At 35.6% G+C, this 72,089-nt stretch overlaps 1 protein-coding gene across 1 annotated transcript; it reads left to right on the plus strand.

Moving 5' to 3' along the window:
- Nucleotides 1-33,600: 33,600 nt before the first annotated feature.
- MANEA (mannosidase endo-alpha) lies at nt 33,601-51,407 on the plus strand. Its single transcript, XM_079298790.1, has 5 exons — nt 33,601-33,698; nt 38,689-39,278; nt 42,618-42,727; nt 45,041-45,117; nt 46,402-51,407. Exons 2-5 carry the CDS (start codon nt 38,729-38,731, stop codon nt 47,036-47,038), a joined length of 1,374 nt encoding a protein of 457 aa, XP_079154916.1. The 5' UTR covers nt 33,601-33,698; nt 38,689-38,728; the 3' UTR covers nt 47,039-51,407.
- The last annotated feature ends 20,682 nt before the right edge of the window (nt 51,408-72,089 follow it).

Consider the following 72,089-nt stretch of genomic DNA (forward strand, 5'->3'; position numbering starts at 1 on the left):
CTAGATGTCTCTGTCTGTTTCAAAACTGACCTGTAAGCCTTCAGACTCACTCTAGACAGATGAGAGGGGAAACCCCAAAAAACATCTCCTTTCCTTCAGCCATGCTGAGCTCATTTTGTTACATAACTTCAACGAGCAATATAAATCTCTACTCTCAGCAGAACTTGGACCAATTGACCTTCAGAGTTCCTTTCCAACCTGAATTACTCCATAATACTGTAATAGCTTTCACCCTCCACCCCCTTTTTTTTTTTTTTAATGAAAATAGAAAACTACTCAACTTGCTGATCTTGAGATGAAGTGTGTAAGCATAATCTCTGGTTCCCTGGAAACACTTAAGTTTGAAATCTCTTTAGTGACATTTCCATCTCAACGACAATCAAACTGGGTGGCAAGGGCAGAAAGAGATGTTGCTGAAGTTTGCTTTAAAAATAAACTTCAATTATAGATGAGCTCTTAGTCTGAGGGCATTTAATTTGACAATAAACAAGTAGCAATTTTTTTGACATCTAAATGCCAAGCATCGTATTTCCAGCAGTTTGAAGCACTTACATGCATAGTTTTCATTCCCCTTGCTTCCAGCTGGCAGTCCCATGTGGATTTCTAGTGCAAAATTAACTATGACTAGGCACAAAGCATATTCCTGCAGGCAAGGAGACTGGAAGAGGCATACACATTTTGTCTTGGCTGAAGCTCGTACTAGTTGGTAACTTCATTTACCTTTCAAAATGGTCATTTGCAGAATGTATTGGTTTATGCTGGAAAGCAGACCCTTGAGTTTTAAATAAATCAGTGTGCCATGTTTTAATTATTTTCTTGCCTCTTATGTCTAGCTGCATCAGATTCTGTGTGTTTTCCAGCATTATTCTTTCTAATCAAATTCATAGTTCAGAAAATCACATATATTTTTCAGTAGCTTTTCTTGTTTGTATCATTATAAACTAAATCAACTGCTTCATTTTATATACACAGCAGAAAGTTTATGATTTTATTAAAGCTGCAGCAATAGCCTATTGAATTTATTGTTGAGCGAAACGAAACACATATCCTAAAGAGGGAAATGTTTTATTGTTTGAGGGTTTTTCCCCCCAAATTTCAGTCCATATTCCCCATCATCATGTTTATAATAATTTCAATAATAAAGACTAAATGTCCTGAGGATAAATAACAATTGAATAATCCTTCCATAATCCTTCACTTGTTGAGTTCCCTAGTATTCAAAGATATTACAGTCCCTCTATACAGACACACACATATGGTTTCTCTACTTTATCAGACCTCCTGTAAAATAACCTTCTGATAATTCACTTCATAGCCTATTTTTCCTTAGTTTCTATTTAATTCTTTTTGAAAACCTGTTCTCAGAAAGGCACCTGATCAAAAATATATCTCCCACAATCAGAATTGGCACAGGTCCTTGCTCTGCTCTACACTTGTGGGATAACAAATTTCTGCATCAGAAGAAACAAAACTGAACTAATAACTCTGCATCTCTCTGTTGGCTCTATTTGTCACTGCTTCTGCCCTTCTATCATAACTAGAAAGACACACTGAGCATTGGCACTCCTTATTGCCTGGAACAGTTCGTTGAACAAAAATACACATACACACAGGAATTAGAAACACGCCGGCCTGAAGATGATGGAATCTATCATAGACTTTTTGATATCAGTAAAAATGAAAGGTGCTCCCTCTGCCTGAAAAATGAAGCTTACTGTGGCACTGCAGGACAGATGCTCTCTCTACAGCTGTCCTTTGAAGCAGTGAAGCCCGTGAGCAAGGTCACTAACCTTTGTCACGCTCCCCAGCCAGACTAACTACCCAGGCTTCGACTGTCCACACTGCCACGGAGAGAAAACCACAACTTTCTCCCCTTTGGTGAACCCACTGCAGTCTCAGGCTGACATTTCAACACATAATGCTGAGAACTGCCTAGAAATGTCTCAGCTGACTGATCTGTTGAGGGAAACAATGGCAGATGTAGCCAGTGCAAGGAAATTGTCCCAAACCTGCACATTAACTTTATGTGTATCTTTACGTGTCTCATCATATTGATATCTTGTAACAAATACACAAAAGTTATTGGGTTTTCCATGACATGCATGGGTTTACTACCTCTAAAAATATGAAAAGTTAGTGTGCATGATAGTGTCACATAAACTAAAAGCTAAAAAGGATATAGACAGGTAATTTAAAGTGATAATAGATAGCATGATTGCATATATGAAACACAAGATGTAATTGTTTCTCATTTACTACCAGTAAAACAAGACAAAATGAACACTTAAAATAACATTCCCTCATTTTATTAAACAAAAAGTGCCCTTACAAAAGACATCCTGACAGCTTCAATATTACCAGTATCCTCGTGTCCAGACTATACTTGAAATGGTTTCCTTCAAGTAAGTTGAGAGATTTCTACACTGAAAACAATGATCTGATGAATTATATGTCATCCATATTACTGCCTTTATATACAATCAAAAATTTCCTTTTCTCATATGCTCTACCCATTTTTATGTTGAAAAAACAACAATCACAGCTATTCTTTGTGGTTTTTCGACAGTATTCCCTATGCCAAACTTTTCTGCTATGCTGTAGAGAGTGAGAGCATTTTCTCAAGTCTAAACATTTCAGATGACTCTGCTTGCCTCCACTCAGTTCCAAAACAATGAACCTTTTATTGCAAGACCTGAATCTGACAGACAATCCAAGAAATTACAAGAATTGGTGCATTCACAATAAACAATAAATGCTTCTACACATTTCTGGAAACTTCTCAGGCAAGGGCTCAATATTTCCCAGCATCAAGGACAAAACTACTGGAATCTGTTTGACCCATAAATCCCCCTCAGTACTCCTGCTTATGGTTCCAGCCCAAAGGCATCCAAGGTGCATGAATTGTTTTCACATCTTCTGAACTCCCATCTCTCTATGAGGCTTAGAGTTTCCAAATTGGAAGATCATTCAACATGCACAATTTGTTCCACCCCAACAAAAAATTGACCTTCAGACTAAAACTGATGACAGTCCCTTACCCCCAACATCTGGCATGACTGTGAAGTAACACAGCATAAGAGATTAACGTTTCCAGTTTAGCACTGTTGATGAGTCCATACATTTCTGAATTAAGCCTGAAATTTCTTGGCCTAGATTTTAAATGGAGTTGCCTCTGAATGTGCTCCTTAGAGGAGGAACAGCTAAGCTACACTGGTGCATGCACACAAATTGCTGTGCAAGACAAGCTGTAGTATTAGTGTAAATACATTCTGAGTGCATCAGAGATACCAGGAAAATTGAAGTACCTAAATCAAAGATAGATAAAAAAATATTATCATAAATAATTTTCTTTGTTGTGTAAATCAATTCTCTTTGCTTAAAGCAAGAAATTTTATTTTGGCACAATAGAAGAGACTTTGCAAAAGTAACTGAAGTGATTTCTCGTGGTGGGGTTTTTCACCCTATCAGTCTTGTCCAGGAAAAGACATTGAGTGTCATGAATTCCATCATTCAATCTCCAGTATTATATTTCACTTTTCTTTCTACTGAAGTTCAAAATGAACGTAGGATGTCAGGCACTTAGCACTGCATTGCAAAGCATGAGGTCTTCAGACAGACTATTACAAGTTCTTATCAGCACCACCATATGCTACAAGATAGAATGCACATAAATCTGTCAACACATATAATTCTCATTTTCCGATTTAAGAATACCTTACAGAGAAACTACACATACTCCTTTCCTCCAGCATTATGACCCTGTTTATGGGTATACAAAATGCAATTAATCTGCCAGAGAAAATAACAAACCAATGTATTTGAAACAGGGAGGACTTGAATTGCCCATGAACTATTTAAAAACAATTTTCTGTATGTAATTTCATTGCCAGAAGTGTAAAAATATTTCCATCCAAACATATTAACATTCAGTAAGAGGATATTAAAAAATATCTCATCTCTATTTTTTTTTTTCAAATTTTGATGACTTATTTTAGGTGATTATGGAAGAAAAACATATTTTAGTAAAAAGTATTATTTTAGTAATAATTTTATCATCTGTCTAATGAGGAATATACCAACCAAAAACAAAACCAGAAAAAATTCTGTATACAGTGTGTGACAAAACCCCCTGTATATTTCCCAAATAGCATATAAGTTACTTCTGAAGGGAAAACACAAAACAAAAAAGCAAAAACAAACAAACACCGAAACAAACAAACCAAAAACAAAACAGAATACCAAAAAAACCCTAGTCTGCATTTATAATTTTTAAAAATTTTTTTTTTTTTTTTTTCAACTGGGTAGGCATATAAACTGAGAGTGGTAAACTCGAGTGACATATATTACCAGAACTTTTCACAAGAAATATTTTTTATTGTCATGGTAGCTTGATGGTCTGACAATATCAAGAAAAGGAAATAACTTTTCTCATGTGTAAAATAATGATCTTAAAAACAAGATGAAATAGTAACATTGGATGCCCCAAGACTCTAAGCAGCTCATGGGTTATCAATGAAATGTAAACTTCAGAAGTGCGCAAAAACTGTAATGAGCAAAGCCCCAAATCAAAGAACAAGCATCTCACCTACATAAAACATACTATGCATTGTAAATTAAGACATATCATAGACTTGCAGACCAATGGAAAAAAGCAAGATGTAAATAATTTTAGAAAACATTAAACTACCTCAAGCAGACATTAGAATAACAAGAAAAACATATATATACTCCTACAAAGAGGGGGGAAAAAAATCATCACCAGCTTCAAACTCCTCCCTTTCTTGAATTCTGGATCCTGACAATTCACTGCAACTCCACCCTGATGCATTTAGGATCAGAGATGCAACAAAAGGATGATCAAAAAGCTTAATGTAACCATTTAAAACATATTAGTAACAGCATCTATTTAAGATTAATTTGGACAGTAGCTGTTGGTATAATTTCGACTGCACTAATCATAGTATCTTTGTTTCATCTTAGTAAAATCTGTTAGGATTTTAAGGCAATGAACAATACATTTCCTTATTTTACATTTAACGTGTGCCATCCTTTTTGTCCATAGGAAGATTTTTAGTTTAACAATTATGGCAGGTAGGTTATACAAAGGGATGTAATTTAAAGGCTAAATAATGCTGTAACATGAAACACAATATATAAATGAAAAAATAGAGATGATATAAGTGTCTAGACAGCATGTTGTTTTTCCAGTCATTAATTAGTCCATAGTTATGCAACGACACCCTGAAGAAAAAATTTCTAATTATAGTTAAAGTGACAAGATGATACATCCAAAACAAGTTTATGAATACATATATTTATATTTTCCATACATGTGTGTATTTTGCCTTGGAAAACATTTACACATTCAAGAAGAAACAGCCCTTGACCTCATAGGTACAAATTCTAACAAGCAAAATAATGAACAACATTAATTAGGTGTTAGTGATGCAATTAAAAAGGAAAAAAATGAATATATTAATTGAACAAGATTACATAGATACAACATGACAAAGATTTTTTGAAGTGACAAATTGCCTTTTAAAGGAATACTGTGTTTGAAAAAAAAAAATTATTATGCAAATCATGTTTGCATACATGATGCTTGCCCAAAGTTCATTTAACCTCATTTCCTTTCCTCAGTCCTGGAATAAAAATTAATTACAGCACATAAGGGCAAATTAATATATTTTAACCTTCTGCTACAGCTTTCTTGAATTTCACCTTTTGCACTCCCTGTATGGACATCTTTTTTGCCTTTAATAACTTTAACCTTATGTGATCTTTTAGGACCTGATTTATCTTTTCTAAGCTACTAATAATAAAGATGGGAGTCATAGTGGCTGGTTACAGGGAACAAACCAGCAAGCTCCAGACCAGGATTTACAGAGAGATGCTTGTTGTCCCAGGAATTTAAGAAGTTTAACCTAAAGCTATTTGCACTACAGTCTAGGCTAAAAGAGCAACAAATGATGCCACCTGCAGCATGTTATCACTGCTGTAAGTGGTTTAGTGGCAATGTGCCTGCACATTTCCATACCAGATATAGTACAAAAAGTTACTTTCAAGGTCTTCTTCTCTTAATTGCTCATTGATTACTCACCATTCTTTACAATGAGAACCCCTGAGTTTAATTGGAATCAATGGTGACAAATGGTGTTTGGCCCCAAACCCTTACTACTGACTTAATTGGAGAGATACACACTTCCAGATTTACTTGTAAGTATTAAATGCTACCTCACCTGTTTTCCTATTGTGCTTTACAGCAACACTCAGTCCTTTACCATTTTGTTTGATATTTGGTCTGAACTGCTCTGAACTGCATAATGTCAAAATGTTTTGTTTATTTGGTCTCTAGCACAAAAGTTTTCTTCTCATATCTTTTAAGCACTTATGCACCCTTCTACCTGAGAAGGTTGTTATCCTGTGTTCCACATGCACTTTTCAATCTTTATGTCAAAGCAAAGCAGTGATTATTTCCAGTGTTCAGCAAAAGCAACAGACCTCATCTAAACCAGTGGAAATAGGTTTCCATCATGCATGTCCATATTACCTTCTAGCTTAGGAAAGGTTAATATAAAATGTGCTGTAGTTTAAGCTGCAGGAGATCCAATTATGAGGAAAAAGCAGATTATTAGACTAGGTACATCTCTGTACATCACTAAGGCAAATACATTTTCAGACAGGTGTGCACTGAAGCAATTATATTCTAATTATATACCTGCAACATTTTTATCACACTTAATTTAACACATGACATAACCTATTCCACAGGAATACCATTATAAAATTTTTAGTGCCATGTTACTACTAGGAAATAAGAAGCATTTCTGCAAGGTATCTATACAAGATTTTAGGCTTATTTTACACTCATCTAGGAAAAGTAGAAGATAATTTTTGGAAGGGTCATTGGAGCAAAGCAAAATAATACCAGTTAAAATCAGCAGGTTCTCAAATCACGTCAGAATGTTTAAATCTAACTTTCTAAACTATAAATAAATGATAGATTTATGAGGTTTTTGCTATGTCCGATATCTGATCCTTTGAAAATGATGCCACATGGAATAAACTTCATTAAGACAAAACAGAAAGCTAACATACAGTAGTACTTTAGCTTAATAAACAATGACTTTGAAAGACCCTCTTCAGCTTAATAGTTCACTTATATTGATTACACCAGGATTTTCTCTTAAGCCACTTTAACTCAGATAGTCAATATAAAATTTTGGCTGTTATACTTTATTGCTTTAAATTATTCAGGAAAGGAAGTACAAGGGCAGACAGATAAGGTCTTTCTGTTCTTGCTCTAGGTAACATAGTATATCTGCTCTATTTTCTTTCATCCCCTCCAATTTTCATTTTGATGCTCTTTAATTCATTGTAGTTTGATTTCAATATTTAGTCGTTTTTCCCAAAGTCCTATAAACCAAATAATTAGAAAAAGTCTTCTAGGTAGAAGAGTGACAAAGCAATGCAGAATACATTAAGATATCTTGGAATCTGCAATCTAGTTTTGGTCACCTGCATCAGTCAAAATGAGGTTTGGATCTTTACAACATAGTAAGCACCTCACAGCTAAGAAAGCTGCAGGTATGCAATATTGTTACATGTAGAAAAATATATTTAAAAATACAACAGCTATTTCTAAAATGTTATTATTGTTTTTATAATACCATAAGTTTATCTTGGTAGGAAATTTAGAATACCTGCTTTAGATGCAGTGTAAATGCAGACTCTTTTCTTCTCCAGTGATAAAACTTTCAAATAATTAGTGCATGTGCTTAAGCCCCTGGATTACCCTTTTAGGGTACTTTTTTTGAATGTGTCTGTATTATGGTTCCTACAAGGGACAGGCAGCATGCATCAATACCAGTCAAACAAAAAGGAAAGTCTTGATCACTGCTTTACCTGCTCTGATAATAAAGATCAAAAGTTCTTTACAAACCTCATAACAGAGTTCCCAAGTCAAGCCCAGCTGACCACTAGGCTGAAGAGCTGTGGCAGAAATAAAACTTCTGTGTTTAGACTATCCATTTGACTGAATAAAGCTTATTCTCATTTCATCCTGGGAAAATGTAATCTGGTCCTCAGTGTATCTTCTCCTGGAACATCTGGGATACTTAGAATCTCTAAAATTACAAGAAGTTAGGTAATATAAAGCCAAAGTAAAATGGAGTAAAATGTTCCCTCTGTTTCACTTCATCCACTTAAGAGGAAGAATATGATGTTTCTTACCACATGCCACTTTGATGTGTTCCCAGGTTGTTACCTCTGTTCTATGTTGAGACAAGCTATTCAACTGAGAAATTGTCAGTGATTTATAAACAGGCACATCCCCTGCACAAAGTTTAGAATGCCCAAACTCTTTATGTCATAATGCCCTAACAAAAGCAACTAAAGTATCAGCTTTATAGAGCAGGAACTTAAAATTATCATTTAATATTAGTTAAATAAAACTTCCAATATAATGAAGTAAATTCTTTTTTGGAAGAATTTTTGGACAGATCATTACCTTAATTATTGATGCTATTTCTAATAAGGGAATTCTAGCATTCTGAGAAATTTTAAATTACAAATTACATATAAACATTTAATCTTGCAACTTGGTATTTTGAATTATCTGGCATACATCAAGACATTTAACACAGCTATTTAACTGAACACAGGGCTAAGAGCCTGAAAAACCTAGAAACAAGAATTTGTGGGAGTTTTTAAACTTTTTTTAACCTTATGAAACTCAACAGTACGTATCATTTGCAGTAGTCATTGAAGCTAAGCTCTGTAGGGTGTCTTCACTATCTTGAAAGACACAGAGGTTAAAAACTTCTTGGTTAACAGGAAAAGATGGGGATTGTGATGGACAGTCTTGTAGCAACTTTTTTTGGTTTTTTTTTTTTTTAGTAAGACTGCTGCTGTGGCAGGAACTTATAACACCAAGGCAGATAACTTTGATCAAATTTACATAGCCTAAATTTCACAAGAACACAAAACCCAAAGTATTAGCCTCCAGTTTAGGGGTCTTCATATTTAAACATATCAAATACTTAAGCATTCCCTTCATCCTCCAGGGAAAAAAAGAACATGCATAATAAAAAAACATCCATACTGAATCATACCCTCCTACTGAGACCATGAATGTCTTGCTGTCAGAATCATTAATGGAATTAGAAACAAAGTGTTCATACTTTCTTAAAAAGAATAGACAAATGGTAGCTAAATAGCAGTGACATATAAGAATGTGAAGAATGTATCTTGTAGAAATTTTTCTATGGATTGGGCAAAACATTTACAGTAGTACAAAATTATGATATCCTTGTAGTACTTAGGCAACTCCCTGAAAATGGGCTGATTTTACTCTCTGACAGACTGGGTTTTGGGCAAATCAGACAGGTTTGCTGCCACCTCCACCTCTCCTAAAAAGGAATTGAATCTGTAAAAAACTGCTATATTTTTTCAGCAATGAGGCCACATCTTGAGTGCTGTCTCCAGTTCTGGACTCCTCATGACAAGCAAGACATTGAGGGGCTGCAGATTATCCAGAGAAGGGCAATGGAGCTGGGGAAGTGTTTGGAGCACAGCTTCCATGAGGAGCAGCTGAGGGAGCTGGGGTTGTTCAGAGTAGAAAGAGGAGGCTGAGGGGTGACCTTACTGTTTTCTACCACCACCAGAAAGGAGGTTGCAGCCAGGTGGGAATCGGCCTCTTCTCCCAGGCAACAAGTGGAAATGGCCTCAAGCTTTGCCAGGAGAAGCTCAGGCTGGACATTGGGAAGAATTTCTTCACTGAAGTGGCTGACAGCCATTGGAATGGGCTTCCCAGGGGAGTGGAGGAGTGTTGCCTGGGAGTTCAATAAACAACTGGATGTGGCACTGTGGTTTAGATGACATGGTGGTGTTTGGTTGAAGGCTGGACTTGATCTTGGAGGTCTTTTACAACCTTAATGATTCTATGAGCACTATCACCAATCTTAGGTGTCACAACTAAGGTCAGACAATGCAGAATATTCAGCACCATTGAATGAATACTCATTATTCCCAGAGGAGAAGTTGAGTTTAAACTCAATACATCAATTTGCACAGCACAGAAGGCACACTGTTTATTTCTAAAGTAAAGTAAATGTACGTAATACAGAAGTAACTCATATTTGTGGCAGCTGTCACACATGTACCATAGTTTATAAAGTGTTATTTTTCCCATTTCTAGTCACTAGTCTTCATATATTTGAATTACAAACTCTACACATTTAAACCTGAGACAAAGCTTCTAAGTTAAAATAAAGAACTCGCACTCCATACTCTATGATTTAAACAACAAAGAATAAAACCTGGTTACGAACATGAGAGAATTATGACAAAAACTTCAACCACGTGGTATGCCACATATAATTTTCAAAAGGCAAAATGCAGAGAGAAAAAGTAATATTCAAAGAGATGAGAAAGCATGTAGCAGTAACACTAATTAAAATACATTTAACATGTACAAAAAAAAAATAAAAAAAAAAAAGCTTTTTCAAATCTGGAAGAATAATCTCTTATCTGTCTTCCTTTCATTTCCCAAGACCTTCAGGCAGTTCCAGTGGCAAGAAATGCAGTCCATATGTATGTTCTGTTACCACATTTATAGAATTTCAGGAATAGCAGCTTCAAAGTTATTATATCTCTAAATTACTTTCTGGTAATACAAAATTGAGCAATCATTAAAGGCAATATGATTTTATACATATATAATTAGAAAAAAAAATCAGGTCATGGTCTGAAAGTCTTTATTTTAACATGAAACATAGCCTCAGGATAATGATATTTTCCACCATGAGAAACCAAAAAAGGCAAGTCAGGTTAATTGTTTTAATATGATAAGTTGGCTATTACCCAATAACTTTAGTGATTCTAATGGAATTTGGTTAAAGTCAGAAAACCTGAGGCTGACTAGTCAGGCTTGACTTTCCCTGCTAAAAAGGTTCCTTCATCAATTATAATCAGGAAAAAAATAAGGATCTAAAATACTTTTAATGAAAAAGTTGTTTTGCATCTCTTTAAGACCCTTGATGCTAACTGGATAAACAAGACAGCATAGTGAACTCAAGCTACTTTTGGTGTAATTTGGGACCCAGTCAGGTCTCTGAGGCAAATCACATGCCTGGTTGAGTAATTTCAATGTGCAGTCCTTCAGGAACCATTCTGTCTGAGACTAGATTTGCCTTACCCTATCTGAAAAGTACTTTGCCTCCAAAACATATGGAGATCACAAAGGCTCCCCAATGTTGAAGATATCTCTGAGATATCTTGAGGGACCTGAACGACCTTGCTCCTCCCACAAACCCCCCATGGGTCTCCCTTCTCATGTAGGTCTGAAAATAACAAGAGAAGGTGGTTCCACAGCATAGAAATGCTCAGAGAAAAAATTATTACATCTCAATTATCTTATTTATAAAAATTTATCTTACAGTGAAATGGATAAGACATAAGAAATATGAAACTTCCCAGTCCTGAATTATGCATTGACTTTCACCCTTTGGTGTATGCTGTACCTGTGCCTTTGCAGAATAGTTTGATTATAAACAAACTATATCTTCCTGCAAAGTTCATATTTTTAAAGTGTAAAATGATTGATTATTATGCAGCTACTGTTTTTTGAATTTATTTGAATTAATCATCTTTTTAGATGAAAAAAATTAGAATAATTAGAAAGAAGCTCCTAATTGCAGTGGTTGAAACTTTGGTATATAGAGAATAGTGTTACCATACAACATAATCACAAGCAGTATTTCGTCCATAATTTAATAGTTTTCCTAGTTCAGGAGCTAAAATAAAAAGTATTGAATGGAAACATAATTTCCAGTTTCCCTTTTGGGATCTCTGTGTTCAATTATTGATAATCAAAATAGTGATTAAATCACTTTCAAAACTAATTATTTCTAAATTATCCATTAGGTGTTCCAACTTTTTTAATTAAAGTAAACAGCAAGCAGCTGTTCTTCCACAGTCACTACCTGCTTCTTGTAACTGAAGCTCTTCTATTTTCTATCTTGATGGAAATTAAAATACTCTTTTGCTAATTCTATCCAATTATTTTTACCCTCGAGTATATAGAATTCCATTCAATTTCAAGCATCTTTGAAGGCAAATGACGGTGAACGCAGAATGAGGGTGTGCATATATTTAACAAAAAAAAAATAAAAGTTCATGAAATCTGAAATTATGCTGACAGAATCACAGTACTTATTATGGAGATATAAAATTTAAAATTTAGAATGTCTTCATTAGGTTAAAGCAAAAAAAAGAAGACAGGTCTCTAAAATAAACCACATCTACTTCTCAGCTTTATAAACAAGTTTTCATTTTTATTTCTTTGGAGAATTCACTACGACTACAGAAAGAAGGGAGAGAAAGAAATTTCTTACAACCTTTAGTGGTTTTGAGAAGCTCCCATGGAGAGTTTATTATATTTTTATAAACTTTGTAAATTTTAATGAGAAAATTTAAAGTTTTGAAGCAATATTTCATTGAGATAAAAATAAATTGTGCTAAATTATACCCCTTTGTAAACAGCAGATGAGAATCTTTTTCTTGTCTTGTAATCACCTCTTTTATTTTGAAAGAACAGGCGTGTACTTGTTAAAAACTTTATTTCAGAAATTATTCTTGTTCTTTAAGACTTTCTGGCTCTTTTTTTCCTTATCATTTCAAGCATTGTTTGTTTTCCTTAGCACAGTTCTGTCCAGAGCTTTTTCTGGCTTTTTTTGGGGGGGTACAGAGGGTGAGGGGGAGAAGGGTGGGTTTTTTGTTTGGTCTGGGGTTTTTTCTGAGTGCTAGAAGAGACTGGAGACTGCTAAGGATGGAGATATGGAGACAGGCAGAATAAGCAGAGTGAGCCCAAAACAATTCCACTGAGAATCTGGATGTGTATATTCCTCAGTTCTTAAGAATATATATGCTGTCAGACATTCATGCAGTGTTCACTTAAAATATTGTAGATTTCAACAGTAATAACAACTATTTCTTAAAATTTCAGAGAATGTGGAAAAAACACCCTGTTGCCTAAAAGTAGCATTTTCTGCTGACATTAGAATGAATTTTTATTCATAGAGAATACAGAATTCAAAAATAAAACCTTCACATCGGAAATAACTTCATGAAAAAATTTTATACAGTCATGACATATATAGAACTGAACTACTTCTTCCTCCCTATCCTATCACCAAGGATTTCTCAGTCTAGTTCATCCCCAGGATTCACATTTCTATACTGCAAGCATTGAGTGCTGGGAGAAGCATAAATACTCCACTCTGAATAAGAAATGCATAGTCACTTTATGCATTTAAGGAAATATGAATTATTTTCTCTGCCACCCTCCTGCTCTCCCCACCAAGTTCCAATCACCAGACTTCCCTGTCCTCTCCCTTTTCTGCATGTGTGCTGCCTTGTTGACATTCAATCACATCTAAACAATAAACAAATGGCTAGTATATTAAATCCTCCCTATACCACACATTCAAAGCTGGTTTGACTCAGGGTTTGTACTTGCACAATGTTAGATAGGTCTGAGTACTCTGTGGAATCCTGCATCTCAGGCCACCATGCCTAACTGATATGTGACCTGAATATTTTTTGAGAAGCAAGTTTAGAAAGCTCTTTTGAAGCTGTTATTTGCTGTTTCCTAAAACCAGGAGAACAGAGAATAACTTGTTACCTGGGCTAACAAGTTTTAGTAAGCTAAAACAACAATTTTTACCAGCTGATATTGCTACTCCTGCTGCAGATCTGGCTCTCATTTCTGATTCTCCCAAGAGCAGGCAAGCACAAGATTTTTTTGGGAAATGTGATGCTATTTCTCACCTCTCCAAGGAAATCAAAGCACAGATGCAGTGGCACCTACCACTCACCCCTGCTCCTGAGAGAAAAACCCTTTCCAGGACAATACCTTCAAAAATTCTGAATATACATCAACTCTCAAGTATTTTAGGTACAATTTAAGCACACAACCCATTAATACAAGTGAGGTTTCCTAAATTCTGACTTTGCTGGCAGGTAAAAAAGGTAAAGGGGTTGTGATATTGACAATAACTCCTGTCAGGGCTTCATTAAATTTATATAGCATAGTTCTTTCTCTTTTGCTGGTCAAGAGAAAAAATAAATTAATGTTACTCTGCTTTCACTATAATGACACCAAACAAAATAGATGGAGAGTGGAAAGTGCCATCAAATTCCCCCTGTCACAAAGGCTCAAGGAGTAACATGAAGAGCAAAATACAGGAAACTCCTAATGCACCTAAATATATTCCCATGTGGAAAGAGCAAGGATAAAAGGCTGTGGTCCACTGAACAGGACACTGATCAAGGAATAGAAGACTTTTGATTCCCTTTCTAGCTTCACTGCTAATCCAGTCTGGACCCATATCCATGTGACCCTAATGCCTCATGACTCAGAATTCCCATACGGGCAATAACTGCAAAAGCCTTTTACAGGTAGATTCTGTTGCACCAGATTGAAATCCAAAAATTTTACACCCATTTGTTTAAAGCTAGGTTTTCTTCTAAGATTTCAAGTGAGCAGAATTTAGTAAGAAAGAAACGACTTTCAGCTTTTATTGTCGTTTGCAGGAACAGGTCAGTCTCCACCAAATATTGTGCATCACTCAACCAGCAAAATGCAAAACTATGAGGCAAGGTTTACCTATCCAAACATGAAGATTTCATTTCAGCCCCTATGATCTTAAACAGAAAAACTATAGGATTTTTTCCCCCCTTTTTCTTTAAAATGTTAAATCATAGTATTTCAAATATGGATCTAGTGAAACCAATTAATCCTTTAACTTATATCAATGATGTTCAATAGCACATCATAATCTCTAGAAATTTTTCACTAAACTTAAAATATCTCTCCTAAATTTGCTACAATTTTAGTGAAGTGCCTGTTTTTATATATTTTATATATTATTAAATAAAACGTTTCAGTTTAATGTTTACTGGAACCATGGGTTCAATTAAACACAAAAATCATATAACAGAGTTCAGCTACCCAAATGAAATACTGGATTTTTTTTTTTTCAAATCCCTTGCAGTGTATCTGTGAACACTTCATTGTTCTCATTTGCAATAGTAATATGTATTAAGGCTGCTGTTTTGTCCTCTCTAAACATTTAAATTATAGGAAGTGCATTAGCAAGTGACATAAAGCCCTTTAAAAGCTTTAAGGAATACCATTGCTTTTAACATGTACTCTTCTATATTTGTTAATGAACCATAATTTGAAGTAAGTGCATGATGTCTACTGCAAAGCATGACAGCAATCATTTTCTGAGAATGTGTGTATCACTTAATTTATAGTTTGTTCTAAATCTCATGTGCTGATTTCTAGTGCTGGAAAAACACACACATGGAACACAAAAGACCTGCATTTTGGTACAAAAAGTATAATAAGAGGATTTAGTTCTTCTGATGAGGTCTGTCATCTTGCAGGAACCAATTTCTAAATACTAATCACAACAATAATAAAATATTTTATGCATATACAGAAAAATACTAAGATATCCAAGATGGGGAAGAGGTGGGAAACAAAAATCATGGGTGGTTCTAAATTGATTGCACATAGAGATTTCAAATCAATATTTCCAATAATTTATACTCTTTATAAAATAATGCACAAGCAAGCATATGAAAAAAATGAGTTTGCTGATGCTGATACCTGTGCTGATAATGCAAGTCTAGTCATTAAGTGTTGAAAGAATATAATTTATGTTAAATCTTTAAAAACAGAGTGAAATGTAGAAATAGATTAATGGCCTTGTGTACAAAAGCTTTGACTTAATGGACAAGAAACACAAATATTGATTTTACCGCTTTCTCAACTCAATCTTCTTTCTCAAAGTCTCATTATTTTAACAAATTCATCTGAATGATAAAAGTGCTGATTTTATTCCAGGCTGTTACTTTAGATACTTACCTGCTTAGTGACAGTGTATGGCACCCAAGAACATTACAGCTATCAAGAAACTCCATTACCTGACCCAGGGACAGAAATTATGCTTTACACAGAGAAATGCCCAATGTTTCAGTGCACTCTCACTGCAAGGGAAGATTAATAAACATCATCACACAGAGAAGCTGTAGCTTCCACCCTGAAGGATTTTGTTTTATGTATAGATCAAATGTATAGGCTGAGTTGCCAGCAAGTTCTGAAAGCAAGCATAGCAAAGGCCCTAAGAATCTTTAAAAAAAAAAAAATCTTTAATTATTAGAATACAAAGTAGAGTAAATTATCTTTTAAAGGGACAAAGTTTGACTCTCCTAGTTGAGAGAGGTCAACAAGGGATTTGAAAACAAATTTTTCCAGGCCTGTTTGAAAGTTTAGAGAGTCAGTCCTTATCCTAGGAAATTTCAGTGGCTTTTAATCTTGTATTAAACACTGTCTATCCATTTGCTTTCCACGCCTTCTTCCCTTCCAAGCCTCTGAGACCTGTCTGTGTTCACTTCCTTTCAACAACCCTTCTCTCCAAGATCCCCCCTTCTCTCATTTCTTTTTGGCCAACCTGCCTTTCAGAAGGTTCTTTCAGGTAAGTAGTGAGTAGTGCCATTTGCTCTCATTTCTGTCCATGAACTTGCAGGCAGTCTTTGAGTCAGAGTCACATTAATCTTTTCTGTATCATTCAATTTTGACTTTCATTTTTTTATAATATGCACTACTTTCCTCAGCTGTAGACAGTATGAATTTCTTGGCTTTTCTCAGTTATCAGAAGAATTGTAGTTTTTCATGATAGGATTCTGCACTTACTTAAATACATAGATATATCAACAAATACCACTGGTAACAGAGAGTTCAGTGAGCATTTTAAAATAATTAAAATCTGTTTGACCTGATAAGATGTCCTTTTCTCTTGGATAGATTCAGTAAAACATTTTTTCATTTTTTCAAGCATAATCCTAAATTTTTTGGGAAAGCCTGTTGAATATTTCTTCCTTTTGCTTTTGGAAGGAACCAAAAAATCATTTATTATTCATTTAATATTTGAACTGTTAAACAATATCTGAAACAATCTCCAAGTGCACAAAAAAAAAAAAAATATACAATTTGTGGGTAGTGCTTTGCATTGTCAGAACATCTTCTAATCATGTAATGAAAAACTGTTTAATAATACATGCCTCTACCTCAGATGGACTTATTGAATATTATTAGTATTTCTGTAGTGTTCTGAGGGTGTGAAAGGCTCTGTAAAGGACAACTATTACTGTTATAAATGATAGCTCTAGCACAGGGACTTACAAACCACAGGGGACTAATACTGTCTAAGAGATAATCCTCCAAAGAAATATTTCAAAACAATCATCAGCTTCTATGGTTGCTTGAGGGATTTTCAGGCTGAGGGACTAACTTCAGTGCTATATGACAATACCAGTAGATGTGTTAAATTTAGCCATTTTAACCAGCCACTGAAATTATTTTTGTCTCTCAGTTTTATATAGTCTAAACCATTCCTCAGTTAAAATGTGCAATGAATGAAAAAGTCTAGGCTGCAGTGATCAAATCCAGTTCTCAAACACTTTAGAAGTGAATTTATTTAGATAGAAGCCTACATATGTTATGAATTTATTTTATGACATAGATAATTAAATATATTATATAACAGTATTTTAATTAATATTCATCATGCATCTCAAAGATTTACTGGAAGAAGATAACGAATGGGATGATAGAGCATTTATAGAGAAAAAGAATACAGGTTAAATCAGGAGAGGAAAGGAGCTATACATTAAATCATGTTAAGTGTATATTATCCACATCACCAAGGAACACAGAAATCAAGCATGCTGAAACCCGTGACAACATAGATAAAGGAAAATATTTTGCCTAAACACTCATTATGGTAACAATGAGAACAATTTGCTAGGAAGTCAGAGAAAATATTAACGAAAAATTTGGCTGGCACATATAGACTCCATAACAGTTATATCCATTGGAGGTGACATTTATGTCTCCTATTTATGACTCCTTGAAGTGACTAATGAGGGAACACAGAAGTAGAGTGATTTGTCTTAAGTTTGGCATAAGATTTGGTACAGAATGTGACACTTGAAGATCGCAATATACTCAAATTTCATATCATCTAACAAATTTAAAAGTACAGGAATGCACTATAATAATATTTAAATTTTTGAAGAATAATTACAACAAATTTATTTTTAAAGTATTTTAAACAATTGGTTAAAAAGGAATATGTGATTGGTATAGACTGTTCAAATGCACTCATTTAGAAGCTGGTCATAAAAGAAAATCAAGATATGAACACAGTCTTTAAAGAGTAAGTGGATAGATTATTAAAAGAGGATACGTTATTAAAAGAAAAACCGATGAAAAGAATTGCCTATGATAATAGCTGACTGGGAAATAATGTATCAGACAAAAGTCTATGTCAATACATTCATAACAAAACAAAACAAACTGAAAAAGTAATGGAAAAAAATGCAAAATACAAAAATCTACTAGCTATATATTGTTAAGGAAATGGGCCACAGAGACAGTTTTACAGTCTTACAAAAAAAATCTAACATCATTTAAGAGAGATCAGCAAGTCAAGGAGCATGTTAGAAAGAAATAAAGAACAAAACAGAAAACCAGCATCATGTCATGATGCAAACTCAGAATTAGGACCTATGACAAATACTGTGTGTGATCCTGACCTCCACATCTCAGCAAAGTTATAATAAAAAAATTAAAATAACATAGGTGGCAGGGAGGAACACAGAAACAAATGAGCTTCTTTACAGGAAGAATTAGATTGAAAGCAAGTTTCCTGCTGGAGGAGAGATTCCTGGTGGGAGAAATGATAAATTATTACTAAATCATGAATTGTATAAAACTGAAATACCTACTTTCCGTTTTCTTACAGTGCAAGATCAAAAAAAAAAAAAAAAAATCTGAAAATTATCAAACAGCTAGCTGGAGGTTCTTTAAATAAAAATTAAATAATTTTCATCTAACATATGCAACATGCAGTTTAAATGTAGAACTGCACTAATATACAAACTTGCATAAGTCAATGGTATAAAAGGTAGAAAACAATTCAAAAGTTAAATTGACAAATCCATTGTGAAAAGCTTGTGAAGACAATCTCTAGTACACAGCTGACTATTGGAAGCAAGCTGGATATTCTAGGAAACTCAGGATAAGTTTGATCAATTTGGGTACTTGACAGGTAACTGGAAAAAAGACTATTGATGAAAAAGATTTTTTGTCCATCCTAGTGCCAAAATGAGTGAAGAATATAGAATTATTTCACAGGCCTGATCCTTGAGAAGATTACATCTCCTCAAACTCTTCTGAAGCTCTAGAGAGAAGATGGACATCAACAACTTGCTGCCCCTCCAGATGGATCATATGTGTTGTTTACAAAATTCACAACTCAGATGTGCAAAATACAATTTTCCCCAGCAGTTAAAATAATTGCAAAACTTGGCAGCAATACAAGCATTTTCTTCTGAACTTATTTTCTACTAAATTAGTACAAAACAACATGTGCATTAAACAGTAGCACAGCTGCAGTACTAATAACAGGGCAAAACATGGCATTCAATTTTTCACTGTAACAAAAAAAGGGAATCCAGTAGCATAAATGGTGGCCCCAAGTTAATGAAACACTGGAGGATTGTAGTTTTAGTAATAAACAGCATAGTATCCTATGCAAAACAGGTAGAATCAACTTGTTATGCCATAATCATTGATTCAAAAAGAAAAAAAAAAAACAAGTTATAGAATACCTTATTTGTATCTACTACCTACTTTAATACCTAATTTATATCACAATCCATGTGAGACTAAAGGAAACTGTAAGGTCTTCCTTAAGTCAATGACTTATAAAATCATTATGAACACTACTATTAAATAGATTTTCTGCTGTTGAGTTTTGAAGCTTCTCAGGAGACTATGGCTTTCTTAAATGAAATACTGTATGAAATAACAGTAATTGCAGATTTGGATGATAGTTTTCTTAGCAAACTACAGTTACAATTTCAAAAGAGGTATTCAGATTTGTCTTGCAGAAAATTAGAGACAATGTCATACTGTACTTTCCACCTTTCAAGCTGTCAGAGAAAATACCCTGTTAGAGAAATCTAAATACCACACAGAGAAAACATGCGTATTCCTCGCTTTTCTGATCTATTTATTCCCTTTATTATTATACCACTATAATCATTCCATTAGTCTCATTACTATCCAGTTTTCTGCCATATCATGGGTTTGAATATATTTGGAGAAATTTGTAATGGATTATGTTGCTATTCATCAGAACAGCCTGTTGTAACAAAATCAATGCAAAAAAATTGGAAGACTTAAAACTATTCATTAATTAAAGACGTGTTTCTCTGAAGATAATTAAGAGAGAAAATTTCAGTCCTCATTTTCCTCTTTTCCTGCTATAATACTGTTTTTCTCTTTCTATATTATCTTGCATCAGAAATCCTAACTAATATACTGTCATCCCTGAATACATTGTTAAGTTTCCCATTCATTTTAGTCTTCATTATTTTCTTGCTGCTTCTCAACCACTTGATCTTCCTAAAGTAAATATTTCCATGTTTTGTTTGAAGTTTTTAGCAGGCTGTGTGTGTCACATGCTCTCAAGAAGCTCTTTTGTGTGGTAACATCTAAGCAGTATGATCACACAGCTGCAGTCTTTCCCAGACTTGAAGCACATTTACCCAAAAAACACATCCTTCAGCCCCAGAGCAGCGGTGTCTCAGCTGACAATTCACATAATCCACTTCTTTACCCTCCTCCAAGGTCTCTGCTCTAGTCTAGTCTTGTGTTGAGCCTTTGCAAATTGCCATCCATATCCACCCACTTTTGCAATTGCCCAAGTTTTTCTCTCACCTTTGAGGTTCCAACCTCATCTCCTTTTCTGAAGATTAAAGAAACCTAGGCACAACAAATAGTTTCTGAAATTCTGCCTAGTGCCAATCAAAAAAACAGATGTGACAGCTTCACAAATAATCATGCCTAGTTTATTTATTTATTTGTACCTGTCATTGTACTGTATATATTTTACTTAATTTTAGAAGTTGCTGGTAAACCATAGAGGTTTGTTGTGCTGTGTGTGATTAGGACCCTTTGCGAACACCATCTGGAATTCAATGAAAAGCAGCAGAGATAGCCAAAAGTATTCAAAAATGCATATATTCAAAACGTAAACAATCTGCAACATAAAGAGAAAAAAACATTGTCACTATTAATGCTGGCAGGAAGCTGTCATTGTCAAGTCCCATTAGAATTTATCCAACAGTTTGAAAGTGGACTGTCAAGAGCATGGTGAAACACACAAAACAGATAAAAGCCACTTTACCAGTAGCAACTGAAAGAAAAGTACTTTTCTGTAAAGCAGTACAAGGCATGCAAAGATTTATTTGCAAGCTCCCATTTTAAGTGGAGGTGCAAGGTAGATTTTTTTTTAGATTATCTTTTCCTAGTTTAACAAAACATTATTTATCAATGGAACCCTCCCTCCCTTTTTTATGTAAATAACCTCAGGAAAAATGGGCAGATGCACCTTTTAAAGCTTTAGCTTAAATTACTTTGAGATCTGTATGTCTAAAACATGTTTGTAATTTATAAGAAAAAAATATTTATTGACTATTAGGGATAGGAAGCAAAAAACAAAAGCAATAATAACACATAAAAACACTTCTCTTTCTTAGTTATTTGTGCAAAAGTTTTGTGTATTCTACTGTGCTAAGGATGTTGTGTGAAACTACTCTTAATTCACATAATATTTTTAAAAAAAGAACAGCAAAACATTAATTTATTGTGCATTCATTTATTATCATGACAGAAAAGAGCAACATGATACATCTCCTCTGGTATTTAAAAGTTATATGAAGTAGATTTGCTATACTGTAAAAGTGATTTATTGTCCTGCTGGGTAAAATAAACTGTAATAAACTCATACAAAACACCAGAGGAGTTGAACTTCCCTACTTTGGGAGATGGCATTTCTCAGCATGAAAAAGAGATTACTGGAACAGTCTAATTTCATATACTTTCTCCTAAATTCTTAGTGACTGAAAATTTAATTTATTGCACTTTTCTTACAATTCTTTCTTGGTACTTTTGAATATTGCCCTATGTGGTTGTATGTACCACATACTAGTCCTCCAAGAAAAAGAACAATTTATTTGTGAGACTACTGACTGAATGAAGATTATCCAATTCAGAGCAATAAGTAGAACAGAAAAATACAACCCTGTTCATGACAAATGAGAGAACTATTTCTCTTTCCTTATTAAAGTATGAAATATATTCCTAAGGATCTCATAGCCCTCAGGATTATACAGAGAAATTATATAAAAACCTAGTCCTGATGCAGAACAAGAGTGATACTCATTTTTGCCTTTCACATGGAAGGATGAAAATTGAGTGCTCTATAAACAATATATATTTGAACCTATAGTTTTCACCTTTAAAGTAAACACACAAGGACTCAAAAGAAACTGCCGCTACTATTAGCCTGCAGGAGAACCAAACATTTTCCAGTCTGATCACCATCAAAGTGGCATTAATACAGTTTCATGTCAGATAACAAAAAACAAAAGCAACTTTTACAGTTTGTTAAGGAAGAATGCAAGACTAGACTGGATAGCCACCAATACTGCAGAAAATTAGTATTACACTGGATCGCAGCCTTTGAACAGAAGTTAAAATGCAAGAGTGGTGTATTAAAAACATTCAGAACATGTCTTCTTGTCATGTCAGTACTCTTCAAGCATCTGCTGGCCCTGTTTTTTGGTTGTTTCTTTTTTTTTTTTTGTTTTGTTTTGTTTTGTTTTGCTTTCTTTTGTTTTCATTTAAATTAGAAATCATGAGAATATCTTGAAAAGTGAGGACAGCGCAGTACAAGAACAGGTTGCTTAGGAAGGCTGGGCAACCTGTTACAGGAAATCTTTCACAACTAGCCCTTAAGAGTGACACAATTATAGTATATTCTGTCCTCGTGCAGAAAACGTATCCAAGGACAAGATAACAATTTTTACTGCTATTTATTACTCCAGTGATCAAATGTACCTCTAAATATATCCCAAAAAGATTTATTTTCCCTGAGAAAAAATGCCACTGGAAAAAATTGGTTTTGGTTAACATAATGTATCTAGTTTTTATGGCTAGAGTTCACACTAGACATAAGCAGAGAAGATTTAGGAATGATTCACAAGAATGATCAAAGCTATCTGAGGCATTGATTCTAGAGGTATAAATTAAATTTTACTTATCCAACAAAAGAACAATGAGTGACTTAGTCTCTCTATTACAATAAGAATATAAATTTCAAAAGTATCAGGATTTTCAAAGCAGCAGACTAGGATATAAGGCAGCTAATGAACAGCTAATGAACAAGAGTACAAATTTTTAACAATTAAATATCAAAAGAATTTACCAAGAACTATAACAGGACATATACGTTTATAAAAACAGGTATGAAAATTATGCTTATGTTTACCTATAAATTTAGACTCAGAACAAGAATTTTCTATTGACCTACTGACATATGAACTTTTATTCAATGTCACAGGTGCAACACCAGCAGGCAGGAGCTGAGATGCTGAAGTGTTCTAAGTACCTGGTGAACTGTGAATACAGAAAGAAACGTGACACACTGCACAGTTAACCTTATCCAGAAAGTGTACCTGGATTTCAAGAATGCAGAAGCGTCTACGTCACCCTTGAAAGGGGGGACTGAAGCCCTGCAGTCCATGTAGAAGGTAGAAATCACTAGGGAGGCAATGCAAGTGTAACTCAGCTGTGTAAACATACTCAGCCTCATGATAACTTCTTGTTCAGTATGTTTAATTCTAAGACACGGATGTCGTACCAGAAGGAGACAGTGAGAATCTGTTGTGATGGACCATAATCTTAAAAACATTTCCTTAAGGAAGGATAAAAAAAAAAAAGTAACAAGTAAATGAGTAATTATGGATCCACTGCCCAGTGAGGCCACTGAAGGTTCAAAGTTTGAAATTAGTCATCTCCTGAAGAAGTCTGTAGTTGTGTTGAAACTTCCAGCTCCAAATGTATGGGAGTTTTATGATGATTTAGTGGATCTTAGATGGCACAGTGTGTCTTTGTTTAGGTAACATCACAAGATTGAGTGCTAATAATTAATTTTTAAAATCTTTTTGTGATGTTTTTGTCACAGATGTGGTGGAGGTAAATTAAACTACAGAAAATATCTAAACCACTTTCCAAAAACTGAATGGCTCAGGACTTGAAATAATAAGTTCTGCTTCAGACTAAAAACAGGAGCAATGAAGGAAAATACTGACAGAAAATACATGTTTGTATAACATATTTATTTTAATTTCAGTGGTATGCACAGGCTATAATCATGGATTAAACCTGACTAATTCTACATAGTTTGCAAGTACAGAACATGAAGATCATTCCTGCTCTGTAAAATTCTAATGTTCACAGTCCATCAGGCTTTTCTAATATTTACAATGAATTATAAATAAATAAATAGAAGGGCTTTTTCCTTGTGCTATTTTCAAATACACTATTATGTAACTTAGTTCCCAGCACATTACTAACCACTTATAAGAGAAGATGGTCAGAATGTGTACTTGACCCATGACTCCAATAGGCATACAAAGAATCAATCACTATGTATACAATATAACATGTTTCATATATAATTTTTTTAATGTTTTGCTATTTTCTTTTTTTTCAATATCAACTGGAGACTGGGTCACTTTCAATCCCACTAAAAAAAGCAAATATGGTGAATTAATATTTGCCTTTCTTCTCCTCATCCATTTTTCACAGGAGGCTGAGGAAAAGAGTTGTTTCCAAGCATTTATGCTTTTACTCACAAATTAACACAACAGAATTCTAGAAGGCCATAAAAATCTCAAGGTTAACTTCCGGAAGGCAGCAACTGAAATGCATCAGTGCTAACTTTAAACCATTCCTTTTATCTTCCTCTTTGTGCTGCATTGTTTTTGCTTCACATGATACCATAGGGCAAGATAGGTTATAAATTATTATCTTTGATTCAGTGATTTTTGTGCTAGTTAAATGAGTTAAACCTGCTTTACAGGTGGTTTTGGTTTCTTTTTTTTTTTTTTGAAAGTGTGTACTAAAACATCCCTGAAGCATAAAAGAAAATATCCATATAAATATTATGATGGCCAGTCATGTCCATTAAAAAGCTTTCTACTCCCTAATACACCTTCAAGGTAGTAGAATTAATCACCTGTGCAGATTTCATACTACAAGTTCATGTACAGCAATGTCCTTGAATCAAAAATAGAGGCTGAAATATGCCTACAGCTCAAAACTTATTTGAACACTTTTGCAGCTGTGTTAGCTTTTCATAGCATACCTGACCCTCTGCTGACTCCTGTGGATGAAAAGCCTTTTATAATGGTTTCTAACTTAGCAAAACAGAAAGTGTAATTTCTCATGATCTGCTACTTATTTGTAGGAAAATTGCAAAATTATGAAATGGACTGAATTGTTTTCAATCAAGGGATATATTTATTTCATAAAAAATGCTTGTTTTATCTCCAGTGACTTCCTAGAAGGAATTCAGTCCCACAGCAGAGTTGGCAATCAACATCTATATTGCCTGCAGCATAACACTGTATCATTAAGCAGGGCTAATTATCTTTACAATAGAAAATCAGTAACTACAAAATGACTTTCAATTCATCATCTATGTTGTGAACTGTATTTCAATTAACCTCGTGGCTCACATAAGCTGATTTTAAAGAAGTAGGCAGTAAATGAATCCTACAATAAGTTTTAAAAGTGAACAGTCCACATGCTTCCCTCAAAGAAAGACACTCCACAGAAAAATCAAGAAGTCTGAACATTTCCAAGTGAGCACCAACTGGCATGCCATTTCTTGCTAGTATTGTTTTCTGAGAATAAACCATAAATAGCTATATACCTGGATACTATATTTGTTTTAGTAGAACAACTACAACAAAAAGACAAAATCTGTGCTCCCATTTGGTATTTTGCTACCAGCTTCCACACATCTATGCAATTGTCTGTATTTTCCAGCATCCTACATATATTTTCTTCTGAGCTGACCTGCAGTGCCACTAAGGTCCTAATTCAGACTAACTTATTTTGCAGATCCTACAATAAATTAGACAACTAAAACTGATGTCTTATTCCATTTTTGGAAATATCAATATACAAATGACACATACAGGATAAAGCCATCAATGCCCATAACTACATCTCACTTCTAACAGCACATTAAATCATGCTTGAGAGTCCTCAGGATAGGCAGAATCTCTTTTCACCTATTTTGAGAAGCACTTATATCCAATTAGGTGCTTCAGTAATAAATTCTTATATTTATTATTAAAAAGCATTGTTAATAATCTATTGTCAAAAGTTGTTAGTGTTTGTAATACTGAAAGCTGCAGTGTTTGATAATTTGCCAGCTTTGTCAGGGTTCCTCTTCTCTGTGATAAATCAGATAAGTTTATCTACAGTCTTGAGGAAACTACTAACGAGCTGCATGAAGTTCATCCTCTCTCACCCTAGAAAACATTATGATCTGCAAATTAATCAGATGCCTTCATGATGAAGACAGTTTTAACTGCATAATTATGGAAACTACTGCACTCACTTGGCAACTTTTCAGGCACTAAGGCTTAGTTATACTGTACAAATAGATTTTTTTTTTTGTGAACTGACACACTCTAATAATTTCTGGTCTCCATGATCTTTCTTTGCTACTCCAAATTATATCAATGTTCCAAAACAAGATCCCAAATATAGGAAAACATTTTTGGAAGTAGAATACATCTTCAAGTGCAATAGAAAATGATTGAAAGAACAATACAGATTCTATGCTTTTAATATCCTCTTAATGTTTTATGCATCTCAATTATATCCACACAGACATACAGATGGAAGAAAATGTTGCTTTATAGAACACTGTCATAAAAATGGTAAAACATTTCCCATTCTAGCTTATGAGCTCAAACTAACTGGAATGGAAGACAGAAATACTTTAACACAAATACATCTTTTATTTTCTTTTACTTTATGAGCAAAATCTGTGGTTCATAGTGCTTCCATTACTGGAAGTCCTCATTCCATTGTCTAATTCCACATATTTCCTCCCATTCCTTTGTGATTGCTTCAATGCTAGCATTTTTAACAGTGCAGCCTAATTAGGCAGAATATACACTGTTTTGTAATCTTCTGTCATCGCAGCTGCACTACCATTATCAGCTCAAGCAATACCTTTTGGTCATTCAAGAAACTGCATGCTTTGATTTATTTTAAGCCAATATTTATACTTAATATATGAAAATATTTAAACTTGTTTACTTGGAAATAAGATAAATAAATTTGCTTACTAGCAATCCTTAAATTAAAAAAAAAAAATAAAATTTATGTTTGTTACCATTCACTCACCTATAGATTAATCTTGTACCTAGTGGTCAAAATGAAAATGTACTCACTTTTGTATGATACTACATGTTTCAATGTGAAATGTATTAATGATTCATTTATTCCTAAAATAAATAATAGTAAAAAGTTGGAAGTGCAAGTGTGGTATATTATTTGATGCTCTTACATTTTCATCCTGATGTTCCACCAAACAAAAAAAGTCATACTATTAATGATAGTACTGATTTGAAAAGGCAGTAATTAAGTATGTGGTCCCTTTAAACCTCAGAATTTTGGACAGTGATGGTAGTTATTTTAGCTCTGGAGAGGGTTATGGGTCCCTTACAAGACTAGAAGAACTCTTTTTCACCCTGCAGAGCTATCCTGATGACATTACAGAAACACTAGGCTGCTGTATCGTGAGAAACTTATTAAGTACTCTAAAAAGAGCCTTCTAAAAATTAGAAGAAGAACTGAGAACACACAGGAAGGGAAATCTGTGATTGTGTGCTTGCATTTTACCTGTAAATTGTCTTGCACCTCAAAAAGAAGAGTACTTATTTCTTCTGAAAGTCTATGGGCATTAATGCATGACTAGAGACTGAAATGCTTGAAATGCTTGGTTAGTCTTAGAAGTGGGATGAAATATTATTCCGATAATTTATTACTAATCGAACTAAGGATGACTAAATGTACTTAAACACTATGAATGGAAATGTGTATGTTTACCCACAGGCTATGTGTGTCATATTTTCTTAAGCTTTCCCTTGGTTTAGCCCCTTTTTTTAAAATCAGTATCACCCAACTCTGATATTTTTAAGGCATACATCACCTTCTAATCACAAAATTCCTCTTCTCCCTTGAAGAACTATTTCTTCTTCTATAATTGCTGAAAAAACTTTTAAAAAATGAAAAGGAAAAGGATAAGGAAAAGGAAAAGGAAAAGGAAAAGGAAAAGGAAAAGGAAAAGGAAAAGGAAAAGGAAAAGGAAAAGGAAAAGGAAAAGGAAAAGGAAAAGGAAAAGGAAAAGGAAAAGGAAAACGAAAAGGAAAACAAAAAGGAAAAGGAAAAAGGAAAAAAGAAAAATGAGTGCACAAGACTACCTGAGCTTAATTATGTTTTCTGCAAGAATAAGAAAACATTATTGTCCCATCACAGGTCATTTAACCCGAGAGGAAGCTTCTAATTTCTGAAGGAGATGGGAATCCAAATAAAATACATCTGCAGATAGATATGTGCTTTAGGGGAAATCTTATAAATGACACATAAATTCTTTCTGCACAATTTTCTTTGTGGGCCGAGAGAAAAAATTGTTTTCCCTTACTCTCTAAGATGTTATATAACTTTATTTCTAACAAAAGAGTATTACAAAGAGCTGTTTTATCTGGACATATCATTCCAGAAAAGTTCTTAAAACAGTATGAAATGAAAGAAAACCCACATCCCAACTCATGCTGAAGTAAATGATATGAAATCTATTTTCTGTATTCATTGCCCAATCAATAATCTTCATACAAATCCAACAGATATGACTGCACAGTTCAATAAGCCTGGTAGGCACTCCTGTATTAATATAGTATACAACATTTTGACCTTGTGCAATTAGCTACATTAGATTACTTCTCCCTGTGATATAAGGAAATTTTTACTTGCACACATTACTTTCACATACAAAAGAAAATGGAACTTTCTAACGTGAGTACAGTACATTATCAGTGGCTATAACTACAAGTCTTTTTCCTAGCTTGTCCTGCTGGATTTTTTTTTTTTTTTTTTTTTTACTCTCATAACACATATCTAAAAATATGTAAGTCCTACTGTTTTTGAAGGTGAAACCCTCATTTTCTAAATTTCAAAATTGCAATATACTATGGCATAACTTCTACACATACAGAATAGTTTCCTTTCTGAAAGGCTGGAATAAATCTCTAATACACTATGCTGGTTTGGACAAGGATATAGTTAATTTTCTAATAGCACCTAGTATGGGCTAGGTTATGGATTTGTGCTGGAAACAGTGTTGGTACCAGTGTTTGAGTACTGATGAACAGTGTTTACTGAGTCAAGGCTTTTTCTGCTTTCCTTTCGACTTTTGCCAGTGAGGAGGCTGAAGGTGCACAGGAAATTGGGAGGGGACACAGCTGGGACAGCTGACCCCAACCAACCAAAGGGATATGGGATATGACACACATGGGGTGTCATGGTCAGCATATAAAGCTGGGGAAAGTAGAAGGAAGCAGGGATTTCTGGAATGATGGTGTTTGTGTTCCTAAGTCTATTACGTGTGATGGAGCCCTCTTTTCCTGGCTGAACACCTGCCAGCCAAATGAAAGTGATGAATAAATTCCTTGTTTTACTTCATTTGTGTGCATGGCTTTTGCTTGACTTGTCAAACCATCTTTATCTCAAGCCATGAGTTTTTTCACTTTTGCGCTTTTGATTTTTTCCCCCCTTCCCACTCAGGCTCAGTGGGTGAGTGGCCATGTGGGGTTGAGTTGCTGCCTGGGATCAAACTATGACATATATACCATTCAATATACCATTTAATAAATCCAGACATTAGCTGCATGACAGAAAATGAGTATGAGCTTCAATAAAGCTTGTTTATATTTGGAGTTTGAAGATCTATAGCTGTCCTAAGATGGCAGCCAGGTTATCCATCTATGCATTACTGAAGTCAAATATTCAAAGCTTTCATTGTTCTAAATCGTCTGTGCAGCCAGACTTTACTGTTTCAAAATTATATTTTGACATTTGTAAAGAAGCAGGAGTATAGGTAGCCAAATTGAGCCAGTTATTGCATTTTTCCTGCTACTGAAAACTTCCAGTGAAAAATTGACCATCACTTTACCACTGATTTTTGTAGCATAAAAGACAGGTTGTCTTTAGCTTCTGCTCAGGAAAAATATGGGATGCAACACTAAGAGGCTCTGGGAAGAAAAATTCAAAGAGATGGCTAAATATAAGATGAGGTGGTAGGGATTCACAAAATTTTTAAGGAGGAGCTCTGGCTTAAGAATGACTACAGGAAGGAAAATAGAGATACTCTAGAGATTATTTGGAGACAGATGGGACTATTGAAAATAGAAGGAAAGGCTCCACGTACAGACTATATTCCCTCTTCTGTGTTTGTTCTGAAGCCAGAACAGTGTATCACAGCTATTATATCATAAATACAGTACAAGTGAGAAGACACCAGATATAATGGAGGAGAAAATAATGGAAGCTACAGGAAAGATCAGAATATCAGAAGGCAGTCTAGGGAAAAGTACATCTTGACCTCACACAGGAAAAAAATTGGCAATCGCAAGACCAAAGAGGAAAAATAAATATAATGCAAACATTAAAAAAGAAAGCTAATCAGTAATATTACCACAAGCATACTAACATTACTTGTTCCACCTAAACTTAAACTGAACATAATTACTTCATTTCCTAACTGTTCAAAAATGCTTTGAGGAAGCTATGATATGGCTTTCCTTTTGTTGCTTTCTGAAATCTTAACCAGTAGATTCAGTCTAATCAACAAAAATCCTCTAACATAATCAAACTGCAGCAGCAAATAACTTTTAGGATATTTTTCCTTCTCATTGAATGATTTTTTTTCCTGCTACTTCTCTAACAGAAGCCTAGTAAACACACAATGGAACATCATCAGATGCTTCAGATTTACTTTTTGCATTCTTTAACTTTCAAAGTAACTTATTTTCAATCAAATTTTCTTAGTTTCAGTAGAAATTCTTCCACATGGTAAAGAGAAAGTAAAAATTAAAGCTATGTCCTCCATAAAATAGAAGCAAAGACCACCCCTACAATGTCTTTTATTTTGAAAGAGAGAAGCAAAGAAGGAAAGAAAAAATAGAAGGGAAAAGACAAAAGAAAGAAATGACTGGGAATACTGCGAGGAAATAGAACAAATATCAAGGTTTGATCTCCAGACTATTTATATACCAACTAATCTATTATTGAAGCATGACATTTCTGAATCACTTACAACACACTCTGTTAGTGAAATTATTCAGATACATGGAAGAAATATTAGAAATTAGAATTACTGCAAATTACTGCAAATATTTTCCCCAGTGGATCACTCAGCTGCATAAAGAAAACAACACACCACAATTCCTTCAATTTTCTCAGAACTCAAGGAGAACCATGGGAGCTATTTAATTTACTTGTTTATATCTACAGTATAAGTCTTTCCATTCACATATAAGGTGAAATTCAGTCTCTGCTGAAATCAATGAGACTTTTGCTATTGATTTCAATGAAACCACAATTCTGATCAGTGCTTGTACTCCCTCTCATGGCTTGGAGAGATTCTAAACAAAAAAACAGGCAAACTACACCACAGGAATCCAATTAATAACAGTCATTTTTCATATGGCAGAGGGAAGAAAAGTTTTGATTCAATGGGAAGATGGTGATGTTTACCTAGTTCAACAATTTGCCTTTAGCCAATCTGCAATGCTCATACACAAGTGTTCTCCTATTCACACTTCTGTTGTTACAGTTGACAATGAGAATATATTTATTTTATTGATTTGGTTATTTATTTCATTATGGCAACTATTCAGAGCCCATTTTCACTGCTTAGGAGAAAAGAATAAGGCACACATGAAATGCTGGTGTAGGAAAGATCAGTGAAACTATTTTTACAGCATTGCAACTATATGTAACTACCAAATTACTACGTAACAGGATAATATTTAATATTATTAATAATTTAATATAAATAAATAATAAATTATTAATATTAAATAATTATTTATTGATCTTCTAGCCACATATTTTTTTCCTAATTTATGCCCATATAGCTGACAGGGTATAAGGATTGGCAATTCCCCCAGCATACTGACTGTCTCAATGTATCGATGTACTGAACACCCTATTCTAATGTAAAATTGAAAAATCACTCTTAGGGTGCCATACACAACACGGCACACAGATTCAAGCTCCAGGCTTTATCCAGCCATTACTTGCCCATCTCTGTCTTGAATCCTAAGTGGTAGGTAACAAAAGGTTAACCACAAGTAACTTTTCAACAGATGTGCAAGTAAAGCAAGCAAGGTAGCAAAGCAAGCAAGATAACAAAGCCAGTGAGATAAGCGCCATCAAGTGCAAGATAGTTCTAAAGGAATCTGCAAACTGCAAAATTAGCTAAAAACAAGTTAGACTGACAAATAAGAAGCATCAGGCATGCTCTCAAAACAGAGGTAAAGCACACAAATGTGAGGAAAAGTAGAGAAGCCTTCATCAAAGGACCACCAGAAGACTGATGACCACCACAGAAGGAACTGACACATGCACAGAAGCTAAAATCTGTTATAAAACCATGACACAGCTTTATGCAAATGTGAGTATGCAGATGATATGTTGTAATTGTCACAGTTTGCAGAAGGACTTGCAAAACGTAACTGAAAGCTAAAGAGGATTGATTGAGTTTTTGGCTGAAGGAAGCCCCTCACTCCCAGCACTGAATAAACAAATACCTGCTCTGTAGCCATTTGACTATAGAGCTTTATTTCCTTGCCCAGTTCGGGCATCAGTCCAGAGAAGGGCAGCAGAGCAGGTGAAGGGCTGGAGCACATGTTCCATGAGGAGCGGCTGATGGAGCTGGGACTGTTTAGCCGGGAGAGGGCTCGGGGTGAAGGGAGGGTGCAGCCCCGCGGGCAGGTCAGCTCCTGCTCCAGGGCAGCCAGCGGCAGCGCGAGGTGACAGGAGCGTTAAGCGGCACGAAGGGAGATTCGGGTTGGACATTAGGAGGCATTTCTTCACAAAAAGGGTGACCAGGCATTGCAACGGACTGCCCAGGGAGGTGGTGGAGTCACCGTCCCTGGACGTGTTTATAGACTGGATGTGGCATTCAGTGCCACGGTCTGGCCCGCAGGGAGGTGTTCGGTCACAGCCTGGAGACGATGATCTCATCCTAAACTGATTCTATGACTACCATTTCGCAGCTGAAACCAACAATCCACAATTTTATGACTTTCGATTTTAAAAACACAGAAACCACAACAGCAAACACAATCCGAAAGCGCAGCTGCTGCTCTTCCAGCAGCCGCGCAGGTCGCTGGTTCCCAGCGCAAAAGCCGGGAGCGCCGATCCGCTCCCCACAGCATAGCGGGGCCCGGCCGCCACCGCGCGCCTCGCGCCCCGCGCATGCGCCCCGCCCGGCGCACGCGCCGCCGCCGCCGCCGCCGCCCCGCCCCGGCGCAGCCCGCGCGGCCCCGGCCCGGCGCGCGCGGCTCCGGCAGGGGCGGCCCGCGCGCGCGCCCGGCGGCAGCGGCCCTGCCTCCCGCGGGTGAGTAACGGCGCCGGGCCCGAGCCCGCCGGCCCCGGGCACGGGGAAAGGGCTCTCGGGGCTGGGAGAGGCCGGGAGACCGGGGGACGGCTCCCGCCCCCGCCCGCAGCCGCTGTCAGAGGGGCCGCGGCGGCCCCGGCGCTGCCGTCCCTCCTCCCTCCTGCGGAAGCCTCGCCGCGCCTCCCGCCCGCGGCTGATGCTGCTCTGTGGCGGGGGCTGGCGCCTGGTTCCGCAGAGTGGGAGAGAAGCTCGGAGCTCGGCGGCTTGCTCAGGGGCGGGAGCAGCGCAGCGTTCCGCTGCTGTCATCAGCCTGGCGCTGTCAGCCTGCCCGGGGAGCTCCCTTCGCATGGCTGCGGCCGCCCGAGTGCGGTGTGTGCTCCCACGGCCTTCCGAGGCGCGGCAGGGCTGCCATGTGGAAGGGAAATACTCTAATGCTGGGAGCTCCCTTACCACGTTTACAGCAAAGAACCCAGCATTGTGTTCTGTTACTGCTGCTGTCTTAAATTCAAATCACATTTTCTGTTTTCTGACTGTCAGGTTTCAGACACCTTATTCTAATTGGGTAGACCAAAAAGAAATCTCCCATTATTGGAAGTGTTTAAAAAGATGTCTTTTTGGCATGTAACACAGCATGCCATACCTAATGTCTTCTTACATCTTAAGTGATTTTCAAGCTGTATTTTAAAAGAAGGCTTTAGGAAAAAAACTTTTCATATACAGAAAGTTTTAGAGAAATTCCTTGTTTTTTTCTAATACTAGAAACACTCACGAGATTCCCACACATGTGGTCAGCCTCTGTTGCTTTTTATTCTTTGTGATATCCGGGTCAGAATGTGCTATGTAAATGTGATGCTTTAAACACTCTTACTGGTCCTCGGTTTAGCAAACCTCATCTGGTCAATCACTTGAAAACTGAATAAAGTTTCTGGGTGTGCATCTGCTCTGTAGCTCCAGAATCAGGACTTTAAGGCCTAGGAGCTTAGATAACTTAGCTGAGAAGCTTTGACCCCATCCATGAGCTACCAGCCTCAGTGTCCTCTGGATGAGCTTACACTTGATCAATAAAATCAGATTTTCAGACCTCTCCCCTATATTGCATTACCATTTGCTATGGTTAAGGAACATCAGAGGTATTTGCTGGTTCTTACTAAACTAGATAAATCTGTTTTATCTGAACCTAATTTCTTTGCATGGTATATTTCTCTTTTGGAATTTGTAAAACTAAAAAAAAGCAACCCACTGGGCAGCACACTGACACTTGAGTTGCCTGACCAAAATCATCTTGAGTAATTAAACACCATCACCCCTTTAAACAACTTCTTTTTTTATTGCTTTTTCTTCTCTGACTAAAGAAACATTCTTATTTTGGGAAACATGTCAGGGGAAAAAAAGCTCATCATCTGAACATGTGTATGCTTTTTTCATCATATAGTGGAAAGGACAAGCAGAAGGTTTCTCTGCACAGTAACTTAAGGGTTTAAAAAAAAGTAGTGAAGGAGGGAAAAAAATGGCTGTCAGGTAAGAGTCTGAGACATTCAATTAAATTTGCAGAGCAGTTAGGAAAATACTTCAGATTTTTTCACAGACCCTTTTCTTTCTTCATGGAAAAGTTGTTTTAAGAAGAACAGCTGGAAATTTTACCTACTGTGATGAATTTCATGCTATTTATTACCAAAATACCCAAATTAATTTGGAACAAAGATGATCATAATGGGATAGACTTACATGTATTTTGTGCTTTTAATTCTGTATAGTAGCTTACAAACTAAAAAGTAAAACAGCTGTGTCATATGTTTTGGGTTTTTTTGAGAAGATAACTGCATGTTGAGAAAATGCAGGCTTTAACTGTTCCCAGTAAAGCTTCATATTTTTCTGATGTTATGAAGGAAATTACTATCTGTATTTATTAAAGGAGAAACTCTGACCTGTTACAGATTGGTTTTTTTCTTCTTTTAAAATTTATTCAGTAGGCAAGAGAAAGAGCCCAAACTATTTACATTTTTGTCTGGTACACCTATATGCGTCAGAAAACATGGAGTTTGAATCCAAAAGCTGAATCATGTTAACTGCATGTAAGATCTTAACCTTCAGAAAGCTGAAGTTATTCAGCCTGACTTTTTGCTGCTGAGAAAGTCAACTGCTGTTAGATCCAAGTGCACCCAGAAGTCCAAGGCAAGATACTTCCTAAGTCTGGAGGTGTGACATGTACCACAGCAAATTGCAGTCACACTCTAAAATTTGAATGTCCACGACAAACGCAAAATCATGGTCTAATGACTGTTAAATCAGAAATGTGTTTAATTTTATTCCACTTTAAGGATAGACATAACTTCATGTTGCTGTTTCACAGCTACAGGTATTTCACAGGTATGTTTGTTCAGTCTGTTTCCCCAGTATTGCTGTTCTGCTGTGGCACTAGCACTGATGAAGGTAATTTATTTGTCACTGTCTCTGCAAAGTAGATCTGAACACGATTAAGTGACACATGAAGCACTGCCAACCTGTAGCTCTTCGATGCAGCTTTTACAGTACAGGTGTCTGTGCTAGGTCTAAATTATGTTATCATCGTTGAGACTGATGGCTCCCCAAAACACAAGCCTTTACCATAGATATCACTTACATGTTGTAGAAATTTTGCACTTTGATGTTCAGCCTCTGGATAAGCTTAGCAGAAGTTCATAATATGATATAGTAAACCAAGGTCTGTCTCAGTGCTAGTCAAATGCTAGTAAGCATGCTGCTCCTTTTTTAGTATACTTGTGAATGTTCCATTTGAAAAGTACTTGTTGAAATAATAATGTGGAGCACCAAGATCAATTCCTGAGACTTCAGACAAATGACTTAATGATAGTGAAATCTTGATCTAGACAGTAGGAATTGAGTAGCTGATAGGTCAACCAAGAATAAAAGGAGCAGCTTCTTTGATATGGAGTAGGAAAACCCAAAGGAAAAACCTTGTCAGCATTCCAGTTATAGACATTGCAGTCATGAATTCTTTTTCATAGAAGAGATCAAAAGAGGTAGTTTATCTCTGGCAGTCCTGTATGTTGTTTAATGAAGATCAGTGGCATCTGGGTTAAATTAAATGGTATACATTAATACATTAATCAGATGAAAAGTATTGTTTCCTTAAAAAAAATACCCTTCAGAAAACTTCAGTTTATCTAGTCTGAAAATTGAGGTAAATTACCAGGTAGGGGTAGCATAATATACTAGAAAGAAGACTGAAAAGGTAATGGAAAATAGCGGGAGCAGTTTGAGTGTATTTAAAGTGAATTTCTTATTAAACTAAGATGTTCTGTACTCCAAACATCTCTGACAGAATTCCAAAATCATGGGATGGATTGTTAGCCATAGAAAAAGAACCCTGTAATTTGACATAAAGCCATGTGAAATCCTCTAAGCATGTATGCTGTAAAATCATTTTCCCTGACAATAGCCAAACCTATGGGTTGAGAATCCAGTTGAGCAAAATGAGCAACATCATTTTCATAGTCTTGCCTTGCTCCATCTGTTCTTTGTTGGCTTTAGTGCTGTGGTACTCATTCAACTGAGTCCACTCTCTAACAAAATAAAAGTGCATTGGGATTTTTGTGTTGTTTATTTTTTAAATGTTAACTGGGTTTTGCTTTTAAAGTAAATGCATGACCTTACTGTGAAAACTAAATGAATCCAGAAATAAGAATAGACAGTAGGATGAGCGGATTAATATTGAAAATGGAAGCAGACGTTCCCTTTCTGGCAGTGTAATATTCCTAATCCAATTCAGGCTGTATTGTTAAAAAGCATATTCTAAAATTTCTTATCTAAAATTATCATAGCAGTAGCAAGCAGCATATTGTGACAACTGAGTTCTATGTTAATGCATTATAACATTGTTAGGAAACTAATGTCAAATAATTTACAAGTATTTTGAAATTAGCTGTGTATATCTCAGTAAATTAAAATAAGATTATAAAATTTAGAGGTCAGTGAAAGAAATGCAAATCAAAGCTATGCTATGTCTAATGATCCTTGTATCAGAAATTTATTCTTAGGTTTTCCAGTTTAGTGTTCTCAGTTTTATGCATAATCTTGTTCCACATAGTTCTGTGGTAACCTAAATTTTGTTAATCCTTTTCTCTGGTTCTCTGGTGATAATGTTGTACAGGAATTAAAGTTATAAATAAAGTAATCAGGTCGTCCATTATACTGATTTTTTCCCCTGCTTTCATGGTTCAAATCTTGTTGTATACCATTGGTCTTGTTTTGAATTTAGCCCTGGAACACTATATGAAGTGTCAGGCAGCTGTGACATTGTACTAACTGGCTGCCACCAGCTAACTTGCAGGCTCTCTGCTTGAGGTACATCCTTAATGCTATGCTGTTTTATGCATACATGATTCAGGAAAAAAAAATGAGATCTGTGAAGTTGAAAATGCTGAAAGCATCATGGTTTCAAATTTAATTTGCCAGAGTATTTGTTAATATATTGCTTAACAGAACACAAAGTGGTTGAAGCCAGTAAATAGGTTAGTAAATGAAATCTGTGTTCTCAACAAGGTGTAGTTCTGTCATACCCCATTTTGTTTTTACTCTCGTTCTGCTATGTTATTCTCCTTTCATGGCTTCTGCTTTTTTCTTCTATTTTCTTTATTATTTCTACCTGAATAGCACTCACAAAACAATAGTTCTGCAATAATGTAACCAGAATTTCCATTTCATGGGATTTATCTGGGTTAGGATAAAAATTAAGTTCAAAAGTAAAATACTTTATAAAATATTTGAGTCCTTGGTGGTAGAACCTTAGAATGTGACACATGTTCTCAAAGAAAGCAATGAGGTTTTGTTTGTGTACACAAACAAAAAATTTCTGTTAGTTCTGTGGTCAGTGTATCATCACATTTGTCTCCGTGGTATTTTTATTATGTGGAGATTTTATGAAGCATTTCATACTGCTGAACACTAGGTAATAAGAAATCTGACTTGAAAATATTTGTCTTTTGATCAGTTACAGCCAAAATCCTGTTGGGATTCTGAACTATGACATCATGGCAAGATTTCGCAGAAGAACATGCATCATTTTGTTGCTTTTTATTTTGTTTATTTGCTCCATAATGATGGCTTTGAAGACCCTGAGACCTGATAGAGCTGGCTTTGGGGATCCATTTGGACTTGGTTTGTTGCCAGAGCTTCAACAACGGACTGTGCTCTTAGACAGTAAACAGAATTTGCTAAATAAGGCTCAAGGAGATACTGTAACACATGTCAGTAATTTGCATAGTATGGCTGTCAATACTATGAAAGCATCTATGTCTTCTGTAAAAAAGCTGGAAGAGGAGCTGTCTTCTCCTAATTACAACTTTCACATATTCTACTATATTTGGTATGGGAATCCACAGTTTGATGGTAAATATATTCACTGGAACCATCCGTTGTTGCCACATTGGGATCCCAAAATTGCAAACAATTATCCAAAGGGAAGGCATAATCCTCCTGAGGACATTGGGGCCAACTTTTATCCAGAACTTGGATCTTACAGTTCCAAAGACCCTACTGTCATAGAAGCACACATGAAACAAATGCGTTCAGCTTCAACTGGTAATGAATGTTAGCGTTTCAGCATGTCGTTCATTTATCCAGCCTTACATTTGTGAATGACCACAACTGAGCTATCCTCCTGTTTTTCTGTGTAATTCAGGAAATATCTGAAACTAGTAAATGTCTTTATATCTCTGAGTTTTAACCCCCAATTGAAACCTATATCTTCAAAGCTGTATCTAATGAGTGTAACAGCACAGAAGTATAAGGATGGTATTTTTAATACTGTAGGTACATGTTTTTCATGACTTACTGCTAAACACTGGTAACATAAATGAAAATACAGAAACCTTGACTAGATTATATTTTTGTGTATTTTATTTTTGAAGATGAGTGCTTCAGTTAAAAGAACAGGTTTCAGTTAATCATGCTAACATAGTTAAGGAGCAGTCTGTTCAAGTATGAATGGAGTGTTTTTCTTTGAATGCTGTGTGTGCAATAACAATTAGGTATTAATTCATTAATGTCCAAAAGTAGCTTCTTTCAATAAAAATTTATGTTCCCTTTTTGTAAATAAGATGAACTGTATACATAAGAATATTCAGTATATTTTTTTGTGTCATTCCTAGCTGTTTTCCTTCATGGTCCTTTTTATGTTAATCTTCTATAAAATAAGCATTCATACAGGCTAATATTAAACTGAACAGCTTGTAAATGTAACAGTAAATGTAATTAGAGCAACATGACCAAAGCTCATAGCATTACTGATACTGCTAATCACCTTATATTGAATCTCCTTCATTCACCTAATCATTCAGGTTTAATGTAATTGCTATTTTTTGATTAGTGATGTTTACTTGTGTAGTGTTTACTTCTTGGTTGTTGTGATCGTGTGAGTTTTAACCTAACCTTTATTTTGTACAAGGGTTAATACAAACCTAGGAAATTTCTCCCCCTCTTCAGTAATATAACTCCATCAAGAGGAGTAACAAGACTGTTGCAGAGACATCTCAGATATAAGTTGATATAATAAGATACAATAAGCACTGTTTGAGTCTTATCTAAAACAAATTAATGTATGGTGGTGTGATGAAGGCAAGGAGGGCACTTGTGGCTTTAGAAGAATATGTGATGTTTCTCATCCTCTTAATGCTGGTGGAAAGGGTGCCAATTACTAGGAAAAATGCTTTGCATAATCAAGTTTTTTCGTAACTTCAGTTAATTTTCCATGTAAAACTCAGCAATGTGAATGAGTAGTTCAGGCTTCCTGTGATACTCTTTGTAACATAACTGATATTTATAAAGAGTCACTTATTTCCTGCTGTTATTCTGACTTAAGGATTTAAGTACGATTGAATTTGTTCTCTTCCATCTAGATTTGACTGACATTATTCATCAACTTTTCTTTAAGAATTATACTTTGTTAATTCTTTGTGTACTTTGTGTACTGTGAGGCTGACTGCTTACAGTTTCTTCTTTTTCTCTCTTAGCCATTGTCTCATTGTCTCATCCATTACTCTATTTTACAGCCACATAATCATTTTTTCTAGCCGTTTTTGAGTTTTGTCAAGGATCTTATGAGAAAATAAAAATGTAAGTGGTTCTTTCAGCAAATATTGTCTAATGATTGAAGGCATATAAGCGATTGGGCAACAGGAGTCTCATGCAGTGCTTCCCTGTATTCTTATACTTTACAATTCTTATGAATGAATTTCCTAATATTTTACAGGTGAATATGGTAAATTTTATTCGTGAGATTTTTTGGAGAAATTTATTTTTTTGCACCAGCTGGTTTTCTTTATGATAGTCCACTTCTGTTTTTAGTGACTATTCTGGTTTTAAACATTTATGATGCTGTTTTTAGTGTCAAGTCCATCCATTTTTTCTTGAAGTGGCACATTACTACATGTTTTCTTTCCTGTGGTTAAAAAAAAAAAAGTTGTCTTTCTCAGGAAATGACCAATGCAAATGTGAATTCAGGTTCTTTAATCAACAATTCTGTCTCCTGAACTTTTACGTATTTCCTAAAGGTGTGAAAGAGGATCTTGTCAGATGTATTCAAGATATCCAGATTTTTTTGCTCTTCTGCTTGTCCTTTACACCTTACTCATTTGCATTTAGTCCTTCTGTGTGAAATAAAAGGTAATCTGATAAAATGCAGTAAAATATTGCATTTTGCTTTCGTTGAGCAGACTCACTTGTGACTATCTGTTATTTGTGATTTTCTTTTTGATAAAATGCAGAGAGAGTGTGCCTAAGGGTAGTTGAACTCCCTTCTATGTGTATTGAGCACACATTTCTGGTTTGGATATTTGTGATTATGTATTCACTGTAATACTTGGTTTCTTTTTCCTAATTTTGGAATTTTTGTTGAAAATTGTTAGTCAGAAATGTTATAATGTTAGTAAAGTAGGGGAATTTAGAATATATACTTCCCTAGCTCAGTGAATTTATTCGTTTACTGAAATCATTACCTAATTAAAAAGAACCACGTTGACTTATTTTTCTGTGGGTTCTGAATAGCATTTCTAGAAAAAATATTTCAACATCAATATTTTATGTATTTCTTTCGGACTTAGCTTCTTTTTGATACTGTTTCCATCTAAAAGATCTAATCTGTTTATATGACACCATTTTATTTTAGAAGGAAAGGGCTTAGCCTTTCTGAACCATGTGTTCTTTTGCTTTCTTGGAGAGCATCAGAAAAATTTACAATATGAGGACATGTTATTTGTTGTCTTTTTTCTCCACAGCACTGGTAACATCCTTAAAATTATTGAGAGTTACTCAAGCATTTTTGAAGATGATAAATTTAAAAACTAATTTCACATGCTTGGAAGGGTGGATTGTAACTGTACCAGCAAGAAAGAAGATTGTGCTGTTGAAGTCACTTCTTCTAGTACTAAATGGTTGTTTTGCATTTGAGCCAGAGGTACAATGAAGAAATATGATGGGGAATAAACTTCCCTAAGATAAGAATCTCCTTCAGCAAATGCACAGCTCTCATCTCTTGGGTGTTCTGTAACTTGTGTATCTTGATATTCTCTGCCTGTATCGTGGTGTAGCTATAATGCCTGAGTGAGGAGCAATCTTTTCCTCTTGTACAGCCTGAAGGTTGGAATGCAGTGCTGAAAAGTGGGAGGAAACACCTCCTTAAGTGTTAGGCTTAGGACACTGAGTACAGATTTGTTCCCTTGACAGATAGTCTAACCACTGTTTGTTTTGCAGTCCTACAAAGAGAGGAATTAAAATCCACTGTGAGAATACTGAGAATAAAAAGTAATTTGAGATTCTAATTTTATGTAGATTTCACATCAATAATTGTAACTCATTCCAATGTTACAGTATACCTGTATATGTTAAACAACATGATTTAAAACTCAAGTTTTGTATTTTCAGGTGTAATAGTGCTTTCATGGTACCCACCAGGTATGGCTGATGAAAATGGAGAACCAACTGATGATTTAGTGCCAATTGTTTTGGATCATGCACACAAATATAACCTAAAGGTAAAATATTTCTAGATATATATAATAGGACCAATTAAAAAAGTAGACCTTGCTATTATACTGCACTTCCTTTTGGTCATGGAAATCTTTGAATTGCACTGAACTTTGGTAGGATCTGAGTAATATTCCCTTATAAGCAGAATAAATAATGTAATCTGCTTTAGCTTGCAGAATCTAAGGCATAGTGTTATGGATGTTAATTTTTTAAAATTTCTTTCAGGAAGCAGTTTTTGAGATAAAACATTATGCTATTTTCCAGTGAGTTTTGGGATTGAGGGAAGCATTACATATTCCAAAATACTGTGAAATACAGTGAGCTGTAAGCTAAGGACCTTTGAGAAAAAAGGACTTATCTCCATTTTGTATTATCTCAAAAATTGCTAGCACCTGATCATAGAGGTCAAGAGCGAACATCTATGAGGAATAAAGACTGATTTGGAATATCTAGTTTGAATTAATGCCTTTATTCCAGAAGGTACCAGGAACACTTGCCTTGGACTGTAAGGTCAGAGACATGCTGCTCAGATTTTAGGGCTACTTCCAGGCATGACAAGATAGAAAGGCTAAGTTATCGACTTCTTAAAATAGATGAAATACCAAGTCAGTTAAAGATTGCATGAATTGATCAGTAGAATCTTAAACTGTGCTTTGGTTTTGTTTATTTTTTAGAATAAAACTTGTATTTCCCTTTTGTGATAATGAAAATGTGTACTTCATTTTAATCTCTCCCAAGGAATAGATTCAAGTTTTTAAGTAGCTTCATGTGTTTCATCTCTGGAGTGTACTGTCTGTCCTGTGTACTGAAAACACAGCCTGTTCATCTGCTTGGGTTTTAGTTGGTTATGCAAGTTGCAGATTCTCAGTGACATTTCTTGTCACTGGAGGTAACTGTAGATTCTTTAGCAAGTAGTAGGAAAATAGGATGATTAAATCAGATCCAGAAGTAGTTTTGAAACTCTTAAGAATACTGTGTGATTTGCATTGTATGACATAGTTGCACTCTATCTAATAATTTCATAGAAGACAGAAAAAGATGTTATCCTTTCCCAAAATTTTCAGACTATAGAGTAGAGTTTGCTCTCATCTAGAAAAACTTGTTAACATTCAAGTCTCAAAGGAGTCAAGGCCAAACGAAATAAGCTACTAAGGAAAATAAAATAGAGTGTAATAATATGATAATGATTGCAATATGGATGAAGCTGCTGTTACCACTTGGAAGAATTACTGGAATACAGACAGTATGGATATTACAGGAGATGTTACCTTCAATGTGATGTTTTTAAGCATTCTTGCACAAGTAAGTTATTACAATAAGTGTTAGTAGTCTCAGTAGACCAAAGCCAATATACAAAATACGTTTTGGTTATGTCTGCTAAACAGAAGTCTGGGAGAAGTTATGCCCTTTTGATTTGCCTGGTTTTGATAGTTGGAAATGAAAGATGAAATTACAGTGCTCCTCAGCCTCTACTTGTCAGTCTTAGTGATTTAGTCTAATGCTATTTTTCTATAGTTTCTATTTAATAGATAGAGAGAGATTGGCTCTGCAATGGAAATTTTCTACTGTTGCAGAGTTGTCAAAGACTTTATTAAATACATTCTGCTCTAAAATTGCTTCTGAAAAAGTTGTTGCTTTGATTAATGTAATGTATTCTTCCGTGATTGTCTATTTGAAAACAAATTCATTTTTACGTTGGAGTTCACACATACTGGTTAATCAATTCCATAAGCTCCAAGCTTGACATTCAGAGCAATAGCAGTATATTATATTAGATTTAGTTCCAAGAGCTTGTTGCTGTTCATAAATCTAAAAAATTTTAAATTAAAGTTTTCATTTCCCATATCTCAAAATGTATTTTGACTCTGAAAGCTATTATTGGAACATTATCTTTAGCAAATTTTAATACATTAGTTAGAAATTAAATATTAAAATGTTGCATTAGTTTATCCATTTTTGGATATTCATTACCTATTCAAATAGATAATATTTTATTTTAAGCTTTAGGTTTTGTAGCTTTTTAAGTTTTCTGAAGCATGATTACCACTTGCTGTAGTGTAGGATAAACAAAAGCAGTTTTCTGTTTTATTGTAAAAAACCTAAGTATTTAATTCCAAACTTCCTGGAATCTGAAGCTTTTGATGTCAGTAGTGCAGGAGTTGTTCTAAGGTTGGATTATTTTCAGCAGAGACTGATGAAATATTTGGTCTGTAAAGAATTACACTTTTTGTGACTGGTACTTGCTTCATATAGTACCCAGTGCCCACATATTCAGTAGTGTTTTATGTTTCTGTTGCTCTTATGTTTTCATCTTTCAGGTCACTTTTCATATCGAACCTTACAAAGACAGAGATGATCGCAGCATGTACCACAATGTCAAGTACATCATTGACAAGTGAGTTTTTTCAGAATGGTTTCCTTGGGGTTTCTTACGTGATGGTTTAGAGGACTTCTGTGTATGAACTAAAGCTTATAAAAATATGTAAGAATGCCTGCTGGGACTGAAGAGAACTGAAAGGAACTTTGTTCATATTTCAGTGCTGCAAAACTCAGTCTATTTTTAAAATACTGAAATGTGAATTTTACATAGATTATCAAATTTAAATTGCTTTCTATGTTCTTTAATATCACAAGTCATACTTCAGATACTTCAGATTAGCAACATGATCCATAAATTAAAATAAATAAAATGTACATTTTGATAGTGAAAAACCAGCAGATAGGGCTTTATTGTGCTGACCTCTAATAATTTTAATTGGTTTTGACAAAATCTGTGCAGCTACTGGTTGTTTTGCTTGTCAGTGCTGCTTAGACTGTCTTTAATTCATCCTGAATTAGAGAATTGCCCTTCAGAGGAAACTGATAACTCTGGCGCAGTTTGAGTTTGTCACAGTTTAACCTCAGCCAGCAACTAGGTATCACCAGCTGCCCCTTACTTCCTCTCTCATCCCCCTGCACTCCGGAAGTGAATCACAAGAATAGACGTTGTGGGTTGAGATAAGAGCAATTTAATGATTGAAACAAAATAGTATTCTAGTAAGTACACCAATAGTATTATTAGGAATGTTAATGGAAAGGAAAAGGAGAAAGAGTAACAGAACCCAAGACAAATTGCTCACTACATACAGAGCAATACCCAGCTCAGCCCTGGGCAATGTTGTGTCCCCTTCTAGGTAGCTCCTTCAGTTTATATATGGACATGACATTCTGGGTGTGGCATATCTCTTTGGCCAGCTCAGGTCAACTGTCCTGGCCTTGCTTCCTCCCAATTTTTTGTGCAGCTCCTCACTGGCAGATCAGGAAGCACTGAGAAATCCTTGACTTAGGGTAAGCACTACTTAGCAGCAGACAAAACATGAGTATGTTATCAATTTTATTGTCATGCTAAATAAAAAAAATTAAATTAAAAAAAAAAACACAGCACTGGAGCAGCTACTAAGAACATTAAATCTGTCCCTTCCAAACCCAGGACAATTACTAACTTGTAGTAGTTTAAAGGTTCTTTGAAGACTCATTGTTTGATGCTTCAGCAAAGACTGGACTGAAAGTGGGTATGTGCTGGTTTCAAAGTCCATGTTCTGTTTTTAAATTAATTTTTGGGAAAAGTCTTCAGCTCAGATTGTACAGCAGTATTTTCCAAATAACAAATCTTGTTTTAACAATATTGTTTTCTTTATAGATATGGAAGCCATCCGGCCTTTTACAGGCATAAGACCAGCACAGGGAGACTTCTTCCCATGTTTTATGTTTATGACTCTTATGTAACAATTCCTGAAATATGGGCAAATCTATTAACTGTCTCTGGATCCCAGAGTATTCGAAATACTCCCTATGATGCATTATTCATTGCACTTCTTGTAGAAGAAAGACATAAGCATGACATTCACAGAAGTGGTTTTGATGGAATGTACACGTACTTTGCCACCAATGGCTTCTCCTATGGCTCGTCTCATCATAATTGGGCAGGTTTAAAAGCCTTTTGTGATAGTAACAACTTAATGTTTATTCCAAGTGTGGGGCCAGGTTATATTGACACCAGCATCCGACCGTGGAACAACCACAACACGCGGAACCGTGTCAATGGCAAGTACTATGAGACTGCCTTCAGTGCAGCCCTTCTGGTGCGACCAGAAATTATTTCCATTACATCTTTTAACGAATGGCACGAGGGAACTCAGATTGAAAAAGCTGTCCCTAAACGGACTGGACAGGTGGTTTACCTTGATTATAAACCCCATAAACCAAATGTTTACCTAGAGCTTACTCAGAAGTGGTCTGAGAAGTACAGAAAAGAACAAGAGCAGTGGCTTATGTGAGCTGTCCCAGTTGCAGTTGTTTCCTAATGCATTGACTGTACTGAGCAAGAAATTGAGAGCTGAAGAATCTGTTATTAAATGTCTTTATTGTATCTTTTGAATGTATATGCACTACTACTGAATTTTAATTTTAAAAAGTAAAAAGATTATGAGAATATTGGTAATTCTGTCTTAACTGGATATTTTAGTTCAAAAATATTCAGGGAAAGCTGTTTGTTGTTCAGTTGTTTTGGTTTTTTTTAAACTTTGTAACTTGCATGCTGAATTTTCAGAACATCTGCATGGGATAACGCTACATGACCAAAGTGAACAAAAAACTGGCACAGTTTCTTCCTTCCTTTATTCCTGTAGTTATGTTTCTAATCAAACTGATGCTGTAATCTAAATCCTCATAGTTTCTTGCAGGATGCATGTCTGTAGTGTGTGGAATAATCTACATTTATGCTTTTTGATGCTTTGCATACAGAGTTCTTGACATATGACTAGCTTGTGGTAAAAGCACTGAAGAGTTATGTGTGATACAATACCACTGGGTTTTGTTTTAAAATAGAAAGTATTTGAAAGTAAGTTCCAAAGAACTGCTGGAAGATTTCTAGTTTGCTGAAATTTTTTCTGTTTGCTATGTGGTGTAGACTTTTGCAGATTACTGGATACCAACCAGGAACATTGCTTTCTCTATCTATTACTTTGAATTAAAAAACAAAAAAAAAAAAAAAAGAAAAAAAAGAAAAAGTTTTAATTAGAGTGGGAAATATTTTTGAGGGGGGAAAAAACCCCTAAAGATGCAAAAAGTTTATTAAAATTTCCATTGTTGCTTATTGTCTGCTCATGGACTGCATACGCAGACCTGGTGTGCTTCAGTAAATGTTTAAGGTTTCTAAACCCAGCATCTTACTAGTCCTACAATAGCTTAATTGTAGAAAATACTTTTTTTGTTTCTAACTTAGGAGCAATCTAGTTTGGTAGCAATGAGAGCAACTACCCATTTGTTTAATTTGAAATCTGAGATTTCTCTTTTTCATCTAGTCCATTTAGTTGTTCCAGGATTCAGAATTGTAGATACTAAAACCATGCTGTTACTCAGATAAGCACCTTACCAATGCTACCTGTAATACTATGGTATGGCTGGAAATGACTGTTTTCAGCCCTAAAATCTCACCTGTCAAATGTTGTGATTATTAACTGGCATTTTTTATGAGGTCTGAAAGATTCAATCACACAGACATACCTCTTCAGCATTATATTTTTTGGGGTTTTCATAGAACTTCTTAACAAAGTTGAGAATTTTGGAATAGTAGAAATTGCAGTACTTTGTTTATTTGTTCAATCCTAGCACAAGTGGATTCTTTGTTAGTTGTTTATTTTATTTTTTTAATCTACATATAAGGTTCTGATCCTGTGTTTTAATTCATATGCTCAGACTGTTGTGACCACTAATAGCAGCTACAATTCCATTGAATTCAGCAGAACACATGAAAATTACACTCTTTACTCAGATCTCACTGTAGTCTGTCCATTAAGTGGTAAGGTCAATGTGAGGACTTCTGTTAAAACAGAAACCAAACTAGTATATTTTTTTCCAGAAAACTTTGTCATTCCAAATAAATATAAACCAGTTACCACTATAAATTTCTAGTCTTTCTGGTGTGAAAAAGGTTTGTTTTTTATATCTCTTACTTATTTTCAGTTTAGTTTTTTTGTCATTTCTTTGTGGTGTTCCAAGTGATGAGGTGTTATCCAATGCCCTCAGCTGCTTGAAAAAAATACAGAAATTGGATGGCAGATAGATAACCTGGCATGCTGAATTGTGCCTCTAGAGGTACTGAAATCTTGTTAATCCCTCTTCATATTTTTTGCATTTTCCTATTGCATTTCTGCAAGGTCTGAAATGCCTCTAAAAGACATGTTTACTAATGCTTATTTTGTTTTGCTCTATTCAGGTGGTTAAACTGATATAGACATAGGTATGACCACAGTCAAAAAATAGTGTCTTGAGACACATAAAGCACTTGTTAAACTTTCACCACTTCCAAGTTAACTTCTCCCTTTTTTTAAGGAATCTGATATTACTTACTTTACTATAAATCCTTTAAATAGCTATACATAATTCATTTTTATGATTTGTTGTATATTTATGCTTTTAGGACCAGAGTCCGTATATTTATTTTAAATATGAGGGAGCAATTAAATATTTTGCATATGTTATTAAAAATCTGAAGTCAAACCTTTTGAAAGGACAAGTCTCTGTTTTCCCTTTGCTTAAACTTTTGTCACCCACTGTAGTTTCTCACTGTATTTGTCTGAGCACTTTACTGGTCTTGACTACTTTGCACTGACTTCAGCCCTTACTTTCTCCTAGTGTCGGGTTTTTTTCTCTGTGACTGTGAAAGTCACTCCTTTGTTGCCGTGTGTAGAAACATTTGAAATCTGTTGTATGGTATTGTACAACTGAGGTGATCTGTCTTGTTTAAAATGTAATTTATGGTAACAATGTAATGAATCTTCATTATTCTGAAAGACTTTTGGAATTTAACCCTTGCCATGAAGTGGTTCGGGCCATGGCAGACGGATATCTAATGGGACCTTCAGAAGAATTTACAGAATTTCTCCAGAAAAGAATGAAAATTAAGTGCCTAGAAATTCATCACCCCTGAACACTTAATGTATTTTTGTGTGATTGATCTGTTTTAAAGTATAAATATGCAACCTTACATAGTATTTCAGAGTTGAGAATTTAATTTGATGATCCTAAGGAAAGCTGATGTAATTGCACCTACTAGAACTACCCCACCTGCCTGACCAATACTTTCTCTGTACTTAAAACAAACCAATGTGCTGCTTCTTGTTATAGCAAGTGGAGAGTTTTACTTATGTACTGTTGCTGCAGTCATGATACTTATTTGAAATGTGAGTAAAAATAGGTCTGTGGGAAAGAATTTGTACAAATGCAAAGTAATAAGGTGGTTACAAGGGCACAGTTACTGGGGCAAGGGAAAAGTGGATGTATTTAAGAAGGTGGTTACTCCAGGCTTTGAGATTGCAGTTGGGAAAAAGGGCGACTAGTGTGCACCAAAATTTAGAGGCAGGGAAAAACATTTGTAATGATTTTGAGATATGAAATAGATTTAAGGAACATTCACTTCGGTGTTCCACCAGTTTTACTTCTTGGCCAACTGGAAAAAAAGTTCTGTAATGACTATTTTTTAATATTTTTACCCTGATTAAAAGCATTTGACTCATGTTTCATAGTGCTTAGAGTGATATGGGAAGTTTTAAAAGAGATCATGCCATGTTAGGGCTCTGCAAATACAGAAATACCTGGAGTAGTCAATCACATAAAACTGACTGAGTATCGCCAGGGGGTAAATGGTTTCTAGACAAGTTGCAAGTCCTTGTGGTAAAAAGAGAACATACTTTTAAAAGAAAATCTATAGGTTCATTTCTGCTTCTGTGAGTTATGATCAAGTAAATTGTTTCAGTTCTGTGAGCTGTCTCAGAACTGAAGCTTAGGGCATCAACTCTGAAATAAGAATGTATTAAATCTTGTATAGTAGTGCATGTTTGTCAGATCTATAATCTTGTACTGAATTTTGTGGGCAAACACGTGCTGATGCTGTTACTATTTTAGTGGCAAGCTGTAGATTATAGTGACTATAGTTTCTGCACTGATGTTCATCATATTTTCCTAGTGCATTTCTTTTGAGGTGCCAATGATTTGTCTCTTAAGAGGTTGTTCAAGCAGAAGGTTCTTCAGTGAAAACATTTTTGTTACAAAACTTGATATGTGTATGCTCTGCATAGTTTGAATTAACACATTTCCCACATGGTTCTTAGATTCAATTGGAAACATGTCTCAGGAGTGTTTTCAGTTCTGTGTTGCCAGTGAATGTATTTCTGGGCACATGGATAAGGACTTACTGTGATTTAGGGCATTTTTTTTGCAAATCCCATGAACATAAAAAGAGGAAATAAAGAATTCTTTATATTTAAAGATTTTGCCAGTGAATATAAGATGAAAATTTGTCTCGAAGTCCTATAAGTACTTGTCTTCATCTGTCTACTTTGTCAAGATTGTGTCAATGTTTTGCTTCTTTTTTTCTTTTACTTTTGACCAGCATGTTGAAGGTTCTATAAATTTCTAAAGTGACTGTATTTCTAAGATTTCATAGTTGGAATATTCAGTAAAAGGAATCTCCAAGATCAGTGGAACTGCAGAAAAACCTGATGTGAATTTGATATTGTATAGGTGAATTTGTTGTGAATGGATAGTGTATCTTTGATATGCATTGAACACGAATAAAAAATACCTTTCTTTTAATACCCTACATGGCTGTGACAGAGATGAATTTGCTTACATAAAAATGAAAAATGTGTGTGCATTTAGATATGTACACATACCTGAAGTCATGATTTTTAAAGTAATACATAATTGTAATAAAATTACAAACTGGATTCTACTACTTTTAAGTAAGCAATGGTTTTAAATCCCTGTGATATTTACAGAAGACCTTTTTGTTTATGAATGTTTTCCTGAACAATAAATATATGCCGGAAAATTGTGATTTTTAAAGGAATGCATGATAGTGGGTTCTTTTCATAATATGAGTTTTGAAGGTTAATTTTTATTTTTCTATTACTATGTGTACGTAGAATTTATTAGACTGAAAACAGCAGGCTTATCACAATTTTTTAAAATAGGCAACACTCTTGGAGTTTTTAGGCCTAATTTTATTATATCTTATTAAGCTGCTGAGTTTACTACTGCATGGTGTTGCAAGTGTCTTCTGAGTCCTGATGTACCAGTGTATGTTAACAAAGTAAAATAGGAGGGAATGGGCACACAAATAATTAATCTTGCAGTAGAATGGTTTACAACTGATTGCTACCGAGGGGTGAATGAAGTATTTGTTGCATTCTGACAGAATGTTGTGCTCTTCAGGTATAAAAGGTTTGGAAGGTAAGTGTTGTAAGTGTTGCCATTTTATATTTCATGGCAGGGTGTAATTACCTGGTTGGTCTTTAAAAAATGTATTTTGTCATTCCAATAAACTAACTGCACTGGTATAAGGGAAATTAAAGCTATTCACACACATAGTATTGTGTATTCTGTACATGCAGTTATCATACAGTGTGATGACCTTACGGAGAGATGCAATTTCTATTTTGTATATTCCATTGTTGCTACTATTCAAAGCTTACTTAGTGCATACAAAATGAGGAAGTTTTTAAAAATTAATTTAGATCTTAGAATATGGGCATGTAAATATGTGCACGCACCATATTTTTTTCATGTCTTTGTGAAAAATGCTACTGCCCTTGTATGGATAGAGAAAATCTAGAGCAGTTTTAGTTAGTTCTCAGATCTTGTCATTGTTCATGGAGTGATCCAGAGAGCAGCTCACTTCTTGATCCTAGCAGTTTAGTAGTGTGGATAGTCAGGAATAATCAGAGTATTCAAGTTAATTTCCTGTGGTCTTTTATCTAAAAATATGGGTAAAAATCTACTGAACTTTTCTAAATTAGAGAAGCTTTGAAATGGTTAATTGAAACTGTTTTCAACATAGATTATAATATAGGAAAATTATAACTAGCAAACTAAAGTCCATATTGGAGAAAAGAAATGTTTTATTACATAATCTTGATGCCTGCTGTTGCATTCAGAGCTGATGTGCCACTTACAGAAAATAATTTTGTTTTTAAATTTGATCTCTGCTTAGAATATTTAAGACACTTATTTATTTATTTATTTGTAATAAACAAAAAATTGAAGAGGTGTATTGCTAGCTCTCCTTAGAACCAACACCAAACACGGGTGTTTTATTTTTTATTTTTGAGGGGGATATGTTTGTTTGTTTGTTTGTTTGTTTGTTTGTTTGTTTGTTTTGTTTGTTTTAGTCCATGAAAATGAGCACTATGTATCTGACAGCCGGACCCTGTCTTCAGAGTTGGTTTCATAACTTGAAGTCATTGCTGTGGGAACAGCACGATCTCTCAAGATTAATTTCTCAAACTGCAGTCTGATTCAACAAAGAACCAGAGATAACCTCAGTGGATTTTTAGAATACTAGTGAAAATTAGGATGTTGATTTGTTGTGATTTTAATGGAAGTTTCTTGAAAAAACTCTAATATACTGTGGTAGAAAATACTTTTATCATAGTGCTGAGATTGATAGTTCATTAAGATCAGATAGCCAGTTAAAGTTTGAAAAGTATGATTTTAAATATACTATATGTATTTCAGTAATACAGTATTTCATTATACCATTACCAGTATACAAAATAAGGTAATGACAGTGAATACTTATTTTAAAGGGGAAACTAAAGAAGAAATAAAGAGGGCTTCTAAAGAAGCCATTAACCTCAGGAAACAATGCTAATCAATGAGAAACAATACTAAGATTTTTCAGGGGAGAAAGAAGTAGCCAGCCATTTACTTTGTGAAAAGCTCTGCAGTCCTTATTTTGTCTCATATGATTATTGGTGAGTACTCCAATTTTATTCCAAGTCAGTGAAGAACCTGCTTTCAAAAAATAAAATTCTGAAAACACAAATGGTAAGTTTTATTAGTTATACTTTGACTTCTTGATTACTTACTCACTTGCAAGTTCTTGCATGCATTTGTACTTTTTTTCTTTATTAAAACATTGGAGAAAAATTACAAAGCAGAATTTTAAAACTCCATTGCAGTAACATGACATTGAAAAAGATAAGGTGTATAGAAGGGAGGAAAGTAGTTAAGAGATGTCAAAACTATAAAATGTCTGGAGGCTTTATGCAGGCAGCATAACCATATTGAGATTATTATATCAATCAAAAGATTTTAATGAGGCTTGGAAGAAGTTCATGTAGTTAAAAAACAGAATAAAGAAAAGTAATAGAAATAAAAGATACTTTAAAATGCAGATTCTGTCCAAAGGATCAAACCAGAAAAGCACTAAGTTCTGGCATTCATTCTAAAGCTTAAAAAAAAAACCCAAAACAACAATTCCCTTGCGAGGCTTGAAGGAGCAACTTCTTAGACCTAAAATAAATAAAACAATAATCTCCCATCCATCCCTCAGAAGTAAATACAGCAAACCATGGTAGGCAAGACATAATACAATATTAAGGAAAAAATACCTAAGCAACAATTTTTAAGAACTATATACTAGAGTCTTGTTTAATGCATGTTTCTAAAACATTTCACAAGCAGACAGAAAGCTGGTAGTGTGCTAACAGTGCTGACAGGTAGTAGAGCAGTAAAAGGATCTTTCAAAGCTTTGATAAAACTGTAGTAGAGAAGTTTAAAGTGTTTTGTATCTATGTTTAATACAGAAGAGGTTAGAGATTTTCATGCTGGATGCAGTATCCATTGGTAATTAATCAAGAAATATCCTAAGTTGAATATGAGTGGTCTTGTGAATGAATCAATATAACAAACAGTGATAAATCACCGTGTCACAATAGTACTCAATCAGAGGTTTTCAAGGAACTCAAGTATGAAATTCTTAAAAATGTATATACTTTGTTTTTTAAGTTAACGGTAGGCACATGAAAGAACAAAGACAAATATGGTATCCATTTTCAAAAGACTTCTTGGAGGGATGCTTGGAATGGTAAACAAGTCTGAAATCCATCCTCAATTCAAAAAAATTATAAGAATAGACATTTAAGATAGATGTATTGGGCAATATCAATGTAGTTTTCCAAAGCAAAGTCATGCACCAAAAATCCATTACATTTTTGAAATTGTAATTAGAAATGTGGTCGAGGACAATAAAGCTTCCAGCAAAGTACTTCGCCTTCAAATATACTAAGTTTTTATGTAAGTAGAAGGAAGAATTTTCAATACATTACTTGCCATTAAAAGTTAAGAAACAGATAATAAAAACAGAAAAACAGAAGTAGCATTCCATATCTATTATTATCTGGCTGTCTGATTTATTCAGTTGTCAGAAGTATTTTTCCCAGGCAAAGGCTGTTGCTTACAACAATTTGTGTGCAAAGCACAGAGGCTACCCTATCACTGTCACAGACTTATCTAGATGCTGCTAAAATAAGCTATCTTCAGAAGCTAAAATCTCAGACAGAGCTTTCTTCTGGAGGTGCCTGGTGTTTCTGTTTTCTGCATAGAGCAGTTAAAGCTTAGCTTTAGGTTCAGCTGCACAAGAGTTGGCCTTCTTTTCTGAAAGCAGGAGAAAAAAGATATTATCAGAATAATTTTTATCATCAGATACTATTATGAATTGTACTATCTGGGCTGTTGAGAGGATGACATGTAAATACTTCAGTTCTCTTAGACAAGAAAGAAATGAAGGACTCTGAGGTTCTCGGGGAATGCTGCAAATCTCATGTGCTGATTATGTGAGGAAAAGATTGTCCCAGAATCACTTCCTCTAGAACTGCAGCAACTATTTGAGGTGACTGAAGGCCTTGCCTTTTGCTTACTTTTCTGGTTCATGCCCTTCTCCTATAATTCACAGAATTTATGGCATCTATTCTTCCTGCAATTGGCATTCCTCTCTCATTGCCCTGTGCCAACTCCCATGCTTGCTGCCTCCTGCTTACTTCACAGTTACCCTTCACTTAAGATTTTCTAAGTTTTCTAATAGCTAAGATTGATTCAGTGAGAAGCAAAAGGGAGGGACTGCTGGAGTGAAAGAGATGTTTTTTTAATAAAAGCTCATAATAACAGCTTTCATTTTCTTTGGTGGAAAAGGGGCATTCAGCAGTGTGAACTGAGAGTGGTGTACAGGCATGGAGGGTAACCTCAGCACTGGACTGCAACATGACATCCAGCTGTTTAGCCAAAAAACTAAATCCTGTTGGTCCAATATGTAAAGTAAGAGGTTGTACTTATAAATTTGCGACAAAGCTGGTTTCAAGGGCAAGATGAAAAATGACCCTGAACTGCAAGTATCTTAATACCAAAGTATTGTTTGCTGGTTTTAAATTTCTGAATAAGTGTTTACCTGCCAGTAAGAGAAAAGTTCTGAGCATGAGTCCCTCCAGCATCCTCAGATGGCATTTAATGCATGAGCAGGACTTGCTCACAAGATAGCAAATCAGATAAATATATTATGCACAAGAGATTGCACAGTGAAATGCAGAAAGTCTGTAGTGAGTGTCTAAGGAAGCAGATTAAAAGGACTAGGATAAGGTTGAGACGTGAACTGTCAGAAAAGTGAAAGAACAGCAAACATAGCAAGAAGTACTGCTAGTATCTGTCTAGGTGTTCCCTTCATAAAAATAGCAATGGGCACACACTCAGGAATCCAGAGTTAGCTGGGTTCAGACAAGACTTGTGCCATGGGGAGTAAAGAAAAAGCATGATAAAAACTGGGAAAACCTCCGTAGAAGTTTGCAGTTGACAGACTTTGGAAAGAACATGATTTTCTGTGACTTCCATTTTCTATGCTTTGCTCAAATTGCTAAATGGATGAGTCACTGTGGATTACACAAGAACAATTGCACAAGAATAGGAGCAGTTTGTATGAAATGGGGAGCCCTTCTTGCATTTCCAACTATGTTTCTTCTTTTCTAGCAGAGGTTATGAATGGCTTGGTTGTTGGGCACTTTGTTTTTAGATGCCCTTAGCACATTGCTGCTTTCTTTTCCAAATGGTAAGCAGACATTCATTGGTTTTATGTAGGGTAACCAGAGTGGATTTCCTCATTGAGCTCTTAAATTAATGAGTTTTTAATATGTAACTATAGAGTAGCTTTATGAACACATAGATACTTATTCCCATAGAATTTTTGTGTAGATGTAGAGACACATTTAATTCTTTGCATCCCTTAGAGCCCTTAATTGACCTCCTAATGATAGCCAAGTTCTTCAGTTCTCTTTTGTTTTAAATGTGTTTAAATAATTTCAAAGAGTTTACAATCTCTGTAGGTTTTGTTACTGAGTCCAGATGCAACTTAGTCTGGGGCTTTGGTTCATTTTTTAACCTCCCAGTCTCAGAGAGGAGAGAACTGCATACTGCAGGTTATCTTGTTCCATGTGGTAAGTCCACTGCACCTGTGCAGAGCAGCTGTGGCTTTATAACAATTAATCACGGTGTAAATGGCACTGACGAGGCAATGGACTTTTACACAGGCAATAACTTGGTCACCTGCTGAAAGCATTGGCTAATTGCTGTTCAGCAGAGGAGCAAGGAAACATTTGTGAACCCCAGAAGTACCAAACGCAATGTGTATGTGCAGGGTTGAGCTATTGCATGGGCCCAGGATGAGTGATGTGCAGGGAAACAGCCAGACTTCAGCAGCACCCAGCAACCACACAAATTCAGCAATTCCAGAGCTCCCAGGGCATGCCAGTTCTTTGCTGGTCCAAGGATTCCTGAGAGTGCTCCAAAAAGGCAGCTAGGTGCTCTTATATCCACTTCCAAAACAGTTCCTGCAGGTACCCTCAGGCAAAATGTGGCCAGCACCACCGATGGCTGCATAGCTGGCTCAGGCCAGGAAGGTACAGAACGGGACTAGAAACCAGTGCAAAATGAAAGGCAGCTGTGATCAAGAACAAATGCTCCAGCACCGTTCCTGGGATGACTGCAGTAACGTTTTTGTTTGTTGATTCATTTCTTCTGGTAATCAATTAATGTCTCAAACTATAGTTAGTACAAATCTCAGCAATCTATTTAGAACTTAACATAGATATATTGCATTAAATTGCTCTTGTTTAATGGAATGCCAACAGTATTAATTACAAAATTACGCCATACCTAGAGCATTTTATGTAATGTTTTGCTAATACTCTATTAATTTATATTTTTGCCTCATAATTTAGAACAATTTAACTAAATTGTTTATATTCTCTTTTCCTAATAATTTATATCACAAAAACTTTAAAAGACATAGCTAGTTTATAACTTTTAATTCAAATAAGCAAGGGTGTCCATGATATAAATTTTAGGAGCTGTATAGGAGTTCAGACAACACTTGGACCATTAAAAATATTTGGGCGCCTTAATTAATATAATTTCACAGGCAAAATATACTGATTTTTTTCTAACAAATAAAATGTTTCAAGAGCTCTCTTAATATTTTTCATTTAATAGAATGCAGAGAAGGGAATAAATTTAGTTTAGCAGAACCTCTCAAAATATTATCTGTCATAGCACACGATTAAAAATTGAATATCAGCAAAAAGGCAAATAAAAATTCAAAACACAAATATAACCTATTCCAGAAATAGTTTGTATTTATTTCTGTTTAAGTGCATCATCAGTAATATTTAATTGAATTGTCCAGGACAGTCAAAACAAGAAGGTTGTACAGATACTGTTGCACACTTCTACCATCTTTTCCTGAAGCAATGTTTGGATTGGAGGGAGAGGATTAGAGAAAAAGTGATGTCTCACTGTGTAATGCATGTACTCAGTACAAAGTAGGTTTAGAGAAAGGGTGATGTTTCACTGTAATGCTGCCTTTGTGCAATGCATGTACTCAGTGCTTAGTATCTCATACCTATGAGATACTGAAATTTTTTCTCTTAGCTGTAGCTGTGTTCCCAATGTTAAGGTATTTCCTGATCTTTCATCTCCTTTCATCTAGAATACTCAAAAGTATTTGGGACAAAGAGAAATACATAACAATAAAAATACACAAAACATACCTGTATGTATGTGTGTTTGATGCCACATTCTTCAAATTTTTTACATCCTCTTAAGAGACAAAACTCATCTTGGACTTTATTAAGCCTTTGTACCAAGCAAGTAGCACTTTGAGAGGCTATTTGATAAAGGGACATGAGGAATTAGCCCGATGATTTAGTCAACTACCCTGTTCCTGACCCTGTCATCAGTCTTCAGCATGGCTTTTGAAAAGCCATGTTCACGCTTTGTCCTTCCAGCTTTGGCCTGGTATTTGAGACTAAGAATACTGATTGTTGTTTTTACAGCACTGCGAGCTCTACAGGTGACCAATACTTTGTGCATCCTTTGCTGGCCATATTTTATCTTATTTGGAAATCTTCTAGCCTTTATGTCCCAGCTCAGCTGATAAATGATGAATTTATGAATTCATGTAATTTTCATGTTAAATATGTAAAAATGGTGTTATGAAGAAACTAGAAAACCTTGTTGGCCTGATGCTTTGCATGATTACTGGTGAAAGCAGACAGCTTTAGGAGAAGGTTTAGAACAAAGTACATTCCATGAATAAGTCATTCAAAATATATTGCATTTTCCTGGGCCAGAAAGGGCTTGGCTGATGCTGAGGAGTAGAGAAATGAGAATGGAATAAGGAGAACGAAGGCAAAGGAAAATACAGAACACACAGAAAATGTGAAGATAATCGGACAAGAGCAACAAAAAATAAGGCCAAAATCAGGCTTATATTTTAAGCTAAGTGTTAAGCTTTTTTGTTTCTGATCTAATGGCTCATTTTTGCAAGTCTTTTTAATGTCTTTGATTACTTAATTAAAATTTCATGCTAGTAATAAGTTGAGGGTTGCTTCTTGATTATTTACCAGTACTACTCCTATCCTTCTCTAGTATACTAAGTGGCTTTTGGCCTCAGAAATTAGCCTGAAAATTATTATCTAATGAATGAGAAGCTTCCTCAAGCTATCATTACATTATTTATAAATCTTTAGACTACTAATAACTGTCCTGTTTTACCTTGTGAAGGAAATAAAAACAGAGATATGAGGTCTTGCTATGTAGATCACTCTCTGTCAGTCAAAGGCAGAGAGAAATTCCTGGGAGAATCTTGCAATGCAGCCTTGTGGTACCTAAAGGGATCTTGCAGGTAGCCTGGAGAGGGACCTTTTATAGGTTGGAAAGGGTTTGCTTGCAGTGGTAGGACAAGGGTGAATGGTCCTAGGCTGAAAGGGGGTAGATTTTAATTAGATATTAAGAACATCTGTAATATGAGGGTGGTGTGACACTAGAATAATTTGTCCAAAGAATTTGTGGACTCCTCCTTCCTGGAGTGTTCACAACCAGACAGTGTGGCTCTTAGGAAGGTCATCTCTCTATAATTAACAAAATGCTCATAACTTACTCAATATGAGCTACAGATTTATTCTTCCCATGTGTGGTCTTTCTGACAGAAGTGAATGTCAAGATAAGGTGTCTGATTTTCTCTCATATTTTGTAATGGATTGCATTTGCTCTGTCACACCTTTAGAAGATATGTCTGCAATAGAATTTTCATAATGTCATGGGTCTTGCTTTGTTTGTATTCAATTCACATCCATGATAATCCTTTAGGACATAGGAGTGCAAGGTGCTGAGAAAAACTGGGGAATTACTGAACAATGTCAGTTCTCATAGAAACCAGCGAAGTTAAGGGCAATTTGCTACCCAAGGAGACCTTTAGTACTTCAGAGTTAGTTAATCCATTTGTCTATTAAAATAAAGGATAAGACTGGGGAGGAAAGCATCTTACCTGTGGCTCCCCTGAGGTGTATCTCTGCTGCAGTCACAGGACTGCAGGCTGGCTTCTTTGGCACAAAGCTCTGCATAGGCTGCAAAACCTGTCCTGGAGGGAAAACAGTACCTGCCAGCAGGGTTGATATGTTGGGCATGTGACAGAGTTTCAGAAAACATCTGCCAAATCCAATCACTGATAGAAGGTAGTTTCTGAATCTGACAAAGCACAGTCATGAACTGAATCCAAGTGTTGGGCCAGTTGAGGCTTTGGCCATTCTAAGTATAAGCAGAAGTAAAAAAATCTTCAGTCTGAACCAGCAAAATTTCTTTGGTATTTCATCTTAAGAAGCCCCATGTGCACTGTAATGTCCTGTTCTGCTGCCCCTGGTCCCAAAGTAGTCAGCCAAGCCTGGATCCATAATTCTTTATAATAGGCACCTCACTTAGCCTTGCTTTCCTGCACCCTCTCTACAGACAATGAAAAAGTATTAAAATCTGTCATTTCCAAATTGACCTTGAAGGCTTTGCTGTGTAAGTAAAATAAATTGTATTAGGGATCAGTTCTGAATGCTGCTGCTGCTAACCCATGCTGTTGATGTCTTAGGATGGACCTGACACCGTTTTAGGGAATGCTAATGCCCATTTCATGTATTCAACAGCTTCTGGGCATAGTTCAAGCTTCAACACCATCAAAAGATAATTTCCAAATGGAAGTTTTGGTGTGCACCTATTGTCAATGGTGACAGTGTTCAGTAGTGTGGCTGCAGGATGTTCTCTGTCAGCCAGCAGCAGCAACAGATGAAGCCTGGGAGTATATTTTATTTGCTGCTGAAAAGAGCTTTCCATTCTGATACAAACACAGGTGGAAGAAGTGATACCAGCTGTTATTTAAATGTGTTGTAATTTCAGCATTCATACATGAAGAAAGATCCCTAGCCTCTAGTGTCTTCTAAACATTTGGTTTCCAAACACATTCTTGTGTTTCCCTGGGGGCTTTTTTAATTGTCGAGTTATTGACATGCATTGGGTTGAGAGCAAAGCTATTTGTCACTTAACTTAAAACTAAGTCTTGTGAATTCAAGCGATGATAGTGGATAGTGATGCCTTGTGTTTGGATGCTAACTGTAAAGGTTGGATTTGGATGGTCTAGAGAACTTCTCTAACCAGGGAAGACTTCATTTCTCAAACCCAAGGATCATTTTTCACTGAGAAGTAAGAGGTTGAACTCAAACTAAGGAGAGACACAATCCATTTAAAAGCTGTATTAACAACTGAACTTCATGGCCAAACCTTCAGTTTCAGGTGCAGTACAAGGGACCCTGACCTTCTGAAATGTGATTAGATAGAGACAGCAAATGGCACAACCAAGGCACGTGCTTCATGTTCAGCATTTCCCAAGCACATCTCCAATATTGCAGCATTTTTTCACTTAATATTTTGTTTCTGGGAGTAACCCTTATCTTTGCAAGAAATCTGAATTATCTCCAGAGATTACTAATACATTTGTTAATATTCAGATAGCATTTTGAATCCTTCTCTGCTCTTTTACATCAAAGAAGGTTAACTCTTCTATGTATAACCTCATTAGTTTTGTTAGTTTTAAGTATATGCTAGCCTTGTTCTTGGCTTTGGGAAAAGCTGAGCAACATTTGCAGAATCATGTTTAATGAAGCTTTGGCATTTAAGGGTATTGCAAATGCAAATATCATTGCATGAATGTAATATTTGAATGTTATAGGAGTTGAATCCTGAAATATATTTAAATATAATAGTATGACACTTGGGCTTTTCCTTGAAGTTTACCAATATCTGCTAAATGTTTGAGAAAAGAGAGCAGAGGGGAGAGGAGGGAAGGAGATGAAAAGAAAAAAGGGAAAAGGAAAAAGGAAAAGGAAAAGGAAAAGGAAAAGGAAAAGGAAAAGGAAAAGGAAAAGGAAAAGGAAAAGGAAAAGGAAAAGGAAAAGGAAAAGGAAAAGGAAAAGGAAAAAAAAATTAGTATGCAGGAATCAATGAAAATGGTCTACTTTTGCACATAAAGTATAGAAGCGCTTTCTGTTTGTTTACTCATTTTCTACTGTTGGTTTTTACTTTGTATAAAATCTTGTCTTGTTTACAGTCAAATGCAGAACAAATGCAGGCAAAGGAAAATAAATTCATGTGAGTAGCATATCCAGCTTGTCCTGGATACTAAAGGGTACATGTATAGTTTCTTTGTAATATATGAATTTGAAATCACAGTATAATGCATGATTGTAAGAATATAATAATCCAATATGACAATACTACAACATATGTGTAGGGGAGCATCTTTTTAACCCAGGAATGAGTGATACATAAAGCATAAAGGAACATAAAGGTTTGAATTCACCAGATATTTTAAGCTGGCTCCTGAGTTATTTTATTCTTTTTTAGTCTAACAATAGCATTTGAAATATCATTGTGCTCTGCTTCAAAGTCAAGTTAGTCCTGCTGTCTATAAGCACATTCCTTTCACCATTTTCAAATATGGGGTCAGCCAATTTTGTTGGGGGCAAGGCTCTGAGGAAGGATTAGCAGGAGTGCTCTGATGACCTTGTCTATGCATGCATACATTCTCTACAGCATGTCTCTTCTCATTTGTCGCAGTTGCACTGCTCAAATGCAGTATCTTCCTTTCCCACTGTAACATGAGAGAATGCAGATGTCAGGACTGCTGGCCATGATCATTGTTCCAATCACAGAAATTCATTGTTTTCACCTCTTCTTGAACAGCTGTAGCATTTAGGATGATCTGGCTGTTTCCACCTCCCTGTTATGAATTATTTTCCTGTTCACTGTCATGTGTGTGTGTGTGTGTGTGTGCAGGTGTCTGTCTGTTATGATGGCACAGCCAATGGATCACTGTTTGGAAATTACTGCTCAGGCTAAGCTTGCACAGCCATCATAGCTAAAGATAACATTTAGCTCTCCTCACACTGCCTGCATGGCCCAAATAAATTTTCAAAATGTCAGTCTTGATTTCTGTCTTTCTCTCTGCCCTTCCTAATCTCTGATGCATGTAGCGGACACCATGAAATGGATTCTTCTTGCATTTGAATTTCACTGATTTCCTAAATCCTGTTTGCCTGGAGGCAGAATGACAATGTGATTTCCTCCTTTTCTGCTTGGCTCTCAGAGGTAGTGCTCAGGACAATGCTCTATGTAGCCACTTAAACATGACCAGAAGTACTCCTCACTGTGGCTGGTTCTTCCCTTCATCTTATTTTTCTTTCATATTTTTATAAAAAACTCCTCTACTGTTTCTTGTGCCCATTCATTTCTTGCTGCTTTCTGTCCTGAGCCACTCAGATCATCTTGCCTATCAAGAGCAGAAAGGGGGGCTGTAGCACAGAGCTGCTGCCAGCTCAGACAGCTGTATTGACTGAGGGTGTGAAAAGCTCATCCCACCAAACTGACATCTTGCTGTTCCTACAGCTCCTGTGAACTTCTGTTTATTTATTTTCCTAATTTATGTCAGAGGCATAAAATGGCAGAAGAGATTTTCCTGGATTTGGATCAGAGCTGGATATGCAGCCTGGTTTCTTCATGTCATTGTGGCTGTGGGGTCTTCACCCCTGAAATTTGTCATATGGACAGAGGCTTTGAAAAAAAATCCAGAAACAGGATGTATGCTTGTACATCAAATGCAAGCACTGGATTTGAAACTGGAATTTGAACTCCTTCTTCCTCCACTCAAAGGGCAGCTTTGTCTTCAATCAATAAACACAATTTATCTCATTTTATTAACTCCTAGTCTCTCTGGTACATAGAGTTTTCCCTTTTTTATGTGACCAGAGTAAGACAACCTTGTCATAGTTAAGTAGTTCAGTGCCTTGGTGTCCAACAAGGATCTATCAGGAGCTCTCAGTTCTCTCAGAGCATTCCTAAGACACAGCAAAGGGATTATCCTGCTTCAAAAACATGGTTATGGCAACTGCTTTCATTTGAGGGCAACTTTTGAGTGAAAATTGTTCTCCCTTTCAGAAAAGAGCCTACTAAACATTTGGCAAGGAATTGGGAGGATCAGATCTACTACTACATACATCTTTCTAGAAAAACTTTCCTAGTATTGTGCTGCATGTTATTTAAATTAATGAAGGATACTTTCTAATTTCCCTCTTAATGATATATCATGGTGAAAAAAGGCATCAAGATTCAATGACTTAAGAGAAGGAAAGGAATGACTTTTACAAGGGAGCATCTTAACCATACAATTTACTGGTCCTTGCTTCTCTAACTAGTTATTTTGTCAAGGACAACATGGAGAGTAAATATTACAGACCATCTGATCAAACCAAGGAAGTGGATTTGATCAGGGAATTGAACTTTAAATATAAATTAATGAAAGTTCAGAGGGCTATTAAATTATTACAGGTGCAAAGCAGAGTTGGAAAGAAAGTAATTTTGGCCTTAGGTACCAATCTTCACACAAATCCAGCTAAATGGACTGATGTGTGGTTTGTAGGGTTTTTTTTGTTGTTGTTGTTTTTTGTTTTGTTTTGTTTTGTTTTGTTTTGTTTTTACCCTGGTTCTTATCCTGAGGCAGCCTAGGAAGAGACATGGAACAGTTGGATTTTTTTAGTACTTTTCAAAAACATGAAGTGCATTTTGTCTGTGATTGTTTTGGCACTGTGGGGATTACTAGTGCTACCTTTATGCTGAGTCAGAATTCATTCTTAGAAGGCCTTCAAACTGTCTAGTGCTTCAGGGCTGCTGTTGTATGTATTAATTTTTAGTGAACCCTTCCTCTAATTATAGCACAGCCACACTGCAGTTCTCTGGACTCTGTATTAAACTTTGTGTAAAATCCTCATTTTCTCTGTAGGAATACAGCTACCAGGAAACACAGGGGACAGCTATGTCAGACTTCTGTACATTTCAGAAATTGAAAAACAGTGTGCTCCAAGGAGCCTGCATAAAATCTTGCACTTGGATTCAGCTGATGTTACCATGTCAGCATGAGTTGCTGGAGGGAGTGAAGAACAGCAATGCTTTTCTATTTCTAAACACTCTTTTTTACATTTGTTTAGTTTATGCAGCATAGTTTCATTTCAATCTATGCAGTGTTATACTGTTGGCACGTTGCTTTCACTATTCACTTAAAATAGAGAATATAAAACAGGGAAAGTAAACTGTGGCAAGGGGGACAGATGGAATTTTTCCTCTTATGTAAAAAACACAAAGTAATGAATACTTATGCAATCACTTTTTTACATGTGACATACAATGAATAGGTCTTTGTGTCTCTGTCATAGCCTCCTAAAATGCTACAAGTTCACAGAGATTCTTATATAAATCAAATTATATTATCTATATATCTATTATCTATAAGACATATTATCTAATGTCTTCTCATTAGCAAAAGGGAAAGATGCCCCTTCTTGCAGGGAGTGGCAAAAAAAAATCCACAGATATTTCATTAAAAATATTAAAGCTGTATTTTTTTAGACTAAAAAAATGCCATAATAAGAACAAGTAGCTTAGGAAGAAAACAAAGCACACTTTCAACAACTGACCTCTTCTACCCTCTATCAGTTCTTCTGCAGCAGTCATCATCCAAATAGCTGAAGGGCTGCTTTTAAGCCCCTGCCTGCATCTCTTTTTTATCTGATTTCCATATTAATTTACAAAAACTGTGAAAAGAAATATAATCACACCAACTAACAGTAGGATTCACATTCTGCAATATTTTCCCAAGAAGTTAGGGTCTTGTTTTGTAAACAGCTGGCAGAAATTGTATGTAGTAAAGTATTTGATCAAGTAGTTTGAACAATCAAATGTAGTGAAAAGTTCATTAAATATACCTTAATGAACACATATGTTGTCAGAACAGAGCCTTCAAGTCAGTGTGTATCTTTGAATACCTCTGAAGCTCCATTGTACATACCAACTGTTTAAAATAAGAAGTAAGATATGCAGAAGTGAATTTTCAGTTGAGTCTAGTGAGATTGCCATCAATCCCTTTTTTGTCTCTACATTTGGGTATCTGAACATGAATAATTTTATTTTCTGTCTAAAAATATGTTCAGAAGAAGGCAATTCCTGGGCTATTGATTCAATTGAAATTCAGTAATTGAGTAAACAGTGGCTCATACTATATCCCCTGGAATATCTTAAGTATGGCTCAGAAGTGCTCTTGGAAAGATAAATTCCAAATTATTTCTGCGCTGAATTCTTCCTCCTTGTTTACTTGTACTGCCTGTGAACCCATAAACCTAATGACCAATAGGTTATGTGAAAGCAGGTGTGGCAGGTTCTTATCTAACATTTAAATTGTGAGACTGACTAAATTGAGCATAGTTCTTAAAGTTTCTGTTCCCTGGCCATTTTCTGTTTGTCAAGTTACTGTATATGTGCATTTATTTTAGAACCTACTGTTCACTGTTCGGTTAAGTCATAATTGCTAAGCAAATACATCTTTCAGTTGCCATAACAATGTGCTATTGTTTTGAAAATTCGTGCCACCTAATATATAAATCCAAGATTATTTCATCTGCTGTCTTTTCCAGCAGCACAATAGGCTTTGCCAATCATTGCACTAAATTTGCTTAGGAGATAAGAGTTAATATGAGTTCATTCAGCTTTGCCATCTATCATGCAGCAGCATTGAGTGTCCTCTTTAGTATGCAATATAATTAAATGTTGTCCTTGAGGAGTTTATATATTGCTTATTTTCATTCTCCTGTCATAATGGGAAAATTGCTTCACCTTATAAGCTTGAAATAAGAAAATGTGTGTTTATTTACTGTATTTTAAAATGGAAGAAATATATTCCAGGGGGTAATGACCTTGTAAATATATTTGCTTTTAATTGAACAAAAGTGTTGGTAAGGTACCATCATACATACCTGAGGGGCCAATGCTGGGAGTGCCAGTGGGTCAGACACCCCTGGAGAACTGGGTCCTGCACAGCCCTGATCCTGCTCAGCTGCTGCAGCTGAAGCACCTCCAAGACAAGAAATGAATCATCAGCAAGGTCCATGGCCAGCCACAGTCCTTGTTTGTCCTCAGCTGAAGGCACAGGCTCCAACTGCAGCACAGCTCCCCAGTGTAGGGACCTTGGCTTCCCACTCCTCTTGCTCACACATATCTCAGAGCTGGTCTGAGCACCCACAGCCAGAGCTCCAGGAAGGGCAGAGACACTGCAGAGCCTGATGGTGCTCCCAGGGCCCCAGCAAAGAGTAGAAACAGACTGCTGAGGTTGCCATAATGTGCTGAAGTGATCCTGTATTTTGAGGCATCTCGGAATCATTCCCTCAGTGCTTCCATAGGAAAGTGGAGTGGGTACTAAAAAAGTATCGTACTCTTCAGCTTCTCCTGAGTAAGGCTGTAAAGCCAATGACAACATTAAACTCTACCTGTATGTAGAGCTAAGAATGTCTATAGCTGTTTCCAAGACCACATTTCATAGAATCATGGAGTCATAGAACCATAGAATGATGGAATCATAAAAGCGCAGAATCACAGAATGGCTTGAGTTGTAAAGGACTTTAAAGATCATCTAGTTCCAATCCCTCTGCTGTGGCAGAGACACCTTGCACTGGATCAGGTTACTCAAAGCCCCATCCAACATGGCCTTGAACACTTTCAGGGATGGGGCATCCACAACTTCTCTGGGTAACCTGTTCCAGTGCCTCACCACCCTCACAGAAAATAATTCCTAATATCTAATCCACACCTACTGTCTTTCAGTTTAAAACCAGTTCCATTTGAAGGACATCTATAGCCTTAACCTATAACTACATGCCCTTGTAAACAATCCCACTCCAGCTTTCTTGAAAAACTCCTTTGAGTACTGGAAGATTTCCACAAGTTCTCCCTGACAGCTTCTCTTCTCCAGGCTGAACAGCCCCAGCTCTCTCAGCCAGTCTCCATAGGTAAAGTGCTCCAGCTCTGATCATTGTTGTGGCCCTCCTCTGTTCTCAGCACAGTAGCTCCACATCTTTCATATGTTGGGGACATCAGGACTGGATGTGATTGTTATTTTAAAAGTTCATTGACTATTTGAATTGCTTTGCTTTTAGAAAACCAGAATTTAAACACACATTGTACTTTGTTGTTATTGCAAGCACAGCCCATGTAGGACTAATACACTGTGCAAATACAAAGTACTTACAGTCCAATTTTAATGTATTCTTCATCTTGTGTCAATACTGAGGTCTGTCCATATTTTTTACACAGGCAGATTTGTATAAATATATATAATTTATTGTAGTTTCATACAACATGAATTTCCTGATTAAGAGCAGGGGGGAAATGAGCAGAGAATTGTACAATCATTAGTTTATTGAATGCTTTGAGAAAAATTATTATTATAGGGAATGATGTAGAAATACAAGGAAGTGGTTGCAGGAAAAACAAAAACAAAACCACACAAACAAAAGATCTGAAAAGCAGCAAGAGAATCAATATGAAGTCACAAATCCATGATGTATGAAAACTTCTGGTTCTCCAAGTGAAAGACTAAAAAGGGCAGAGCTTGCATACATGAAGACAATTTCATTGCAATGCTCTGTTCAAGACTGATTGCAGCTTCTTGAGAGAGAATTTGGCCTCTTCACAAAGGTGCTCATTATGAGAAATATGTGTAATGTATTATGCAATAGCAGGAACATAAAAATTAAAGGGAAAACCCTGCATTTTTAATTTTAATAGATTTTCTTCCTCCTTTGTACTTCTTGATAAACAGGTAGAGAATTTTAAGTGTCATGGAATATTTAGGGTAAATTTTTTTTTAATGTTTGCCTGGGTTATCGAGCAGATGTCCTGGTCTACAATATTTAGAGGCTGCTACTTGAATTAAGCTCCTGACACACCTATGTCAAACCAGTATGAGAAAAAGCATGAAAATGTAAGTGCTGAAGCAATCTACAAGGATGTGCCATAGTCTCCTGGTCAGTCTCAGATAATATTCAAGTCACATGCCTTTAAGTAATAAGGGCAATAATAAAAGTAATTTCTAGAGCTTAACAAAGTCTTTCAAGTAAACACATATCTTTGAATTTTCTTGGTAAAGGGTTTGCAGTCTCTTAAGAAAAAAAAGGAGGGAAAAAAGTACTAATTGCTTCTGCTGTCTGGCAGAAGTAGAAAGGCTACAGACAAAGCTACAAGAGAAACTTCACAAAACTTGAGTCAGATTTTTCAGGTACTTAACAGGGAATTGCAGGATTGCCATTCATATTACACAGCCTAGGCCTGTTTCCTTCAGTCATTCACTGCTTGGTCTTGTCCAACCTGTCCTTTGAATCCATAATTATGAGAACTATTTCACACATATCACCTCTAATCAGTGGGTGGGACAGGGGTGTCAGGAGGAGCTCTGCTTTCCTTGATGGCTGAGCTGGCAAGAAGCTAATGAGGGTGCTGCTTTCCACCACCTTCTCAAAATAGAAGCAGATTTGCAATTAATTATCAATAATATGTTTTTCGTCTTTCCAGAGCAGTGCAGATGAGCAGCGTTTTTTTTTTTTTTTACTACAGATGTGTTATAAAATTACAATCTACTCTTCTTCAGGATTCAGGAGTGTCCAGAATCAAAGTCCATATGGAAACTACTTTATGAGCATTATTCTGAGAAGATCTGTTTAAAGTGACCCGTTATTTGTAGGTGTTGTTAGTCAACTAAGACTTTCACACAATATTAGAATCATAACATTTGCTGAATTTTATATGATAGAGATTTAGACAAAGATTCCCTCAAAACTGACTGGAAAATACATTATTTACACCTGTTCTTTAGACCTATCAGTTGGTGTTTTCACCTGCCTTGTGTTTTCTCCATATGATGTCAACATAGAGCTGCTGTCCCTCAGAATGCTCTGCTTCATTTTTAGGTCACCCTTTTTATAGATGTGCTAAGCACAGCCCCCAGCCAGGGTTAAAGTCTAACAGTAATTTAATTTTTTAATTTATATGTCTTTTTTCACCTTCCTGAAATATTGCCTCATTTTTAAAGTGGTGTGTTTTCAATAGATACAGTAGAGGAAGATCCTTCAACATTTTAAAAAAATTTGTAATACCATCTTTGAGTTAAAGGCTGCAGACTTACCCTGACTTGAAATCTGAAGATTTGCATGGGGTTTGTTTGGTTTTTTGTTTCTTTTTTTCCCATTATTGCCTGAATTCCTTCGTGCTGACAGCTTTGCACAAACTTTAAATCTCCCAGGACTCTAAGACATTAGCCATGTTTTTGACACAAATTCCTCACTTCAGTAATTTCTTCAGGTGAAGTTTTGAGGTCACAATTCTGTGAGAACAAATTAAATAATAATTTCTTGTATATCATGAATTTAATGGAGGGTTACCATCAACTTTGATGTATTGTTTTCCTAGTTTATTTCACGGGCCAATTGGAGCTCTAATTGGAGAGTCACCATCAATTGTGGGTTAGACAGCTTCTGTGCAGCTTCTTTAAAAAAAAACAACCAAACAAAAAAGCCTCAAAAGCTCACAAACTAAATCTTGCTTTTCACATCCCAAGAATGCAATTAGTGGGTTGAGCCAAGAATAGTTAATTTTCTTTCTCAAGGATGATAGATATGTCATATGAACCCGAATCACGGTTGACAATTATACCTGGCTAGTTCTGTAGGTACCTATTTTTCAGGTGTATTGGCAGCCCTGTTTGTTGTGGTTTACAACAGCACTGAGAAATAATGGCAGTGTCTGCATGGGAGAGGAAATATCCCCTCAGTGTGGCTGCATTGATTAAAAAAAAATTTTGTGAGACTAAGATTATGGAAAACAGTGATTTCTTTCTCCTGATCGATGAATTAAGTCATCGCTAATTTCTTCTGTCAAGGAACATTGTTATTACAGGGCAGTGCCTGTACACCATTTTAAAGAATAACAAACTTTAGTTTTAGATTGGACTGGTCATTTATTTCTGAATCCTGTGATCTAGTTTGTACATAATTAAATCAAGGACAATCTAAATATATCTGTTTTATGTAAGCTCAGATTCTGTTGACCTAATGATCATAACTATATACCTATCCATACTGCTGGACACAGAAAATTCATAAAGGCTTCTTCAGATTGGAGAGCCTACATTTCATCTATTTCCACAAGGCCCAAGGACAAATCTCAAGCCCATAAAACAAACTGGGAACCAAAATACCAAGGGGATTTATAAAACTATCAAGGTGAAGTGATCATTAATGTTAGTTTTTGGTAAAATGTAGATACTATCTGAATGTAATTTGTAGACAATATGTCATATGAAAAGGTATATTAACACAATTCAAATCTAGTTAATTATGATTACAGTTCATTAAACTATAATTATTCAAATAGATTAACATAACTGGGGTCTGAAATTAATGATGGAAGATTGTTTCTGTCATGTATTTGCTACCCTCAGCTGAAGCTATTTCAGCTGCAAGAGAAAGGCATCTGGGATTTCAGGTTATGTTTTCAAAATACTCACCTTCTGCTGACTCCATACCTTCCTCCTCCATACCTCTATACCTTCCTTAAATTTATAATGTTATTTTTCACATTTCTATGTATTTCTGTGTGGTTGATGTGATCTCATCAGCAGTCAGAGCTCATTTTTGCATTTTCCCATGTTTTCAAAGCTAAAATTCAGTTTTCTCTCCTTTCCATTTAGAATCCTTATAAATTTATTAATACATTTAGGTAGTAGTGGCTGTTATAGAAATGCTTTTGGCA

This window comes from Erithacus rubecula, assembly GCF_903797595.1.
Source record: "Erithacus rubecula genome assembly, chromosome: 2".
Classification (NCBI taxonomy): Eukaryota; Metazoa; Chordata; class Aves; order Passeriformes; family Muscicapidae; genus Erithacus; species Erithacus rubecula.

Bases quoted from the DNA above. Each gene is read 5' to 3' on its own strand.
- MANEA (XM_079298790.1), top strand. From the start codon at position 38,729: ATGGCAAGATTTCGCAGAAGAACATGCATCATTTTGTTGCTTTTTATT. The intron at 39,279-42,617 runs GTAATGAATGTT...TTGTATTTTCAG, and splicing joins AATGCGTTCAGCTTCAACTG to GTGTAATAGTGCTTTCATGG. The intron at 45,118-46,401 runs GTGAGTTTTTTC...TTTTCTTTATAG, and splicing joins GTCAAGTACATCATTGACAA to ATATGGAAGCCATCCGGCCT.